Raw genomic sequence first — 60,948 nt, 5'->3', positions numbered from 1 at the left:
ATACCATCTCTAACTACATTCATATCTTAAGAATAATTTTAATTTTTTGGAAAAATATTTAAGGCATTAATATTACATTCATACTAACTATGACCTTCTGGAATTTGCTTAGCACTTAGAAGAGGAAAATGAAATTTACTGAATGTAAAAAGGCAGTAATATCGTACATGGATGGCTATATTGGCCAGATGATGCAAAAGAAAATAAACTGTGCTGTTTGTCATGAAGCAGTCGATTCAAGAAACCATAAAAATGAGTCTGCTTTCCTGACTTTAAAAGACAGGGGTAATTTGTTTAAGCCAACAGCAAGTGTTATAGTAATATGCAATGAAACAGAGAAGTGCTGTCAGCGAATGTTGGCAGCTACAAATGGAAATTTACCGCAAGGGAAAAGAATTCCTGATGGTATTGCTGTGTCTGTATTAAATGGTATAGATTTGAGGACCACATTCAAGGATCTCAATGCACACATGTTGGATACTACTGTTCACGAAAATGATATTTACTTATTAAGACCGTATCTAAATTCTACAGTAAGGTGCGACCCTACCATTTGGGAAAAACAACTACAGAAATGGAAACTAAAGATAAAAGGTGAAAAACTAAATAAACTTGCTATTAGCAAGATTGTTGTAAGTAAGTAGACAATTAAATGCAACATCTCAAGTTTTAACTTTTAAAGTAAAAATTTCTTTCTTAAATTATTTTTGTATTTCCTCTAGATAACTCCTTGTGTATTTTGTGAGGGATTTAGCACATGGGAGGGATTTAGCCAACACTGGGCAAAATATGCGAGAAGCTTACATTTAGGCCAAATTTCTGAAGAACTTTGTAAGCTTTAACAATATGCACCATATTTTAATCCTAGATGTGTCCAAAACATTGAACTAAAATACATGGAATGCTACTTGAAGCAAAGCTTGAAGCCAAATCATTACCCAGACACGCGTTGATAGTGTTTCAAGACTCTGAAATTGATTGGGCTTGGGTGTAAGATTTGGCTTAAAATTATTAATTTTTCTATTACAGGTAGCGTTCCATGTATTTTAGTTAAATGGTCGAAAACACCTTTAGGTTAGACATTTTCTGCACAAACTATTTCACAAGCTTCTTCGTGGCGCAATTATCAATCAAAAATGACTCAGGATTCGAATGACCTAGCAGCGGTGTTTGAAATTAAATGTAGATATGATCTACACACTTTGCTGGACAATTTAAGCAATTGTCTTATGAACCCAACAAAATTGACCTGAATCCCGTTGAGTCACCTGAATTTATCAGGTTCAGGAGACATTTGCTTAAATTGTCCAGCAAAGTGTGAAGATCATATCTACATTTAATTTCAAACACCGCACTGCATAAGGTCATGGGTTCGAATCCCGTTGAGTCATTTTTTGATTGATAATTGCGCCACGAAGAAGCACTTGTGAAATAGTTTGTGCAGGAAAATGTCTAACCTAAAAGGTGTTTTGGGACCATTTAACTAAAAACATAGAACGCTACCTGTAATAGAAAAAATTAATAATTTCTTTAAGCCAAATCTTACACCCAAGCCCAATCAATTTTCAGAATCTTGAAACACTATCAATGCATGTCTGGGTGTACGATTTGGCTTCAAGCTTTTGCTTCAAGTAGCATTCCATGTATTTTAGTTCAATGTTATGGACACATCTAGGATTAAAATATGGTGCATATTGTTAAAGCTTACAAAGTTCTTCAGAAATTTGGCCTAAATGTAAGCTTACTGTCAGAAGTACAACCATTAGAAGTCCAACAAACTATTTTCATCAAAACTTCTCGCATATTTTGCCCAGTGTTGGCTAAATCCCTCCCATGTGCTAAATCCCTCACAAAATACACAAGGAGTTATCTAGAGGAAATACAAAAATAATTTAAGAAAGAAATTTTTACTTTAAAAGTTAAAACTTGAGATGTTGCATTTAATTGTCTACTTACTTACAACAATCTTGCTAATAGCAAGTTTATTTAGTTTTTCACCTTTTATCTTTAGTTTCCATTTCTGTAGTTGTTTTTCCCAAATGGTAGGGTTGCACCTTACTGTAGAATTTAGATACGGTCTTAATAAGTAAATATCATTTTCGTGAACAGTAGTATCCAACATGTGTGCATTGAGATCCTTGAATGTGGTCCTCAAATCTATACCATTTAATACAGACACAGCAATACCATCAGGAATTCTTTTCCCTTGCGGTAAATTTCCATTTGTAGCTGCCAACATTCGCTGACAGCACTTCTGTTTCATTGCATATTACTATAACACTTGCTGTTGGCTTAAACAAATTACCCCTGTCTTTTAAAGTCAGGAAAGCAGACTCATTTTTATGGTTTCTTGAATCGACTGCTTCATGACAAACAGCACAGTTTATTTTCTTTTGCATCATCTGGCCAATATAGCCAGCCATGTACGATATTACTGCCTTTTTACATTCAGTAAATTTCATTTTCCTCTTCTAAGTGCTAAGCAAATTCCAGAAGATCATAGTTAGTATGAATGTAATATTAATGCCTTAAATATTTTTCCAAAAAATTAAAATTATTCTTAAGATATGAATGTAGTTAGAGATGGTATGAATATGAATTGCAGTTGACATTAGAATCCTTTTCAGCAATAGTTTGATCATCAGTCTCAAGTCTTGTAGTATTAAGAAAGACAAGAGCTTTATTCCACTTGTAACGTGTGACTAGCAATCAAACCATTGACCAATTTACAGCTGTAGACAATAAACTGTTGCTGAGAAGCAGTATTCATGGCTGTAAAGGAATTAGCACAAGACAATGTGAAACTGATATACTGGATACAATTGGATACATTTATAATTATAAACTGTGGACACAGTCTTATGTTGCTGTTAATAGTTTAAATCTGCTTAAGGGACAAACCAAAACCAAGATGATTATAAAGATTAAACAATGCACACAGCTTTTGTACTTTTAAAGGGCCTGCAAATCCATACCTGGCTGGCTACATTACCTTGATGTTTCAAAAGCAGTTTACTAAAGTGTCCTAATGTGTGTAGAACACATTTGTTAGATTTTAATGTCAATGAAAATCATACTTCTTTAAGCAATTAAGCGCAAAGTGCGACCATACCATTTGAGAAAAACAACTACAGAAATGAAAACTAACGATAAAGTGCGAAAGAAACTAAATAAACTTGTCTTATTAAAGCATCAGTAGTACTTTGCTCATGAAAAATGAAGTTACAGAAAAAATAAAACGTCAACAATCTCTCAACATAAAGAAAGAATCATAAAAAAAATTACTTACCTCATTTCTAAAAAATTGAAACATATACTAGATCATAACTGCCTCAGAAATTGGAAAGCGAGCAGTGAACTATTTTGCATTGGCAACAATGGGACAAAATATATTCTTGCATGTACAACTTCTAAATCAACACCAATGTCGATGTAAATCAATCTTACAGCTATTGGATGTAAATCAGTCTTACAGCTATTGGAATCATTTTGATGTCAATTCAATTCGCATAACCTGTCTTATCCATGACTAATACTTGAGGTTAGTAAGGAGTCTTAAATATTCGAAAATCCATGTTTGTAAACGTTATCCGCCATACATTTCTATAGTAATTTGTATCTCGCCGTGGTACCCGGAAGTGAATTTTGCATATATAACTAGGCTTTACTTTTGCTACCTGTAGAAGCTATATCCAGTCTATTATCAAATCAGTGGCTTGTACACAAAGCATAAGGTCAACCAAGTGACCTAGGATATCAAGTAGGGCCAACAAGTCTGCAACAAAATCTGAGCCAGCAATCATATACTGCCATTCCTCATCCTCACTTCGAATAGGGTGAAGCAGATCAAATGCTTTCCAAAACGATCCAAAACTTTTCTCATATTTTCACCCACTGGTTGTACGAGGAGCTAGCAAATCTTTGTGCTGCATACGACACTGGACGAAAGGCATGTTCATCAACCATTACTCAAAAGGCAAATTCTTTTCCATGTGATAGGACATGGTTAAAAACGTTGCATCTTTTAATGAAAAGTTTCAAAAATGCCCCACTGAAAGTGTTGGAGTTGCAGTGCGGTGTTTGAAATTAAATGTAGATATGATCTTCACACTTTGCTGGACAATTTAAGCAATTGTCTCCTGAACCTGATAAATTCAGGTGACTCAACGGGACTCAGGTCAATTTTGTTGGGTTCATGTTCAGGGGCGGATCCAGCTTCTGGGCTGACCGTGGCCCTGTGACGTAGCAAGCGCCTTCGGCGCGAGGCAACGCTAGGGGGGTCTATAAACTCATCTAAAAAAAATTCTAATATCGCCATTTTTTTAATTCTGTTCGGATAGAAAAATAAAAATTTTACTTACCTTGTGGTGTCTGATGTAAACTCAACGCAGTTTCCGTACCTTTCTGTAATCACAGAATTGTTGCCGCAGGAGGAGAGAGAAAGATGAAGCATGTTATTTTGCAGTGAATAACCAAAAGACAGTTCACTGCAAAATATAATTCCCCATCATTGTTGCCCCATCAAATGGTCTTTTCAAAGCAGCAAGGATGCTTTTGCTAACAGCCATAAAGATGGCAAGACTAATAAAAGCAATGTTCAAAGGTGGTCTTCTTCCAACAACAGCAAAGATGTTTATCCAACAATCGTAAAGATGGCAAGATTAATAAAAGCAATGTTCAAAGGTGGTCCTCTTCCAACAGCAGCAAAGATGTTTATCCAACAATCGTAAAGATGGCAAAATTAATAAAAGCAATGTTCAAAGGTGGTCTTCTTCCAACAGCAGCAAAGATGTTTATCCAACAATCGTAAAGATGGCAAAATTAATAAAAGCAATGTTCAAAGGTGGTCCTCTTCCAACAGCAGCAAAGATGTTTATCCAACAATCGTAATGATTGCAAGACTAATAAAAGCAATGTTCAAAGGTGGTCTTCTTCCAACAGCAGCAAAGATGCTTATCCAACAATCGTAAAGATGGCAAAATTAATAAAAGCAATGTTCAAAGGTGGTCCTCTTCCAACAGCAGCAAAGATGTTTATCCAACAATCGTAAAGATGGCAAAATTAATAAAAGCAATGTTCAAAGGTGGTCTTCTTCCAACAGCAGCAAAGATGTTTATCCAACAATCGTAAAGATGGCAAAATTAATAAAAGCAATGTTCAAAGGTGGTCCTCTTCCAACAGCAGCAAAGATGTTTATCCAACAATCGTAAAGATTGCAAGACTAATAAAAGCAATGTTCAAAGGTGATCTTCTTCCAACAGCAGCAAAGATGTTTATCCAACAATCGTAAAGATTGCAAGATTAATAAAAGCAATGTTCAAAGGTGGTCCTCTTCCAACAGCAGCAAAGATGTTTATCCAACAATCGTAAAGATTGCAAGACTAATAAAAGCAATGTTCAAAGGTGATCCTCTTCCAACAGCGGCAAAGATGTTTATCCAACAATCGTAAAGATTGCAAGATTAATAAAAGCAATGTTCAAAGGTGGTCCTCTTCCAACAGCAGCAAAGATGTTTATCCAACAATCTTAAAGATTGCAAGATTAATAAAAGCAATGTTCAAAGGTGGTCTTCTTCCAACAACAGCAAAGACGTTTATCTAACAATCGTAAAGATTGCTTTTTATCTTTCTCATCACGGATCGCTATTTAAAAGATCTGCCAATACCATTCGTCTTGGATGTTTAAGTGCAAAACGATCGATTACTTTGTCGATATTAAGGTGAATTTCTTGATGAACATTTAATAATGCTAGTGACGATAATCTTTTTTCTCCCATGGTACTTCGCATGAAGGTTTTCAATCGATGAAGAGTTGAAATCGATCTCTCACAGCTACATGTAGTCACTGGAATTGTTGCAAATATTTTGAAGGCAGTTTGTACATTTGGAAATGAATGAACATCAACAAAAGGAAGCAACTCTTGTATGGAATTTGGAAGCGGACACTTGTAGTTGTAACAGAAAAGTTTCCACATTCTTAACTCCATTTCAAGAAAATCAGGTGACGGTAGGTCATCTTTATACTTATTCAAAAAACGAGAAAAATGCTCGGCCCACTTAGGTTCACTGGTGACGTAACTTGGCAAAGCATACATGGCGTCAAATGCGTCGAGATTTCCATCTGAAAATCTTGATTGTAACTGCCCTACAAGATGATCGAGGAGAGGAATCGTCAAAGCTCTTTTGTAGTATTCTAACGTGCTGTCCGCAGGCACGTTGACTCGGTGCATTTGACGGTCACTTGTCCTCTTCTTGTAAGGTTTCACTCCTCCTCCTTTAGCTAATTCAACCGCCATTTCGTAATACGACGAATGGACCGCGTCAATGTCCATGCGAAGTTCGTTAATGGTCAAAAAGAGGAGAGTAACTTTTTCAGGAGCTTTCCCAGCGTTAAGGGAAGCAGACTGAAGTTGCAAAGTTAATGGCTGGGTGCATTTAAGGCAACGCTCGACGACTACAAGACAAACGATAAACTGAAAAGACTTAATGGCTGTGATCATCCCCCCCGCTTTGTAGCACGTATCATGATCGTTTGACTTGTCTGTTCTTACCACTTCTAGTGCTGCCAAGATAGCCAAATAAACTTTGCGAAAGATGGAAAGGCCATTAATTCTGGCCATCCATCTTGTGCGACAAACATTGATAAGCTTCTCATGACTGGCTTGTGGATAAATTTCTTTAATCTTCTCTTTAAGGACGATGGTTCTTTTTGGAGAATTATTAAAGAAGTCTGACACTTGACGGACATTGTTCATCATTTCACGCACCATGTCTATTGAACAAGCAGATGCAACACATAAATTTAGTATATGTGAACCACAATGCACGTATACGGCTTTATCGTACGCCTGTATGATTCGGGCAGCAACTCCAGAAAATTTTCCTGCCATATTTCCAGCGCCGTCATAGCCCTGACCACGACATTCTTCCATACGTAGGCGGAAGCTTTGAATGAAATTTTTTATTTCAGTGGATAGAGCTTCACCAGAAAGACCTTTCATGCATGGAATAAAACCGAGGAATTCTTCCCTCACATTAAAATTATTGTCTATGAACCGCAAAACAATGGCCATCTGTTCTACGTTGGAACAATCAGTAGCTTCGTCTGCCAAAATAGCAAAAAATTTCGCATCTTTAATCTCTTCGACAATTTTTTCAGTTATTAACTCGCCACATATATTTATTATTTCGTTTTGTATGGTTTTTGATCTATAGGTTTGGTTTGAAGGGCAGTTTTCAAAAAGCACATCCATTAAGTTACCACATCGAGCGCCATACTTTAATATTTCAATAAAGTTTCCAGGGTTAGCGGGATCTTCTCCATCAAGGTAATAGTGAGCATCATCGCGATGACCTCTTAACGCTAGATTTTGGCGTGCACACGTAATGATGCAATCGACAATTGGGCGAAGTCGTGCACGATTCTTTTTAATAAGTTCTTTCCTGGCAGTATTCACCTGCACATCGATCCCAAGTGTCTTGTTCTCAATAAATTGCTTAAAATGTGTAGCACGGAGAATTGCAGTTGCATGAACAATAGATTTTTCGCCATGTCGAGATAACTTCTGAAGGGTTGATGCACTTGGAGGAAGAGCACTTACCACCAAACGTTTGAGCTTACTTGCATTATGCGTGCTTTCACCGCCAAGCAGAACACAAGTGACGCAAAAACCACCGTTTTCCACAGCAGAGTAAGCCAACCATGGAAATCGAGATAACCATGCAAACTGAAAACGTCTTCCAGTACTTTCGTGAGGGGGGAAAGAGTAATCAGAACCAGGTTTCCAATGATTGCATAGAATTTCGTACTTTTTTGAATCAGAAAGATTGGAAACCGGATTTATGTAGTTGTAAGTATCATCTGCCCGCGAATTAGTGTAAGTTGAAGTATGACCGCTGTTGGAAGTTACGGATGAAATTCCTTCACATGTAATAGTGCTAGGATGTTTGACTTGATTATCTTCAGCTTCTTTTGTTTGGCAAATTCGTTTCACTAGGAGAGTATCTAAGCTACTTTGCTTTCGTTTTGCAACTTCCGTCTGTTTTTTGGTGGATGTAGCTTCTTTTGAAGAGGACGGAGCAGAAAAAACTTTAGGAGCCGAGGGAACTTTATGACATATTGGCATAGCTGACTTTAATAAAGTTGGAATGTGTGTTTTAAAATAATGGTCTCCGGGCTGAAGTGCTTCAATTGGTTTGCACAAAGTAACAAAATGATTTTTGGTGGATGGGATTTTTTGATCTACCAAATAAGAAGGTGGCATCGCAGTACAACGAAAGATATGGACATAGTCAATTGCACTCCCATCAACAAAATCTCTTGGATATATTGTACAATTGAACATTTTAGCCAACGAATCCCAATTTCCTTTCACTTCAGCATCATTAGTAATTGGGTAGTATGACTGAATAGCACACTGGATTACTGTGGACAAAGCAAACATACACATCAAGGATGAAAAGGTGTAATTATTTGCTGTTTCCACTGCTTCTTGTAAAACTGCTGCAATTTCATTCACATTTTCTAAAGAGGTTAGAGCTGCATCGGATATACACATGGCAAAGGCATTTTTAAGTGAAGTGAACGCACCATTTTTATGCTGGGACTCGATGACAGGATGGGTAGAATAGTATTTTGCATTTTCAAACATTTCAACACTAGTTAGGAATCTCAAGTAAATAGAGAGACTCTCATTCCCAACTAATGCAATAGAACATGCATTGAACAGACAATTCCCATTGGCTAAAGTACTAAAAGAAAAATTAGTATTTAAGTATTAATGGCTGCTTTGTTATTCCAAGCTATACCTGGAAACAAATTTGCTAGACTGACTCTGACATTAGAATAAATAAGGGTAACCAATACAGTTAAAGATAGACTAATAATATTGAAATTGAGAAAGTTATTTTGTCTTTGTGTTACTTTGGTAGCATCATGATAAAGTCAAAGTCACAGGCAGGTAGTCTAAGATTTGGAACTAGTCTAGGCATGTCGAACAGGATTCAGACGACTTATTGATTCCATCTGCTATAGCATCAATATTCTATATAACCCGTGAAAGAAAGTAACAGTTATTCAAAATGATATGTTAGTTTCTTTAACCAGGGGATAACATAAAATGCCAGGAATACAAGGATAATACATTATTGATTGGGTTAAATTTTAAAAGGACTAGCTTTGACTAATATTGAAGTAAAACATTTTTTAACAGACAGTAACAATTAAAATTATTTAGGCTGTACATTAGACAGACTGAGTATGCAAAATAATGACAGCTTTAGACATATATTTTACATGATACACTAAATATGAATAGCTGAAAATTAACGGATTGATCATATATTTCAGGGCAAGATGTCAAACGTAAATAAAAATATAAATTAATACCCCAATACATGTAAATTCTTACCTAACAGGGACATTGGGTCCTGATCTTTCAATTTGGCTTTCAGGGAACTGCATTTTTGAAAATAAACAAGTTCGTAGCATAATATCGCCAGTAGAATTTATACGACGAAGCCTTTCCTCGTTGATTATTTTAACACAGTGTTGTCTCAAGTTAGACAATTCACCAGAAATCATGTCGCAAGCGTTCTCTTGTTGAAAGGTTTGGACGAGCTTTTCAAGAACATCGATCTTTTTAAAAGCTTCCATTGATCCTAATCGCTGAGTAGAACTAGAAGTAGCGTTTTTTCAAGTCGACAAGAACCGAGCTATTGCATATGACTTGTATTTATTGCGCAATCAAAATACATTCACGGTGGCTCACCGTGGCGCACATGACCAAAACGTTCCCTGTGATTGGCTTGCAACGCTGCACCGTGGCTGAAGGTTACTATATTTAGCAACTATTGCGAAATTTTCTGAACGCTGACCGTGGCTCTTCATTCTGAGATTGCAGGTTCGAATTTACGAACATATTCCGAGCATATTCATGGCGTATTCGGCAAGATTCGAGAGGCTTTCGGTGATTTTACAGTTCAGAGTTTAACTGGATGATAATACTATTTTAACAAGACGTTTAATTTGAAGTTTTTGTTCTGTTAACACAAATTTTTGACAAAAAAATTACAAAATTCATTCAATTTTTGCTTTTGATCGAATTTTGATGTAGTATTTGAGCAAAATTTTTAATCATGAAAAAGTCAACCATGGAAAAACTTAAGTGGCAGAATTCTGACCGTGGCTCAAGCCACTTTCGCCATGGCCTAGATCCGCCCCTGATTTAAGAGATTTTTACAAATAAAGCTCAATAAAAATTTTAAAAAAATTGTTTGAGTAAAAAGAGGCCAAAAAGTAGCCAAATAGCCAAAAAACAATTTCGAGGCCAAAGAAAGAGAAAAAAGGCCAAAATCGAGTTATTTGGCCTCAAAAAGGCCAAACTAACAACCCTGGTTGAGGGATTTGTGTTCTGACATGCATCTATTGAAGATAAAGGCGAGAATTTGACACTTAGGCTGCGTTTACACGGTACCGGATAAGTTTTAATCCTGATTAAATTTGTGACGGATTCGTTCTGTTTACAAGGAACTGGTACATTTATGAGAGAAATAAAAGTTTCGAGTACCGCGCATGTGCAATGATAGCATGAGAGAAAAATGGCTACCGTTGCTAAAAGGAAAAAATCGTCCGAGTCAGAAGAAAAGAATTTTACTTGGTCGGACGAGGAGATGGCTCTTCTTCTTGATGTGATTGCTGCGTATAAGGTGGATAAAGAAAATGAAGGTGTAGACTGGAGTCTGTTAAATCGAAATACGATGAAATTCGCGAAAGATACCTCGAGCGTTATCCCATAGAAAATTCAGAAGGATTTCCACATGTTAATGATACGATATCAAGCGTTTTTACCAAAAGTCGAATAATAGCTAAAACCAAAAGAATTAAACTTTGTTTTCGAAAAGCAGTTGATTCTGGAAGACGCAGCGGAGGCGGTAGAGTTGTAGCTGTTTTATACGATGAATGTGCTAGTATTGGGTGTGGGAGCCCAGCAGTAGAAGCAATATCGAATGCTCGAGAAAGCATACCAAGCACATCCAAAACTGTCAGTGATTCCGAAGACTCTCTTTCTGGAGTATCAAATAAATCGTGTGTTCAGCTTTCTGATGTAAGCAGTGAAACACTCAACAATTCTGCTCAACAAGAGATTTTAAATACTGATGCAATAAGTAGGGTAAGTGAAGCTAGAAGGAATCTCATCTCAAAAGTACAACAAAAGAAAAATTCAAAGTTAAATAAGAAAATACCTGCTGAGAAACAGATGATAGCCATGGCGAATGAAGATTTAAGTCTTAAGAACAGGATTGTGGAACAAATGGAAAAAGCTGAACAGAAGCACCAAGAAAACATGACTGCGTTTGCCAAAGGAATTTCATCACTTAATGATACACTAAGTCATGGGTTTGCATTGCTTGCATCACTTCAACAGCAACCAAATCAGATGGAGATACCAACAAGCGGCTATGTCAACTAATAACAATGGCGAGTCTAGCCATAATAATGCCAATGATAATTTTATACCGTTTTCAAAGTCATAGAACCAGGATTTCTATTCTTTCAATAGGTATACTTCAACGTACATTTGTTAGTGTTTGGGTTGCCATTGTTTAATCTAATGTAATACATTGCTTAAATATTGCACAAAAACTATTGTTATGAATATATTTTTTAGACAAAGTACTTATATAATTTTAAACAGTTTTAAATTGCCTTTTTTTGTCATGTTTTATTCCAATAATTTTATTACTTAAAATGCAACTAATGGATTATTGTATGTACAAGAACAATTAAATCATCTTTGTACAAGTATATTATTATCAGTAAAGTCTGTTCAATAAGGTGTTTGTAGATATAATCTCTAATCAAAATACTGCACAAAATGTCTCTTACTGCCTTTGCTGAAGCCTCACATCCTTGATTCCGTACACTTGAAGATGCAGGTTGAACTTCTCTGTCATAAGTTATTGCATTATCTACTCTTTCATTAGCTATTATCTCACCATTCATTTCACAATAATTGTGCAATACAAAACAGCTGTAAATAACATTTGGCAAATCAGCAAGGTTTATGTCCATTTCACGCTTCAGACACCCAAATCTACTCTTCAGGCGTCCAAGGCACATTCAATAATCATTCTGGCTGAACAAAGTCGATACCCAAAAATTGTTCCTGTGCAGTCTTGCCCCACCAGGAAATTCCTTCATCAAATAAGGGAGTAAAGGATATGCGGATCTCCAAGAATGCAAATTCCAACAGGTTCAGTGCCTGGCAATAAGACTCTTGGCAAACTGGGAATTGAACCTTCTTTTAACATCTCATTTACTTTTGAGTTACAAAATATCCTTGAATCATGCACACTCCCGGCCATTTGACCACAACATCTAGAAAACAATACTTGTAGTCTGCAATAGCTTGCACATTCAGTGAATATCTATGCTTCCTATTGATAAAATCACTTGCATTGTTGGCTGGTTGTTTAATGAAGATATGAGTGCCATCTACAGCACCAATACATTGTGGAAAGCCATGTTTTCATAAAAATTTGAGACAGCTTCAAATACATCATGTTCTGTTTGAGGTAATCTGATGTACTCAGGACCTAATACAGTGGCAATTACAAAACATACTCTTCTAATAGCCAACGATACAGTTGATCTGGAAACGCCAAATGCATTTGCAACTTTTCGTAATCTTCCTTCATCAGCAAGATAGTATAAAGTCATAGCAACTTGCTTCTCAACAGATGTAGGAACACGCATATTCGTGACTTTCTTTTGAAGTGGGATTCTGATTTTGTTGCACAGTTTCAAGAAATTGTTTTGTGACATCCTAAAGTTCTCTCTCCATTCATGACCTACTACAGCACCGGATAAGAAATTTTCCCACCACAGAGATGTTCTCCCAGGTCTTACCCAACATCCTTTTGCCTTTCTTTTACTTTTTATTTTCTTCCCTCTAACGATGGACGACTGTGTCAGCAATGTAGCATACCTTAAAAGAGAATTGAACGTCATTTTGAAAATAAATGAAGCAAACTTTTGAGTGAATAAGCCAGTAAGTTTTGTCATAATATGTGTGGATTACAATACTGCGTTATTTATTTTCTGACGTAAATGCAAAACTTATGCTGTATTTTAGATGCAAAGAACGACATATTTCCTTTGTCATCAAGCGTTTACCTTTGTCTTTGCCTTCGATAATTTACCAAATTTACCAACGCCAGTTCATAAACAACGTTCAACGTCGCCACAGCACCAAAAATAAATGCAAAAATGCTCATAAGAATCTGTCTCATGTTGGAAAATGCAGTATTAAAAAAATATTGACTGAGCACTGACTCACTGTTTTGTCGAATACCAGTGAAAACGGTTAAAAACTTACCTGGTTAAACCGTTTACACGGTAACTGATATAGAATGGAACAGTACCGGCACAGAATTGTACCTCGATTTTTCAGGTACAAAATTGTACCGCTTAGTCGACACAAAACTTGCACGGATCAGAGCGGATCCGTGTAAACGCAGGGCCTATCCGTCACAAATTTAATCCGGATTAAAACTTATCCGGTACCGTGTAAACGCAGCCTTAGGGTCTACTAATTTGAGGTGTCTTTACTCCACTCTATCCATTCCTGGAGCTGAATTGGACATTGATTTTAGTTTGTGTAGCATCTCTTATTGTGTGAATTCTGCAGTGATGTTGGGATTGGTGTTAGTTCTGGGAACTTGTTCTTTAAGTAATTAAAGTAGTGTTTCTGTATCAATATCTCTTTGTTGAAATGTGTTTTCGAAAAAAGATTCTGCTCATTCTTTGGAGCCAGAGTAGTTTATGGTGTTGTCCTTCATTATATTTCGTTACATGTTTGTAAATGATGATCGTCCAGGTTAATAAAGTCCTGAGAAGGACTGTTTTTGTTGTGGTTGACTGACATTTCGACAACCTTAGCGGTAGTCATCTTTTGACTCTGAATACTCCCGGGTTCAAACCATTTACTTTATTATATTTCGTGTTGCACGTTTTTTGGAAAGTTTGTAAAAAGTGTTTGGTGGTGTCTTGCTTCAATTGGATATGCAAGGCATTAGCGCTATGGGTCTGAAATTTTTGGGTGCATCACTGTCACCTTTCTTCTGAATATTTGGGTTTCTTACTGGAAACGTTTGTTTTTGTTATTGGAAGATGAAAATTTCCCAAGTTCGACCACTTCGACGGAGAAGAGGACGGATTTACGTTCAAAATCGTTAAAAGTCATTGATGTTGCAAAACGACTCTGGCAGTTATCAACAAATGTTGTGGGGTTTTGACAATTTGTTACATTTATGCCATTTGGTGGTTGTGTATAAGAAAAGGTTATGTTAAAATTGCTTTAATTGTCTTGATTGGTTGAGGAATTATTATGTGAGGGGGAGATTTGATTATTTGGTGTGTTGTGTGTTGGTGTGAAGTGTAATTGTGTTTGGCAGTTAGATTGTGGTCTAGACTCATGTTCATCATTATCCAGTGGAAGGTCGATGAGTGTTGGTGGAGGTGTGGGTGTTTTATTAAGTTTTGGTGTTGTTTGTGATGAAGTGAGATGTGTTATATCTGGAAACTTATTTTGATTGAATGGGTTGCTGAGGGTGAGGGAAATCATGATTTGTGGTATAAGTGTGTCGTTGAGATGGGTTTGTACAAAGGATTATGGTGTTAGGTTGTTATCTTGTGTTGATGTACTTAAGCAGTTTGCGGTAGATGGCTCATATCTCATGGGTAGTGGAAAAGATTGATCAGTTGATGGAGTTGTTGTTTGATTGGAGTGAGGGTGTGATAATAGTGGTTGTGGGTGTGGATCTTTGGTATTTTCTGTTGTCAGGATTGTGTTAATGCGGCTTTGTTTCAGTGTATTAATATTAGATGATGATGAGGTAGGTGAATTTATGTATATGGGCAATGAATCATTGATGAGTAGTGACTTTGACATGTTTTGTTTTGATGTGTTTTTTGTTTTGTGGTGTTTTGTCCTTTGGTTTACGTATGAGTATACAGGTGTGGATGTATTGGTATATTTATCTTTGGAACCAATATTGTGTTCTCTCTTGCAATGGGCACCTGCACCTTTTTTGATTGATTGATTGATTAAACTTTATTAAAAGAGGGTAACACGTGACACAACATGTGTGAAAAACTTGTGGCCCTCAAACTAACAAACTACGAGATTAATTACAATTTAAAAACCAGAATTACACAAGACTAAAAATACTAAAAAACTAAATAATAAATTATTCTATGAGCATATCTGAATTAGCTTTATCATAAAGTTTCTTTTTAAAAGTGTAGCTGATGAAAGTTTACGCATAGTAAGAGGTAGACTGTTCCAAAATAGACTTGCAGTAGCAGCAAAAGATCGCCCACCATCATTTTGTCTCTTCGTTTTGGGTAAACAAATAGTTAAGTCTTTATAACGAGTATTTCCATTGTGGCGACTGGCATTTGTTGGTAGAATATCAATAATATAAGATGGACAGTTACCATAGAAACGTTTATGACAAATCATGGCCTTTCTAATTTCCACTTCCTTACTAAAAGGTATCCAGCCCAATTTGGAAAAGAGTGGAATACTTCTATCGCGTGTTGAGGCATCTAGAATTACGCGAGCTGCTCTCTGTTGTAATTTTGTAATTTGATCCAAGTTATCTTTTGTTGTATTTGACCAAACACAGCTACCAAACATCATAGCAGATTTAATGCTCCCTTTTGCTGTTGGAAAGTATTTATTACAGATGATGCACATTGCTGAGGCGTCGATGTTGATGTGAGCGTGTTTTGACTTGAAATGTCGCGTTAGGTTATTACAAGAACCTATGAAAGTATCACATAGGCAACAGTGGAATTGTTTTCGTTCGGGGAAGGTTCTGACGATTGATACTGAGTTGCAATCAGATGGAATGACTGGATCATGCTTTTTAACAATGTGGACTCCCAATCTGTGTTGGTTTATTGTGGTATAATCACACTGATTGCACTGAAAGTTCATATTATCAAGGTGGCTGCATATACTGGAGATTAATAGAACGATTGCAACGGAGATAAACCAGTAAATTGATGTTAAATAAAATGGGGAATTCTCTGACAATAATTGTATCGAATATATGCACATTTAGAGTTTTAAAAATCGTAACTGTAGCAACCGATATACAAACTGCAACAGACTTTTCCTTTCAATTCCTCTATGAAACGATGATAATTCTTCGTTTTTATACTTACAAGAAGATCTTAATCATAGATATGATAATGATATAACAGTAGATAAAGAAAGAATTGTATAAATTCAAATAGATCTTGGGGAAAACGGTGATTTCGTTTATAACCCACGATATTATATATTCTGATGTTGAGATAGTGTACTCATGCAACATATAGAAATTCGATGATTCTCCAAAAGTATAGCACATATATAGTTTCCAAACTTTCCAAAAATGTTTAGAAGTTACCCAGCGATCTTCTTATATAAATTTCAAGTGGCAGAACTTTAGAAAAACTCCAGAAACTTTGAGTGTAATAGTTCCCGTCGATTGAATTTAATTATAATCAGCAGTCAATGCAAACTTCGCGATAAAAGCCGAAATTTCTTTGATGAAACGTTATCTATATGAAAAATCAATAAGATATAAAGAAAGATCAGAACTTTATCAGTATTTTGATACCAAAATTAATAACAAAATTTTACTGTGAAAATTTTATAGAAACAGAGGGCAAAAAAAGGTGGAACCGGCGTTCTACACTTGACCTTGTTTTGGGTGGGGACCATTTAGGTTACGAAGTCGGGGTGTGCAATGACAACAAACCCATATGTGCAAGACCGGAACACTCAGGGAGGCCGCTACAAGCGACGCAGATCGACAGAGGTTATATGCCTCTCCCCCTTCGACAAAACCAACAGAGAACATAATTGGAAAGATCTAGGATCTCTACGATGCTAAGTTCTAGCACAAATGACAGTACTTCCAATAAAGGGGACCCTCACCACACCAGAACGATGACAAAACAAACTAAAACCACGAGACAAGAGATTGTAAAGGACAGCACGCTGCCTTTTCGCAATCTAAACGACGTACAACGGAATGGGCTATCCGGCAGTACAACCACTCAAGGCGACCCCCTTTGGCACCCATCCCACAAATTACTAACGTTCAAGACATTATTTCTGCTGAAAAGCATATGGTGTTGTCCTTCGCAATGGGTCCAACCAGACCACAAAGTAACCATTCATCTTCCAACTTTGTCATAGGACTGCGACAGTGCGCGATTTTCACCGCAAATCGAAACGTTGACTTCGCCATCCATAATACGGAGGAGGCATCTGGAGAGAGACCGTTGAAATGACATCGACTGCGGTGAAGCCAAAGATGGTGTCGGACAATGCCAAAGAAGGCATTCACAGCCGCCGAGGTCTTTGTTCCCTCCGAAAATCCGAAAATGATGTGATATACTCAATGGGGTGGGAAGTTCCAACAACATGAGATAAGTGGTGGTCCACTCCCAGACAGTCTTAGCAATCGGACAATGGCAAAAAGATGAATAGCAGTTTCTTGCTTTCCACAAAAACATTACTCTTCGACTTTCATACCAAAACAAAGCAAGCGGTCCGTGGTGGCAAGGTGGCCATGAAAGTTATAATAATTAGTGTTAGCTACTGATCGAACGAATTGCCATAGTTGAAGCGAACGCCACACAGATGGCCAGTGGAAGTTAATCTGCATGGTTTCAAATTTTTCTATAGCTTTACGAGGTGCCAAAGTTCTTTCCAGCAGTATGGAATATGTGTGTCTGGTAGTGAGTTCTGCCAGTGGAATGGGAGGGGTGTCATTGTTGCCCACCAACCACGAATTATCTTCTTGTCTTCCTTTCAGTTGCATCCACGTGTGTACCATGGATTGATAGAATTTGGGCAGTTTCTTTATTAAATAGGGAGGAATGGTGTCGCGAGAGAAGAAAGTGTCAAGATCTTGTTTAAAGTTTTGACGTATATGAAAGGAGAACAAGGAAGGCCAAGGTATTGTGAAAGCAAAAGACGTCAAAGGCAAATTGCTCTCAAAGAAAAGATTTTAGTGCCAACATGCACCATGCCCAACCCACCCCACCCCCTCCCCCCCGAAGACAACGAGCAGCGGCAGAGCTGCGTGCGATACGTTCTTTATTTTTTCTCCATATTAAGGGGAACAATATTTCATTTACTGTGTGAACGACTGTTTTTGGCATATGAAAAACCGTAGCGTGATACCTAAAAGTGCTGAGGCCCAAAGAGTTGGCACGGAGAGTTCGTCTTTGTAGGGAAAGGGTATATTAAGACCAAGATGTTATTTTTATTTTGAATTTGTCGACAAGTGTGTCCCAATCCGGTAATATACAATTGCCAACACGACGTCCCAGGATAGTTAAATACTCTGACGACCATTTCAATTGAACTGGTAAGTCTGTATGGGATTTCCATGAGCCAAAAAAGAGTCCTTCTGTCTTGTCAACTTTAAGTTCAGCACCGGTGGCCTTGGAATATTTTTCAAACAGTTTTATTATAGCATAAAGGCACGATTCAGTCACTACAAAGCATGGTGTATCATCGGCGTATTGGAGGATCTTAACTCGTTCTCCATTAGATAATGGAAAACCATCGATTTCAGATGACTCTTGTATGGCACGGGAAAGAGGTTCAGCTGCCAGAACGTAGAGAAGGATAAAAAGAGGACAACCCTGCCGCACTCCTCGAGAAATGGAAAGGGGACCCCCGAGAGTACTGTTAATTAAAATTCGTGAATATAAAGTTGTATAGAGTAGTTGGACCCATTTCCGAAATGACGGCCCAAAGTTCATGTTGGAATGAACCTGATGTAAAAAATGCCAGTCTACTCTATCAAATGCCTTTTCTTGATCCAAAGATATTAAAGTTCCCCCTAAATCAAAGGAGTTTGCATAGTCCAAACTATCTTGGATCAATCACACCACTTTGCCGGAAAACCTACCCACAACGCCACACGTTTGGCATGGGGATATAACTAAATGAATGACTTTGGCCAAGCAGCCAGTAAGAACTTTTGCAAGGATCTTATAATCGTTGCAAAGTAAGGTTATGGGATGCCAATTCTTGGCTTCTAATTTGCCGTCCTTTTTATATAATAGTATGATGGCTCCCGTACGTTGTAATAAGGACATTTTGCCCTGATTAAAAGATTCATTAAATACAGACACCAAATCGGGGCCCATACAATCCCAAAAAGAGTTATAAAAATCATATGTGAGGTCATCCAACCCAGTGATTTGTTGCTGGAAAAGGAATTTAATGCCACAGTGCATTCCTCCAAGGTGATTTCTCCCTCGCAAACGGCTGCATCTGAATCAGATAGTTTTAAGAACATCTTGTCAGGAAAGAAAGACTGTTCAGCAGCATCGAGGTAGGTTGCCGTGAACAGCGTTGTATAGAAGACCATCCAAATATAAAGCATTTGGGTCAAAGTTCTATTTATAAGGCCTTGTGCATCCTTTATGCCAGTCATCAAATTAGTATGTGCTTTCTCTCATTGAAAGAAGTACTTTGAAGAAACTTCACCTTCCTCTGCCCAAAAGTTCTCTTGCAATCAAACGTGCTCCGGCGGCCTTTCGGAGGTGATGGTCGTATAGTGAGTCTTCCACTTGTTTAATCTGCATTGAAACATCCTTGCCAGCATTACTGCGAATATTGAAATCTATAAGTTGTTTATTTAGGGAGTCATATTGTTCACTATTCTTGACATGGTTCGGCCTATTCCTCCGCGCGACCTATATAGATGTGAAATCTCGATTTGTGTCTGTCTGTCAACATTTCCCGGGGGGATTTTTACGGAATGAGGGGGGACGTAAAAAACTATATAACCTGGAGAAGCCTCCGAATGCTGTGAAGTTTTTTGGAATGCACTCTCTATTTGCAAACAATGAATAGTTCTAAACTGCTCAAGTTGTTATACTGGAGTAAAGCTTTCTAGGTTATACCTGGCAAGGCAAACAAAGCAAGAAACTTGATTTACCATTCGGTAAAATTACCAAAACAGTTCGGAGCGTATTGCTAAAATGTTATTGTATATGCATTTTTATTAGAAACAAAAATTCACGGGCTATTGGCCCAAAAATATAGTTATTGTATAGTATATCTTGTCACCATTGTTTGTTCGTACGGAAGTAAACACGCATTCAATTTATCAGTTGAGTTAAATAAGTGTTGGATTCTTCACAAACCTTTTCAAAAAATCTTGGAGGTATAGTATTTACCAAAAAAATGTTTTCTTTCAAAATGGCAAGGAATTTATCTTTTAATTTTATGATGAAAACGTCTGACTGACGAGAATCGATTGAACATTGAAGCACTCACCTCCATATAAGGTGAACAGTGCGTCGTTTGTGCACGCCGAATGGATAGAAATTGGAATGCAACAATTAAACATGGCGAGTAAACCATGCATCATATTCACAGATCTAATAATACACTAGATAGTGCAACGGCTTACATTTCATAAGTGGTGGTTGAAGCCGGGCAAATTTACTTCGGAGCCCCAAAGTAGTGAGAATCAATATGGCGTTGTATTAGAAAATATCTGGTCAAAGCTGAAATCTTGCAATTACTTGCAAGTCACGACGGTTACATAAACTGGTTTACTCTATTAATGAAAAAAATCAATGTGACCATAGTTTTTCAAGAAAAAGATAGCAGAAAACGCCAATACATCGCCGTAAAATTGATTTCAAGTGTAGCTCGATTTGAAAGCATCAGGAGCAACGAAGGCTTAAGGTACTGGAATTTGCACATCTAAATATCGTATCACAGCACAATCTGCCACAAAATGTTCAATCGAACGTCGTAGAATTATCTTCCGATATTTATTGTTAAGTAAAACGAGTTGGAGATAACAGTTTGAAAGATTTTTCACGATTTATATAAAGTATATTGTTCACTGTACATAATTAAATATTGCACTGGATTATTGTACCAGAAATGCATTTTTCTGGTGTTTCTGGTCGGCAAACGAATATAGCTATGTCAAGATGTGAGTAATTAATACGTTCAGAAATTATTTACAGAAAGAATGTGAAGAGTCTACCTCGAAGAGTCTATGTCTTGCTTGTCTATGTCTTGTCTATGTCTTGCTTGTCTTGCTTGTCTATGTCATAGAGTCTGTCTTCCTTCTTCGAATTTGTTTTATATTATGAGTCTACCTCTGCTACACCAAATTTTTGTGAAGTATAAAATGCAGGTCACTTGTGAAACTGTTGATACCACAGGTTGATACAATACACTCTGTCCAACACGGGGAAAATATTTACTTGTTAAAGCAAGAAGAGTCACCAGACTTGTAGTCTTGACTGTGTTTTACACATATATATAAACAATGTATTGACATAGTCTAAACCAGTGGGTTATATGGCCACTGCCCACAGTGCTTAATGTACTGTTATGGTGATGTTATGCTACTGTTTTCAACATTTTTACTGTCTTTTTTACCATTCAGGCATGTATATGCATATAAAACTTTCTACACATTCTTGTTATTGAAAATATCAAACCTAATTTATTTATTCTGAGCAAAATATTTAATTTGTGCTCGTAACATGTGTCAATTTCTGACTGATTTTTGTAATATGCCTGTTCTATTACAATACATCCTTAGATCGAGTATGATAACGCTGTATTTGCCACACGAACTAAGCCACACTATCGCAGATTGTGCTGTGATACGATATTTAGATGTGTAAATTCCAGTACTTAAGCCTTAGTCGCTGCTGATGCTTTCAAATCGAGCTACACTTGAAATCAATTTTACGGCGATTTATTGGCGTATTCTGCAATTTTTTTCTTACAAACTATAGTCACAATGATTTATTTCATAAATAGTGCAAAAAAGTTGATGCAACCTCCGCGATTTGCTAATAATTGCGAGATAATAACTTGGACCACATATTTTCTAATACAACGCCATATTGATTCTCACAACTTTGGGGCTCCGGAAGTAAATTTGCCCGGCTTCAACTTTTATGTCAGTTGCACTATCTAGTGTATTATTAGATCTGTGATCATATTGTATTGGTTTTATTGCAAAAAATTGATTTGCATTCGACTAAGTTACCTCTCAGGTTGCAATTAATAAGGCTAATGAGCTTCACAAAAAAGCAGTCTTAAGAAAGTGACACAAATCAAACAAGAAATCATGCTGTGGTTTTATTTCAACCTAAAGAACAAAATCAGAATCGTGAATTGTTTTAAAATTTTTAAACAAACTAAACTTTACGCTTTTGACAAATATGAAACATTTTCAACAGGAACCATATGTTTTTTCAAAGTCAAAAAACCTTTCAGGGTTAAAATCTGTTCAAATGTCCACAATGTTTACATCAACCAGTTGGCTTTTTACAGAATCATATGTTATGCTTAAAGTATCATTAATGAGTAGTATTTCATCTGATAGATCTTCGGTAGAAGCCATAGCAAGATTGATGGAGGACCTTAACACATTTAGAAACTTTACAATCTGAGAGTTGAACATGGCAAGACGGATATTTGAACAGTTATCCTCACTTTGGACAATTATACTTCCAAACCAACTGACTTTACATGCCATGGTCTTCTGCTTTACTTTGCAGCTGCTGCAAACACCAATCATCCCATCTTTTACTTCTACTTTAGCTTTACATACCACACAACCCATAGACTTGGTCACATTGCTAACACCAACAATAGTTGCTGTTATTGTACGAATAGTTTCAAATTTAATATCATCAGTGGCTGCAACCTGTTGAAGATCTTCTGCAATTGTAAAAGTGAACTCTCCAGTCTTAGGAGTATGTTAGAGAAGGTTATTCAAGTTGTAAGTTTTCCCTTCTTCTAGACAATAAACACAATTTTCCCATAACACCAACTTGATTGAGCTTGTTTCATCAACAATAACAGCTTCTTGCTTCTTCAAAGAACCTTGAGTTGTTTAAAGGCTTTTCACTGCTGAAAACTTCATAACTTTAGCATGGACACTAACAAGTTGTTCTAAAGATACTTTTGCACTGAAGATATAGTGGACATGTTTGGTGTAGATAGCTCTTGATGTGCAAAGTTTAATGCCTGAACTGATTCAATGGAGGTGTTGTTGTTAATGACCACATCATTTGAACCTTTTTTCGTGCTCAGCTTGAAGTTTGAAATCTTTACTGCAGATTTTGCATCCTGGTGTTTCCAGAATTTGGATCTTTTTTTTAGGAGAGAATGAAACAATACGAACAATCTTCTGTGGCGATGTTTGTAGTTGAGCTTTAAAATAGGAGGTTTGATTGCTCTGTTTCACAGACAACACAGTATGAACATAACCCAACAAGTCTTTGCCTTCTTTATTTTCTATATGAAAATATGGAGTTAAAACTCAAAACTGTTTAATAATTACAAATATAATTAGCTACTGTACCTTCATTTGCGGTGGCATCCATCCTAATATTATAAAATTTTATGAATGACCAGCATTGCATGCGTTGCAATTGCCAATTGGCCAAAAAAATATATTGAGAAATGAAAGATTTTCCACTTCCGTTCCCAGGCTCCATGAGGAAAACAGGGGGATTGATTTTTGAATTTGAATATCGTAAGATTAAACACATGAAGAAGTTGAGAAAACGTTTCATAAGCAAAAAAGTGAATAGAATGACACATTTATTCATTGATGGTAATTTACATCAAGGCGTTCAATGTGCTTTCATGAGTTTATCGGCAGTTTTAACTGCTGAAAATATTCTAACTGCAGAGTGGTCTAAATCAACATTAGATAATGTCTTATTGCAAGGAGACAAATTGTATAAAAAAGCTTTGAATAGCCGTTCAATAGTTTTGGACCCTGGTGTCAAATTTATTGTTAAAGCACAAGCGAAACGACATATGTAATGTATCGTCATTCCTAACACTCCCACTTGAGGATATCATTATTAAACAAGACTAAAGTTAATTGATTTCAGAAACTCACAATTGTTCTCTGAATTTTATAAATTTTTCCTTGGATAGACTTTTGGTCATTATGTCGGCTAACATTTGATCTGTAGGGCAGTACTTCACATCAATTGACCCATTCCCAACTTTCTCTCAAATAAAGTGAAATGCAATGTCAATATGTTTGGTGCGGTTATGAAACTTAGCATTCTTTGATAGTTCAATAGCTCCTTGGTTATCTTCATAAATAACCAATGATTTTTCTGATCTTACATTCACATCTTGTAGGAGCTTCTTCAACCCTACAATTTCTTGTGTAGCTAAACTTAGTGCGACGTATTCAGCTTTGGTAGAAGACTTTGCAATACATGTTTGCCTTTTGCTACACCAACTTACCGTACTTCCTTTGACTTGAAACACATACCCAGATATTGATCTTCTAGTATCCAAATCGTTTCCCAATCAGCATCAGAATATCCAATGATCATTTGCTTTTCTTCATTAGCTTTAAATACTAGACCATGATTAATAGTCCCTTTAATATATCTTTAAACTCTTTTTACTCCTTTGAAATGTTCCATTCCAGGTCTAGACATGTATCTTGCCAGAATTCCAACTGCATTTGCTAAATCGGGACGTGTTGCAGTAGAAACATATGTAAGGCATCCAATCATCTTTTGGTACTCTTGAACATTAATGGGCTTTTCATCTTCGGATAATGCACAAAACTGTTTTCCTGCTTCCATTGGTGTACTGACGGGTTTACAATTTTCCATTTGAAATCTCTTGAGAATACCTTCAAGATATTTTGGTTGGCTAATGGTCAGCTTTCTTGACTTCCGGTCACGTTTAACTACCATGCCGAGAACATAGTTCACTTCACCCAAGTCTTGAACTTTAAATCGTTTGCCAATTAATAACTTTTCTTTATTTAACATATCGATATTGTTAGAGAAAAGTAAAATATCATCTACATGAATGGACAGGATGACAAAATTGATTCTCCCATCCTTTGCTTTGATCGATTTCATATACAAACATTGGTCTGAATCGGCTTGTTTGTACCCACTTGTCTTCAAGTAATGATCTATTGAGGAATTCCAGCATCGAGCTGCTTGTTTTAAGCCATACAAGCTCTTTTTCAGTTTGCATACATGATTAGGATTACCTTTATCAACATACCTATCTGGCTGACGCATGTAAATCTCTTCATTAAGATCTCCTTGTAGAAACGCTGACTTTACGTCCATCTGATGAACTTCCCAATCCAGAGAGTTAGCCAGAGCAAGTAAAGACCTCATTGAAGTGTTGCGTATCACAGGCGAGAATACCTCCTGGAAATCAACTCCCGCAGCTTGCAGTATCCTTGGGCTACCAGACGCTTTGAATTTCTCAATCGATCCATCAGCATTCCGCTTGACCTTGAAAACCCATTTACTTCCAACTATATTCTTTCCACTGGGTAAAGCTACCAGCTCCCACGTTTTATTCTCCATCAGTGAAATATACTCAGCATCAGTGGCTTCAATCCATTCCTTTTTCTGATCACATGACCATGCTTCATTAATGTTCCTGGGTTCGTTATTATCTGCAGTGAGATCATCTGCAACATATACCTCTTCATCAGGGTATCTAACAGGGGGTCTTCGTTCTCTTCGCGAATTCAGATTCTTAACTTGTTGCATAAAAGTTTCTTCATAAGTTTCTCCCACTGGATTATTAGGTTCAGGATTAAAAATATTATCTTCTCTTACAGCACGATCATCATTTTCTTTGTTATCATCATCTGTTTGCATAAAAGGTGTCTGCATCTCAAATGTATTAGTAGTGTTTGAATTTTTATTGTCAAAGTTGTAAAACTTCCATTCATCAAAAATTACACCTCAGCTCTTGGTGAATGACTTTGTTTCTGGATTGTACAATTTGAATCCTTTTGTACCTTCAGGGTAACCCACAAATATGCATTTTGAGGATTTAGCATCTAATTTCTTCCGTTTGCTTTTAGGAATATGGGCATAAGCTAAGCAACCGAATACCTTCATGCTTGACACATCTGGCTTATATCCAAAGAAACATTCAAATGGTGTTACCTCTATCACAGCAGTAGGACTTCAGTTTCTTATATAGGTTGCTGTACTCACATCCTCAGCCCAGAATTCAGTGGGAATGGCTGCATGAGCCATCATCGATCGAGCAGTTTCTAATAGTGTCCTGTTCATCCATTCAGCCACTCCGTTTTGTGCTGGATTGTGGGGGACAGTGGTTTGATGTGTTATGCCTTTTTCTTTCAAGTATGAATTGAATTCTTTAGAGCAGTATTCACCTCCATTGTCAGTGTGCAAGATATTCACCTTCTTTCCAGAATTCTCAGCATAGTTTACAAATTCCTTGAACTTTTCCAGGACTTGGTTTTTCTGTTTGATGAAATATACTTGTGTATATCGGAAAGGTCATCAATAAATGTGACAAAATATAAAGATTTTCCAAGAGATGGTATCTCCATTGGACCACACACATCACTGTGAACAATTTCGAATGACTTCTCTGCTCGGTGAGGGACGTTCTTTGGATAGGAGTCCTATGTTGTTTCCCCATAATACATGATTCACACACAGACTTGATTTCATCTTCTTGAAAATTATTCATTCCTTTAACCATATTACCTTTAGCAAGTTTCAAATGTTATCATATCCCAAATGCCCAAACCGACAATGCCATAATTCTCCCTGAGACATTTTCTTCGCAACATTGACTTGCTCATCACCGATAGTTTTTAACACAAATAATTTTCCATATATCTCACCTTTTGCCAATAACTTTCCATTTCTTGAGATTAAGCATTCATCTCCTTGAAACTTTATTGAGGCCCAATCTTGTCATTGCTCTTACAGATAACAAGTTTTTTCCTAATTCTGGAAGATACAGTACTTCACGAAGACTAATATTTTGGGTACCACCATTGATATCTGCCAAAATATTGTATGATCCTTTTCCATACGCTGATATGGTTCGATCATCACCTAGGTTTACAATGCATGGTTTCTTGAAATCCACATAATCATATAGACAGTTCTTTTGGTATGTCATGTGCTGAGTAGCCCCAGAGTCTACAATCCAGTGGACATTATCTCCACAGTTGGATGTAATTAAAGCTTCTTGATCAAGATCAGCTTCATCTTTCTCTGCACAATGGACGGATCCCTTATTTTGATCACCATGTTGTTGCTTATTCCTTCTTTTATAACGTTCTGGACAGTCTCTAGCAAAGTGTCCCTTTTTCTTGCAATTGTGACAAACTCCTTGAAATTGTTTCCTATAATCCCTTCGTTCTTTCCCTTTTCCATGAGTTAACTTGTCATTGTTAAATCTACCTCTTTGAACGGAATAGGCATCCTCATACTTCTTTTCATCACCCATTCTGTCCACATCATTCAACAACATGCCTTTGACTTTTTCAAACGTTAAGCTATCTTCCCCAACAGCATCTAATGCGGTAATCAGAGGTTTGTACTCATCAGGTAAACTCGAGAGTAAGGTCATTGCTAGTTCTTTGTCATCTTCCTGAATTCCCATTTCTCTCAGCTGGTCGTATAAAGACTTCATGTTATTAATATGATCCAACATATTATTCCCGTTCTTGAATCGACATGAATAGTACTGCTGGCGTAATCGCACTATTTGCAATATGGAGACTCTAGCGAATTGGTTTTTCAGCGCATCCCAGGCTTCCCTTGCAGTATGCGTTTCTCTTATGTGAATTTGTTGTTCAGGTTCCACCGACAAGCAGATATACGTCCACGCTTTCTTCGACGCTATCTTAAGCCCTTGTCTTACTTGTGCCGTCGCATCCTCAGTCGGCGTTTCAGCCGATCCGTCGACATGACCAAACAAATCCATGCTCTCAAGATAAAGACGCATATTGAACGCCCAATCTCGGTAGTTTGCTCCATTCAACTTCGGGATTTTCATCGAAAAATTCGAAAAATCCGTTGACGTCGCCATACTTAAATTCATATAAATATTATCAATGTTTCGTTAAACTCACACAGTTGTGCTTCAGGCAGATCTTCGAGTGTCCTGGGCCCATAACCTGTTAATTTATTGTTAAAGCACAAGCAAAACGACATATATTTAATAGTTTTAGTTACATAAAAGGGCTTTAATTTAAGCCATGCGGTGTCGAGCAGAACACAAGTTAAAGTGAGAAAATTTTTAAATTAGCATACAATAAGTAGTGCTTACTAGATCATGTGACTAGCACTATGATCAGATGTATAATACTTTGTTTAATACATATGTAATGTATCGTCATTCCTAACATTTTGGACCCTGGTGTCGAATTTTTGTCTGTGGTTGACTTACCTAGAATTGTTAGTGCGGCATGTGTGGGGAGCATGTTTTCTTGCCAAATTGGATTATCCATTTTGGTAACAGAAAGGAATCAATCCATCAATGAAAACAATAATAAACTACCCGTCGTGGAAGAGCCTGTTAAGGTGCATAATTACGTTTAATTATCCATAATGGTTGACCCTCCACAAAATAACACTCAACTACCTATTGAGGTAGGGCCTATTAAGGCACAAAATAATACTCAACTACCTACTGAGGTAGGGCCTATTAAGGCACAAAACAACACTGAACTACCTATTGAGGTAGGGCCAATCAAGACGTCCAATAACCCAGAACTTCCTGTTGTTGCACAAAATATTGAGCTAAGGATGGGGTTAAAAAAACAAAGTACCTATTATGGTGGAACTTGTTGATAAACTGATTTGGGTTATAAATTATGAACACGAGCTTCAAGGTCATGTAATAACTGATGGTGAAATTGAGTCTCACTACTATGAAATTCGTTTGGCACTTTCCAATACATTCATCAAGCATAGCTATGCTATATTAATATTAGAAGACTATATGATGGCAATAATAAAGCAATCAAACTATTTTTACTTATTTGATTCTCATGGCAGAGTCTTTAATGGAATGCCAGATCCTAATGGCACTGCAGTTGTCCTAGAATTTACATGTATTCTGGAGTTAGAGCAATTTTTGTGTTCTCTTACAAATAACTAACATGTTAATGTGTTTCAAATAGTACCTATTCATGTTAAAAAAACTAATGTAAAGCCTATAACAGGTAATGAAACTGACTGTAAGCAACAAATCAGACATAGAAAGTGAATGATTTCATGAAAAGAAAGCGGTCAGAGGAAACTGACTCTTGCTAAACAGAATAGACTTGAGAAAGATAGACTGTTTAAACGACAAAAGAGGTCAGTCGAAACTGACTTAGAATGGCAAGCCAGACTTGAGAAAGACAGTCTACACAACAAAAGTGGGCAACAATATGGTCACAAAATCAACAAGATTATTTGATTATTTTTGACAACACTATGTATGGTGGAATGGAAGAGCAACCTTGGGCTAAAGCTAATATGGACAATTTTCATAAGTCAGTGCAATATATTTTTAGTCATTGTACAATTTGTCATGAGGCATGGCCCCTTAAATCTAAATCAGCATCAATTTAAGTGTGTTCACGTTGCTCTAGAGATAAAAAGTATCCTAGAAAGTTCTCATTTGAAAACTCCATGATTCCCTCATCTGTCCCAAATGAACTGCAAAACTTAACTCAAGTTGAGGAAATGTTAATTGCTTGGGCATTTGCCAATTATGAGAGTTTATGTTAAACCAGGTGGTCAACAAGGTTATTCAGGGCATTGTATCAACTTGCCACAAAATGTCACATAACTTGCCAAATTTTTGCCAAGATATCCTAAAGATTTGGCTGTAATTATCATCAAGGTTAAAGGCAAGGACAATACCAAAAATGTGATTGTGAGAAAAAAAAGTACACAATGCTTTAGTGTGGTTGAATAACAATAACCATATTATTCTGAAATATTAATTAGTGATCATGCACTGAGTTTGTTGCCTGCAAATGGTTCACCGCCAGAGCTGATGACTGTGGAGACAGATGATGATATTACTTCTGAGATTAGCTCTTCCTCTGATATCAGTGGCAGATCAAAATAAATTATAGCTCCTCAATTTTAAGTTCAAATTACTTTCAGAAAAGCACTATTGGTTGTAATTTTTAAATAATATAATTTTACGAATGGGTTACTCTCTAAGGTGCTTAAAAATGTAAATATATGCCAAAATGTGCTGCAGTAATTTATTTTGTTGTACTCTGGATCTGCCACTGCCTGATATGGGTCCTTGTACTAATAATTCTTCTGAGGATATTGTATACAATGACTCTACAGATATGAGTAGTTTTTTACCTGTTGGTTAACAGCAACAACAGGAAGTTGAAGCTGTCAAAAATAAGCTTAATGCAAATGACCCAATGTTATTGCCTACAATTGAAAGTGAACCAATAAATGAATATCATATATCACATTTAGCCACAATGGCTTTTCCAACATTATTTCACGATGGGAAAGGTGATTGTACTAATCAAGAGATTTTAAGAGAAGCTCCTCTAAAAGAATGAATAAAGCATCTTTTAAAGTTTGCTGAAATTATTGATGGTAAATGGGTATACCATTTTGCAAATCATGGTATACCCAAGATTTTCCTATTGGGCTTTTAATATGCTTCAAAGAAAACAAGTTTTATGTCTAAACTCTGCAGATATGTTGCAAATATTTCAGGTTCAAATGCTTACTGGAATAGAGTTCAAGAGGAGCTAAAAGCCATTATTACAAATGTTCGATCACCAACATTTTTTACTTTCTCTCTGGCTGGTATGCATTGGCCAGAGTTCCATGCATTATTTAATGCTAATGTTGATTGTAAACGGTCTCGCACCACCAGTGAGACAAGGCGACAAAATATTATAAAAAATCCTTATCTTGTGGATTGGTTTTTTACACAAAATTAGAAAGCTTTATTGAACACTGGCTTTATGAAACACTTGGTGCAAAATGGCACTGGTTTAGATACAAGTATCAAGGTAGAGGTAGTATCCATTGTCATGAAACTGCTAAACTGAAAAATGACCAAGGTTTGTGTCAACTTACTGAGACTGCCTTAAAAGGTTTCTTAACACAAAAGTTTAAGGAGGAAAATGATTATTCTGATACAACAGAACTAGACCAGCACATTGAAGCTGGTCACAGAGCTGCTGAGACTGTATGTCAATATGTGGATTGGTTATTATCAACCATCAATCCAAATTCACCAGATGAAGACATTTGGATACGACCCAAGGTTCATCAATGTCAGCGATCTCATAAAGATATCCTTGAATACGAAAAACAATCAGATTATGAAGATCTTGTAAACATGGTTCAACGACACACTGTTGTAGCGCAAGTTACTGTCTCAAGAAAAAGGCAAACGAAGAAGAGTTGAAATGTCGCTTTCATTTTCTATTTTAACATTGTGCCAATACAAAATTAGAATTTGAAAAATTCTAGGTATGGCACCTAAACAAATCACTTTTAGAGAGTAATTGTTGGGACTTCGCAAAGGTGACTCAACAGTTGATGATTGGAAAATGCTTCTTTCCCATCAACCTTCAAAAGTCTCGAATATACAATTATTCAAAGATGAAAAAAAAAGAATGATAGCACAACGCTATAACCAACAACTACAAACAATAACGACCTTATCTAACAACATTTGAGAAATTAACCTTCCACTCCTCTTCCCTGTAAACGATACAAGTCTACTCAAAAGCAGAGAGGCCTTATACGCTACAAGTCCCGGGCTTGTGACCGGTATAGCAGAGTTAAAAGGTGAAAGGTTTATCATAGATAAACCTATCGTAAACCTATTGTATCGTTCACAGGGAAGAGGAGTGGAAGGTTAATTTCTCAAATGTTGTTAGATAAGGTCGTTATTGTTGGTTATAGCGTTGTGCTATCATTCTTTTTGTTTAATAACATTCCAACTATTTAACCTTGTGATTATTCAAAGATGCTACTAGACTTTTCTATAGCAATGAACAAGTTGCCAGTTACAATCACGAACAACTAACAAAGCTTGAACATCCAATTGCACAAATTAACGCTTGCCGTTTGTCAGAAATGATGAAAAAAATTCCTTCTGATGACATGTCTGGCTTAGAACCAGTTGTTTTTCTGGCTAAAGGTGCCAGAGTTATGCTAACCATGAATTTGTGGTCAACTGTAGGCCTGTGTAATTGAGCCACGGGAAAAGTTGTTGATATTATTTTTCACAACAACCATCAACCACCAGACTTGCCTATTGCCGTCATAATTGAGTTTGAAAACTATAGAGGTCCTGCTTTCAATGTAGACAAACCATTTTGTGTTCCAATATGTCCAATCACAGTCTCTTCACAATTAGAAACTGGATTTCATGAGATGCAACAGCTGCCTCTAAGACTCGCTTGGGCTCTAACAATACACAAGAGTCAAGGACTAACACTTCCTAAAGCGTGGAAAGATATTGACAAGTCTGAAAGAACTGCTGAAGTTTCATACGTTGCAATAAGCAGAGTAAAATTAATTTTATCTTGTGTCATTGAACCAATGACTTATGAGCGATTAACAAGCTTGAAATCATCATACAATTTACAATACAGGAATGAAATCTATAAGTTGTTTATTTAAGGAGTCATATTGTTCATGTTGCGACAAAGCCAACTCTGTCTAGAATTCTATAGTCATTTCTTGTATAAGTTGTTTACCAACATCCCACCAAACCGGTAAGGAAGGGTAATGAACTTTTTCTTGTTCCCAATCGGTCCAAAATTTTTTGATTAGTGTAACATATGTTTCATTATTAACTAGACTTTTATCAAATTTCCAGTAACCCCTCACACGCTCCAGTGCATCCGGAAGAGAAAAGAAGATATAAGTAAGAAAGATCACTGTGAAAATATGAAAGTATCGAAATATCACACACAGATGGCACCAGGGAACACGATATCCAGATCATATCCAATCTTGAACCAACCTGTCCGCCTGCACGGGACCATGTATAACTGCATTCCTTGGATGAGGTATTCTCCATATATTGAGTATATCCATATCCCTGGTGAGAGTGGCCAAGGTGTGTGGCCAATTACCGAGACAACCCGTGGCCAGGGTGAAGCAAGCTGCAATCCCATGGCCGGTATCCAAAAATCAGTTTAATGTAAGAGTCGGGCATCGCCCGACATACCAGATATGAAGCTGATAAGAACAGATCAGTAGAATTCAGAAAAAGCAGATAATTATTTACAAGGTAGTAGTTGTTACTATTAAAGCAAGTTATATAGAGAACTGTTAATATGTAAATATATAATAATGACAGGATTGATAGAGTTGAGAAGGAAAAAAAGACAAGAAAAAAGGTATGTAATAAGGTGGGTTAGATGAGATAAGTATTGGGTAGGTAATGGAGGAGGAGTTAGTATAAACAAATTGAGGGGGGTGAAATAAATAGGATGTGTCGTTTACCCACTGAGGGTAAGAATCAGTTATTATAGAATAATTATGTAGGCAGTGTATGTAGTAACGCTGTATGTTTATAGTAGTTTATAGTAGATGTCTGCGGATCCCTGTATGACGTCAGTACAACAGAGCTTCTTGAACAGACATTTGTAGGTTTTCGACATTTGCAAAGCTGCCAAGTGCAGAGTGCACCAACAACGAAGGCAAATAGATCACATTGGATCGTTTTTTATGATAATAGTGAACAACTTTTTGGTACTTTTCAAGTTTACCTTGTTCTCTGTTTAACGTGTTGGCATCACAGTGGCATAGGGTATGTGGTAGGGTTTCTTTGTGGTTATTACATACACGTAGATGCACAACAGTTAGACCAATGGGCCTTGTTCTGATTTGTTGGAATGATGTTGGTTGAGTCTTGCACGATGGATGAATCTCCAGTCAGGGAAACGCATATTTAGACCGGTGAAGTGCCAAGGTGAATTGTTAGCATGTGGATCCTGAATCATTGTTCATGCAACTTTACCTTTACCATTGAGGGGTATTGTATGTGGGCCTGCAGGAGGCACTTAAAAGGTGATATTTAGACATCTGCAGGCAGATCGTGTCCTTGTCTACAGCGAGTGAGTTCTATATCTAATGTGGTCTGGATGGAATTTCCCTGTCGGTGAACCTAATAGAAAATCTTGTGTTAAAGATGGAGATGGATTTGTCTGGGCGCCAAAAGCAACGGTTCCAACAGGTCTTGGAAAATTATCCACCAACCTTTTTCGAGGCAAAGATTATGTGAGATGTTGCACGGTGTGGGAGGTGACAAATGTACTGTACGGTTTCAATGAGTTTTCTATGATAAGTAGACATTGAAGATTTGTTCGGTTCACCAACGTGGAGGGCAAAGGTGAGAGCAGGTTGGATAAAGGTGTGTATCATGTCTAGTTTTTGCCATAGTGTGAGTTTAATTCCGCAGACATTTTTAAGCATACATCATGCCATTACCAGAAACTAAGTTGCTTAGAATACCTAAGATTCGAGAAGTAAGCTGTTGTCTAGCAAGACTTTGTGCGCGCGATACTAGCGCTTTTCTAGCTTCAGAAGTCCCAACCAGCTCATTAAGTTTAGAACTAGCTTCTTTCATTAAGGCGCTGCGAGTGCTTTTTGCGCGCATTTTTGCAGTACTAATACCAGCTTCAGCCCCAGCACGAGCCACTGCAGATGCACAGGATTTAGCTTTTCTAGCCACGCCTTTAACATCCCCGCGAGCGAGATCGGCAACAAGACTGATTTTTTTTTAGGCGAGAACTGCTCTTTGCAGTCAGTATAACAGCCTCTTTGGCTGCTGTAGATGTGTCACGAATTGCCTTATTACCATCCGCCACAGCCACATTCTTGATTTTTGGAGCAAACGTACCTATGCGAGATCCTAAGGCTGCAGCTGCGGACTTCCCTGCACTAAATAGCGCACCCTTTGCTTTACCAGCAAGGCCCACGAGGTTTCCAATTAATGACCCCCCGACGAATTTCCGACGAACTATACCATGTTTACTTGCTTGAATTATCATTATTAAGTATTCATATAAAAAATGAGCCTTTATAGTAATAAAAGGCTTTGAATTGAATCCACTCATGAGCATGTATAATTACATTTTCGGGAGAAGGTTTAAAGTGTAAGTAACTTGCTCACCATTCAAATCGATTTCATTTCCTGATTGATCAGTAATTTCCATTCCTACCCGAGTAAGAAAACTATTTTTTATAACTGGTAAGTAGGTTAGTGGGCTAGGATTTATTTCCAACAAACCAAGAAAAACCAAGAAAAATTGTGAAATGATTGCCAAAATAGGCTCTGTTAACGTTACTTGCCAAAAAACGCGCGAAAATAGGGAGCAAGCGTTGAAAAACTTCTAAGTTGGCTTAATTAGTTCTAATGTCAATCATTCACGGAATATTTAATGCAATGTAACTTCGTCGCCGTACAGAATCGGTAGATATCAGGTTAAAAAGGGATCAAAAACACTGTAATAGCGCGTATGAACACCAGTAAAAGCTTACCAGCTGATATGTTCGAGTGTAGAACGTGTTTCGAGCGCCAGCGGTGGAAGAGTATACGAACCTTGCGCGACAAGCCTGAGTTGCCGAGCGATAATATGATTGAAACGACTAAGATTAGTGTGCGAAATATTATTGATTTCTGTACGAGCAGCAGCTAGCGGTCGATAGTAGCTGTTGAGTACACGCTCTGGCACGAATATTCGATGGAATAGGGAGAATAAGTTCACTACACGGCTAGAAATCGGCGAGGGTGTCCGATGTGAATGTAAACAAACCACGGAACGGGAATTTAGTCGCGAGCGGATATGTACTTTATATTATGTGGAATATATCGGTAAAAGGCGGTCGTTGTGCTAATTCGCCGATACAGACTCTGCGGAAGGGATATAGGAACAGTTCTAGTGTGTGCTACCGTCAGATCTGTCAATCGTTGGACAGACAGGCGAAACGTCCGGTAGTAGAGGTATGGCACGTAGATGCAGTCGGCTGATTATTGTATGCTCGGGCCGACTTTTTGGGTGAAAACTCGCGTGGAAACTGTGTATTTGATCGGTTGTCAAGGTTTAACTAGAGAGCTTAAGCAACTAAGTTTTACTGGACGGCAACGGCAAGAGGAAGTTGTTTTTATTTCCGTTCTGCGTTTTATGTATTTTGTTTACGCCGTCGGGCCTCCGCGCCGACGTGCAAATACTTGTTTGAAGGTAGCTTCTAAACCTCTCTAAAATTAATATGGCTGGCAATTCAAAGAAAATGTAGTGGACATATGAGCACGATTTATTGTTGATGAGAGAAATGAGGGTTAGTGATCTGTTTCAATACAAAAGGGAAGCCCCAATCGGGGATTAGGATGGGATTCTATTGTTGAAAACTTAAATAAAACCGAAGCGCCAGTCTACTTTAAAGACAAGAGAAGTGTTCGATACCGTTGGAATTTTTTAAAAGCTAAGTTCAAGCAGAAGATGCGCGAAAAAGAAAGGGCAAGTGGCATTGATGTCGATGAACTGTCGGAGAAAGAAAGTTTGAATGAAGAGTTGTGCCAAAAAGAGGACAGCTCCTTGAGAAAATGCTATTGATATAAGGATGACAGCCTTGGAACGAATGGGTGAAACAAACAAGAAAAAATCTGATAGGCAAAACTCAGATGTTAAGCTTAGGATAGTACGCCGCGGAAGTTGTGAATTAGTCAAATATTTGAGAGAAAGATCAAGCAAGGAAATTGAAATCCGTCGTGCAGAACTAGAAGTAAAGCGAAATGAGCAAGAAATACAAAATCGATTCAGTACCCAAGCAGCTACACAACAAACAGAAGTCTTAAAAATGATGCAACAACAAAATCTAAAAATGGAGAGCCAAGCTTTACTTCTTCAGCAGCAACAGCAATTGTCAACAGCATTTCTTGACATTATTCAGAGGTTCACAACCAAGTAAGATTGTGTTGTCACTTACAAGGAAAGAATTCTTAACTGTTGTGTTTTAGCAATCTGTGTAACTATGAACTTTTAATGTTTTGTTATTTGAACTATAATAACTTTCTCACTTACACTTGTCAGTATTTACATAACATGGTACATACTTGCTAATTGTTTGTGTGTTTAATGAGTCATTTTGGCATTCATTAATTAGTTATAAAGTAATTCTCCAAGGCTAGAGGTCTAACTGATAAAAACCTGGATGTTATACATACAAGTTAGTGAATTTCTTAATAATGCACAGACAATATATGCTTTCCCAACACTACTTAGACCTATTTTGAGGTTTTTTTTGAAGTCCATGAACGGAATGAGTTGATAGCATCTCCAAATAACCATTCCACAGACACTCTAACTGAACTCATTTGCCTGTTGAATTCTTTCATTCTGTCTGTGATTACCCCATGCCGAAAAGGAGCTTGTAGATGAATCCTCTGTGGATAAGCAGGATCCCCATATATGCAAAATGGTCTCCCATCCACAGAAAAAGCATTTTGTTCCAGGTCTTGAAGGAAGTTTGAGTCAGCCAACATACCAGCATCTTTTTTTTCCTTCTGTAATATAGAAAGTATTTGCCTGAGTTATATACTGTTTTTGCTTCTACAATATAGTGTGTACAATAATATTTTCATTTAAATAATATAAGCATACCAACTGGACCAAAAATATGTGCAATCAAACCATTTGGCAATGCCACACCCTGGAACTTCAAAGAGTGAACTCTTTTATGGCCATTGTAAACAATTTGCTGATGTTTTGTTGGCCGTGAAATTGGTCTGACCGTTCCATCAATAAAGCCAATGCCAAATCATAAGGTGCTCCTTTTTCATGGATGGCATTGGCATAAACCTGTAGATTTTCTGGGCTTAAAACATGGTTCCATTCTGTAATTTTTTGCTTATGATAATTATAAATAAAGTCAATGATGGTATTTGCAATCATACACAACTCAGGAACTGGTCGCCCAAATCTGCCAATCATGTCTGAAAATCGACAAGGGTAAGCAAGACGATTTAAAAGAATGCATAGCCCCTCCAGTCCTGAACATGTTGTCCTTTGTGGACACTTGACTATTTCAGAGATTCTATGATTTTGTTGGAGGAAAATCAAATCGTGTTTGTTGGCTCGGAATTCTACTTTACATTCATCCTCACTTAGATTATCTAAACAAAATGGCTCACAATTTTTGAATGGAAGCTCTGGGTTCCTTGATTTATATGCCTTGTACAATATGATCAATTCATATTCTGTGATGTAACCTTCTTCAAAAAGCACAAGACAAAAGTTTTGTATTCTTTTAAATGAAGACATGAAAAAGAGTTCACTTTCTATCGCCGCTTTCTATTACGAACTTTGCTTAACTTTTTTAAATATACGCGGGAACGTCATGCTCGTCCCAGTCTTCCGCGATGTCTCACGACGCCGTTTTCGGATAAAACGTAGTTGCTTAAGCTCTCTACTGTTAGATCTATGGGCGGCAGTGATGAAATTAGCGGTCAACCAACGGCCAAATTGTTCGAAAGATTACATTGGTTTCACAGGCGTCCAATCTACAGGTCAAAATTCAAAATTCAAATATGAAAATTCGCGAGTCACTCAATATGCAAACGAACAGGTATGTTTCCTGTTTTTTCATGAGCACATTATGCTCGCCCATGTAAATGTTTTTGTGCACCACCGATTTTATTGATTTGATTCCCCTACTGTAAGGGGCAAGAGCCGTAGTAATGGCGTCATCTGGGATGCCTTAAGATAACTGTGAAATGTACACCCGCGTAAAGGGAGAAACAGATTTAAATTCCACGGGTTTACCATGGACAAAGAAGACTTGGTTTGAAAATGCATGCATTTGTCGTGCATGGTAAAAGGTTAGGCGATAACGCTCAGGTAAGATCTGAACCACAGCCTTGACGATGCAAGATAACTCTCTTGCCTTCAGTAAATTAATAACATCCTTAGCCCCTTTTTTAGGTAGTGGGCAATCGGGATGTAGAATGATATTAAAGATCCTTGACGCATATGGTATCATTATTACTTATTATTATTATATTACTCATTATTATATTATATATTATTATATTGTTATTACTTTATATACTACTTGCAAATGGGGGCGTATGACTAATTAGTCATGCATTCGATCATACAAACAAGAAGAGACGTTTATACAAGGAAAAAACGTCCAAAGCAGAAATGTCTTTGGCCAAACAGACCAATTAAAGCAAGAAAAATGTTTATAACACACTTACACCAGTTTAATATTGCCAACTAGTGAAAAAGCATGTAAGGAAATAGCGTATCTTTGAGCCAAATGCGCTCGACTACGCCCACAAGAAATATAGAATCGCCGTGTAAATGTATAACGGCAAATACAAAAATAGCAAGAAGATTCTACAAGCGAATACTGAGTTCACCGTGGAACAGTAAAAGCAAAGGCACAACACACTAGTTTATTAACAAACTAGTTTGAAAATAAAGCAATAGCAAAGCAAACAATCAACGTGCTTCACGAGAAGTAGATATAGTTTTATCAACTTGAACAGATAACGTTCAAGCAAATTACACGAGAAAACAACCACGCTGAATAGTAGCACTCAGCATTAAAGCAAATACAAAATAGAAGATCGAGCAAGAAGGTATATAAAACAACGCCCGATCAACATACAAACGACCTTTAATAAACGATCGTTTCTTTCAACAAATAAACGTTCAAGCAATTATATAAACTCGAACACACACAGTGAAAATAGTTCTAGCTTACAGCTTATAGCTTATAGCTTATAAATCGAACATGAAGACTTTTAGAACTCACGAAATAAGTCGACGAAGAAAGCTTCCCGAAAATAAAATGGCGATAAACACGAAAATACCAAAAAGAACGAACACTGAAGCTGTCAGAAGATGGCCAAACCACCCCCCGACTAGGCCCTAACAACAAGAACAGACGAAAGACCCCCTCGTGTTCGGTTGCCCCCTAAATGGGCCCCTTAATAAGGAACTACCAGAAAAAACGAAAAACCCAATACAAAGATGACAAATTACAACTGAGGAACGAACTCACGATTTTGAAGACGATACCAATCAACAATACTGGTACTCCTATCTTTAAAGTTTTAAACTTTCCTGCAGTGGATTGTATATTGTTCTGCTGTAGTTGATCAATTCCTGAAATATAAACTACACGATTCGCCACCATTTTATCCTGTCTACTTTACATCGATTTTAAATCATTGTGGACTATTTATAATTGGTATCTACGTGTTCCTGTCTTTCTATCATGGCTCAAAAAATCAATATCACAAAGAAAGAATTTATGACTCTAAGCCAATTAATGACTCTAACCATGAGATGATCGATTCTATGAACTTCTTAAATTTATGCTTTGAAGAAATTAAACAATGCACCCTCTGCCTTCCGACAGTGATGATCATATAAACAGTCCTCCACCTCTTTAAGTTGTATGATAATGTCCTCGCCGGCATTACTGCGAGTTTTAAGATCAATTAATTGTTTAGTTAAGGAGTCATATTGTTCTCTCTGTGAGAAAGCCAGCTCTGTCGAGAACTCTATGGTTATCTGTCGTATAAGGTGTTTGCCGATGTCCCAGCAAAAAGGTAAGTATGGGTAATAAAGTTTCTCCCGTTGCCAATCAGTCCAAAATTCTTTAATTGCATTTATGTATATTTCGTTATTTATTAAGCTTTGATTAAATTTCCAGCAACCCTTCCCAAGCTCCGGTGCATCCGGAAGAGAAAAAGAAAGATAGACGTACGAGTGGTCGCTATGAACATAGGGCAGAATGGAGATTTCCTTAAAGGTCACCTGAAATGCAAAATTCATATTTCTGTTTATTTGACATATAAAATGTATATATTGCGTAGACTATTCAAGAAAATTTGAAAACAATCCCATGATTATTTTAAGAGATATCAACGTGTAAATTTGTGTTTTTTTTGAATAGAAGTAAAAAATATTCCGTCGGTTTATCGTCGGAAAGTACTCGGCGTGACGTATAGTTGCCATTGACATTTCGCACAAGAAAGCGGCAAATATGAATTCATAAATAAAGTTTGATTTTGATCGGCTATTTTAAGATGGTTTACTGTGTGGCATTTAACTGCAAAAACGGTTCTTCTAAGAACCAATCTAAGGCGAAAAAAGTTGGGTTTTTCAGTTTCCCCGCTAAAAATCCTTTACACCAAGCATGGGTCGATAAGGTGAAAAGGAAAGATTGGAATCCTTCGAAAAGGTCAAAGCTCTGTTCGGCACACTTTGAAGCCTGCTGTTTTGTCCAAAACCCTGGAGTCCTGAAATCTTTAGGATGGCGACCAACCAGGTTAAGGTTAAAGAAAGATGCAATACCAACGATCTTCGACTATTCGAGGTCGAAAGTTGGTGATAAACGGAAACCGGAGGCAACTAGAAACGCGTATGCAAAGCGCAGAAAATTAGAGGTAAAGTCTTGTAGCCAAGCAGTTTTTAACGTCTCAAGGTTAATTTTTTACATGAACTCAGCGAAAATTAACATTTTGAAAAGTGTTTCCTTAATTATGTTATTCGTTGCACAGGGACAGAAACCGAAATTATCACGACAAATGCAAGAAGCACTCAAACGGAAGGTAGTTTATCCGTAGATGAAAACGACAATGATGATGATTTCCTATCAGATGCTGAAATAAGCACTTCAGAAAACAACAGTACCGCAGATGAATATCTTAGTTTCAGCGAATTTGAATCGTCAGATGATGAAGCATCAATTGCCGAGTAAGTTAGTCTGCATCATTTTGAAATAAGATAAACCAAAACATAAGTTCATTTCAAGTATTTTACAGAGCAAGATAACATTCATATAAAAAATCAGTAATTTTTCCATGTTATAGGGAAAATGATGTTACTCAAAAAAAAATATATAGTTTTTGACAGCTGTCTAAGAAAGTTGTTCTCTCAGTGTCGACACTGTGGTGGTCACTGCAAGATGTCAACCAGAAGCATTGGAAGCATGGTGAACATCATCGCTAAATGCTAATGTGGCTTTCTTAATAATTGGAATAGTGAACCTACTCATAGTCAGATGCCATTGGGTAATCTCTTGCTATCTGCCAGTATTCTATTTAGTGGTAACAGCCCATCCAAAATCCTGCAATATTTTCAACAAGCAAATGTACAGTTCATTACTGAAAGGTGCTACAACTATATACAAAGTGGATATCTTATTCCAAGTGTTTTGAATGTTTGGAAAAAGCACCAGACTATTATGATGACAGAGCGTCAGGGAAAGCAGGTTGTTATTGGGGTGATGGACGATGTGATTCACCAGGCTATTGTGCAAAATATTGCTCATACAGCTGCATGGATTTAGAAAGCAATAAAATTCTAAACACACAATTAGTTCAGGTAACTAGCTCAATTCATTAGTTTATAGTATTGTATTCAAAACAGTATTGTATGCAAACACATTTTAGGAAATGTGTAATATGTACTTATACAACATGAATACAATGTGTGTAACTAAATCATGTGATATACACCAACATACATGCATACTTGCAGACATACATATCCCAAACACTGTATGATTTTATTTGCATTAATATATCTATTACAGTCAAATGAAGTTGCAAACTCAGGGGCAATGGAATTGGAAGGACTGAAAAGATCTTTTAAACTTATTCAGTCACACAATCTTCAAGTGAGTCATCTTATCACAGACAGGCTTTGCCAAGTTAAAAAATACATGAAAACCCAACAGCCAGGAGTGAAGCACTATTTTGATGTTTGGCATGTGGCAAAAGGTAAAATTAAGGCTACCAAAAGCTGCTCAAAGTACAGCAATGGGTCTTAAAATAAAGTACTTCCTGATTTGATCAAAGAGTATCTTTATAATCATAAATTACCAAGTGATTAAGAGGTTTTAGAATTTTTCTAATTGCATTTAATTTCATGATATTTTGATCAATTATTGCTATGTTTTGCATTACAATTTTTTAACCAATGTACAGTGTCTATTTTTTTCTACAGGTATCAAAAAAAAGGTAATGGCAGCCGGTAAGAAGAGTGGATGTAGATTGCTACTTGATTGGGCACAGTCAATATCTAACCATGTCTACTGGTGTGCTGCAAGTAGTGGTGGTGATGAGAAACTACTTAAGGCTAAATGGCTATCATTGCTGAATCACATTTGCAACATTCATGATGGTCATCGCGAATTATTTCCAAAATGTGAGCATGGTACTCTTGAGCCTTGCTTATGGATAAAGAAAGGTACAAATTAATCCTAAATGCTCTGGTATAAGACATAATAGTTATTTACAGTAATTGATACTTTCTTTATCAACAAACTTCAATTGCCAGCCAATGCCACAATGTGGTGTTATTTGTCAACATATGACATAAATGGGCACCATAAAATTTTCTATCTTTTCCAAGGATCTAGAGCATTTACTGAATTGGCATCGATTGTTGAAAGCAGGTATCTCATGAAAGATATTGGGAAGCTCAGCCATGAGAAACAAACATCAGCTCTTGAAGGTTTTCATCGAGTTGTTATACTATATGCACCAAAGCATACACATTTCTTTTACAAGGCAATGCAAGCTAGGTAAACAAACAATAAACAATGTTGTTTTCATACTGAAAATGATTGCAAGGTGGCACACTAAAAAGTAAAATTAAATTTTTAGATTACTGATTGCTGCTCTCCATTTCAATGAAAATGGAAGTAAAGAAAATGGGGAATTAATGTGGAAAGTGTCTCACCCCAAATCAAGACAGTCATGTGGAGTCATCAAAGGTGTTAAAATTGATAGTACTTATGGTAAGGACAAGTTTTAGCACTCAAAAGCCAAATAATTGTTCTACTGATGGTACATTTCTTGCACTTCTCAGTTTAATTCTTCTCCCCCTGTTTTACAGACTATGTGAAACAACTAATGGAGGAAGTGATAAGGTGCAGACATGCTAATTCCAGTTTAAACCAAGCAATTGCAACAGAAAGACAACAAAAAATACCAGATCCACTGACTAGTAGAGTTGAAAAAGTTGATAAAGTAACAGCAGTGCAACAACATACTTCACGATTCAATCTTAACTAAACTGAAGTCTAACACTCACAGGTATTTATAAATGCTGTGCATATTCAAAGCCTTTATATATGCCAGAAGGTGAAGGAAATGCTTTCCTTATTTCTTTAACAGCACAGGATGGTATAGGAAGTCGATATTTCTTGCCAAGCTTTCCATGTATCCATGCTGTCCATTGCCTATAGGCAGTGTAACGCAAAGTTCTGGGAAACAAAACAAAATCAAACATAAGCAAATTATTGTCGATATATGAGGAGATATCAAAAAAGCTGAAACTGACTCGGTTTCTGGAGCGTCTGGTATTGCCCCGTGATCGTGAACGAATACAACCATAGCTGTTCTAACGACTGTTTCGTTGATGCAGACCATGTGAAACTCTTGTTCTTCTGTGATGCATAAATGGTCACCATGAATTTTAGGGTCTGTCTTCGGTTCCTCATGGCAACAAATGCTTTCCGGCCGGTTGTCATCGCCACACAGTGTCCACACTCACACCTGCCATTAAAATAAAGAAAAGAATTTTATGACGCGATCTGAAATGTTAATCATGAAAAAGCAACGCACCAGTTTGTATTTCCAATCCTGTGAGTATATTCGTCAGATGAGCTGTCCGTTGACGACGACGAAGACAGATCTTCGTCAGTTTCAACATTATTGCTACTAGCTAGCGGTTCAAACATGTAAGGCTGGACCTCCGTAGCAATATATTCGATGTCAAATTCGACTTCTTCCTCCGTTGAAGACATCGAGATAAACACGCATTAATAGTAGCAACAACAAAAAGAAAATTGGCGAAATTTAATTTTTACTGCTACTGGCTGCACTGAGCAAAAACATGCAATGGCAACTATTACGTCAAACTCGCCCCAGCTTGGGTAATTCAAATTCGCTCACGCTATTTGAATTCGGCCTTCGGAAATCGTCAATGTCATGAATTCAGAAGACCATATCTCATAAAATATAAAACATTGGACTTTCAAATTTGGCGAATAGGCTAATCATTAGCTAAGCTTTCATATGAAGCAAAGTTATATCAAGCATTTCAGGTGACCTTTAACGTATGGGGCAAGTGCCCTAGTGATGGCTTCATGGGGAATGCCATAGGACAAATGCGAAATATACACCCACGTGAATGGGGAAACAGAATGAAATTCCACGGGCTTTCCACGGACGAAGAAATCTTGATTTGAAAATGCCTGCATTTGGCGGGCATGGTTGAAGGTCAAGCGATATCCCTCTGGTGAAATCTGCCCAACAGCTTCGACAATGCAAGACAATTCACAAGCCTTTATCAGGTTGATCACATCCTTGGCTCCCTTTTTCGGAAGGGGGCATTCAGGGTGCAAAATGATATCGACGGTTCTCAATGCGTACGGTATCATGATTAGTTAATAGTAGTAGTACTTATTATTATGAGTACTTATTATTATGAGTACTTATTATTATTCCGTTTACGAAGTACTAGCCAACGGGGGCATATGATAAATTAGCAATGCATGCACTCATGCATTCGATCATACAAACAAGCAAATCAGACGTTTATACAAGAAAAAACGCCCAAAGCTGAAAAGTCTTTGGTCAAACAGACCAAATAATAGCAGAAAAAGGTTTATAACACGCTTACACCAGTGAAATTCTTCCAACTAGTGCAAAAACACGTAGGATAATAGCGTATTGTAGAGCCAAAATACGCTCGACTACGCCCACGAAAAATATAGACGCCGCTGAAATATACAACGGCAAATACAAAATAACAAGAAAAGTCTACAGTTAAATACTAAATTCACCGTAGAACAAGAAAGGCAGAGGCAAAATACACTAGTCTATTAACAAACTAGTACAAAATCAAGGCAGGAAAGAAGCAAACAAACAACGTGCTTCGCGAAAAGTAGAGATAGAATAACTTGAACAGTAAATGTCCAAGCAAATTACACGATAGAAAACCAACGCTGAATAACAGCAATCAGCGTCAAGGCAAAATACGAGAGTAGAAAATTCTAGCAAGAAGTTATAAAACAACGCCCGATCAAAGTCCAAACGACCTTCGATTAACGATCGTTTCCTTTAGCAAAATAAATGTTCGAGCAAATATATAAACTCGAAAGCACACAGTGTATAATAGTTCCAACTTATAGCAGAAACCAAATAGAATATAATCGTAAGTGAAGTCTTGTAGTTTCACTTTAGCAAGTCGAGGAAGAAAGCTTCCCAAAAACAAAATGGCGATATACACACGAAAATATTAAAAGAACGAACACTGAAGAGTGAGAAGATGGCCAAACCACCGCCCGACTAGACCCTAACAACAAGCACAGAGGAAAGACCCCCTCCTGTTCGGTTGCCCCCTAAATGGGCCCCCTAATAAGGAACTACCAGAAAATACAAAACACAAAAATTTACAAACGAGGAAGGGACTCACGATTTTGAAGACGATTACCAAACAACAAATTAACGATCACAACGCGCAGACTCAGGAACAGCAAATCTCGACTTGTCACCGTGTCTGTTTGCGACTACACTTGATCTTGTTTTGGGTGGGGATCGGTTAGGTTACGAAGTCGGGGTGTGCAATGACGACGAACCCATACGTGCAACACCAGTACACTCAGGGAGGCCGCTACAAGCGACGAAGATCGACAGAGGTTGTGAACCACTCCCCCGCGGACAAAACCAACAGAGAAATGAAAAAGGAGAGATCTAGGATCTCTCGACGATACTAAGTTCTGGCATAAATGCATAAATGCCAGAACTTTGACGAAAACGAACGAAAACGACGAGACGAGATATTAAAAAAGGACAGCTAGCTGCCTTTTCGCAATCTACGCGACCTACGATGGACGGGCTATCCGACAGTACAACCAATAAAGGCGACCCCCATCAGCACCCGTCCCACAAATTACCAACATACAAGACATGAAATCCTTGGAAAAGGATACGGTGTTGTCTTCGGTGATGGTTCCCACCAAACCACGAAGTAACCATTCATTTTCGAATTTTGTCAGAAGACAGTGGCGATGTTCCAATTTCACCGCAAATCGGAAAGTCGACTTCGACATCCGCAATACCGAGGAGGCATCGGGTGAGAGACGGTCAAACCTGCATCGATTGCCGTGAAGCCACAGATGGTGTCTGACAATGCCTAGAATGGCATTCACGTCAGCTGGGGTCTTCTTTGCTTCCGGAAATCCGAAGAGGATGGTGGAGATGGTGAGTGGGGTTGTTAGGTCCAGGGACACCAGAAGAGGGGTGATCCAGTCCCAAACAGTGGTGGCAACAGGACAATGGCAGAACAGATGGACGGCAGTTTCCTGCTCTCCACAAAAACATTTTTCGTCTACCTTCATGCCAAAGCGCAATAAGCAGTCTGCGGTGGCCAGGCGGCCATGAAAGTTATAATAGTTTGTATCCGCCACTGAGCGAACAAAGCGCCAAAGTCTTAGGGAAAGCCATACAGATGGCCAGTGAACGCTAACTTGCATATTTTCAAATTTCTCAACAGCCTTGTGTGTTGTCAAGGAACTTTCCAGTAGCGTGGAATAAGTACGCCCGGCAGTGAGTTCTGCGAGCGGAATGGGAACGGTGTTATTGTTCCCTACTAACCACAAAGTATCTTCTCGTCGTCCTTTCAACTGCATCCACGTATGCATGACAGACTGATAAAATTTCGGAAGTTTTTTAACTAAATATGCAGGAACGTTGCCCCGAGAAAAAAGGTGTCTAAATCTTGTTTAAAGATGTCCCGTATATGGAACGCCAACAAAGGAGGCTAAGGAACAGTATATTGCGAAAGCAATAGACGTCGCAACCAGATGGCACGTAACGATAAAATCTTGGTGGCAACATGCACTACCCCAAAACCCCCCCGAAGACGAGGAGCAACGGCAGAGCTGCGGGCGATAGGTTCTTTACTTTTATTCCATAAGATTTTATTAATGGCATGCATTACTGTTTTTGGCATGTTGAAGATTGTTCCCTGATACCAAAATATACTTAATCCCAGTGTATTTGCCAGTAACGTTCGCCCTTGTAGAGAAAGGTTACGTTTATTCCAAGATGTTATTTTAACTTTGAATTTGTTGATAAGCGTGTCCCAGTCCGGTATTATACCATTGCCAACACGGCAACCTAGAATAATTAAGGATTCTGAGGTCCATTTGAGACGTACTGGCAAGTCCGTCCTTGATCTCCACAGACCAAACAGCAGACCTTCTGTTTTATCTATGTTGAGCTTTGCTCCTGTAGCGTTGGCATAGTGATTAAAAATATTCAGCAAAGCGAGCAGGCTGGCATCGTCCATGACAAAGCAGGTAGTGTCATCGGCGTACTGGAGTATTTTCACACGATCTCCATTAGGTAAGGGAAAGCCATTAATAGTAGAAGATTCTTGAATCGCACGAGAAAGCGGTTCGGCAGCCAGGATGTACAGAAGTGGGGAAAGGGGACAACCCTGCCGCACTCCCCGGGAAATAGAAAAAGAGCCCCCGAGAGCGCAGTTAATTAAGATACGCGAATATATATTGTTGTAGAGCAACTAAACCCACTTTCGGAAAGGTCCAAAATTCAAACGCAGTAAAACTTGATTCAGAAAATGCCAATCAAGACGATCGAAGGCTTTTTCTTGGTCCAGCGAGATTAGGGCTCCACCAAGATGGAAGGAGTTGGCATAGTCCAAACTATCCTGAATCATGCGCACTATTTCGCCCGAGAACCTACCAGGAACACCGCACGTCTGGCACGGCGACGTTACAAGATGGATGACCTTGGCCAGGCGGCCCGTTAAAACTTTCGCAAGGATTTTGTAGTGCACAAAAGGGTTATTAGACGCCAATTTTTTGTTTCTAACTTGTTGCCTTTTTTGTATAGTAAAGATATTATGCCGGAGCGCTGTGACAAAGACAATTTGCCATTATCGAAGGAGTCATTGAGCACAGACACCAAATCGGGGCCCATACAGTCCCAAAAAGTTTTATAAAATTCATAGGTGAGGCCATCCACCCCGGGAGATTTATTATTAGAAAAGGAATGTAGAGCAGCAGTGTATTCCTCCAAGGTCACCTCGCCTTTGCAAAAAGCCGCATCGGTATCAGATAGTCTGAGAACGATCTTGGTCAAAAAGAAAGACTGTTATGCAGCATCAAGGTATGATGCGGTAAAAAGGGTGGTATAGAAAACCATCCATACATATAGCATTTGCTTAAGAGTTCGCTGTATATGACCGCGTACATCCTTGATTTCGGTCATCAGGTGACAAACGGCTTGCAATTTCTCCCTCTGGAAGAAGTATTTGGAAGAAACTTCCCCGTCTTCCGCCCAACGTTCTCGTACTCGCAAGCGTGCACCTTCGGCCCTTGCGACGGTGATGATCGTACAAATTGTCCTCCACCTCTTTCAGTTGTACGGAAACGTCATCGCCGGCATTACAGCGAGTGTTAAGGTTAAAAAGCTGTTTATTTAAAGACTCATACTGTTCTCTCTGTGACAAAGCCAGCTCAGTCGAGAACTCTACGGTGATCTGTTGTATGAGGTGTTTGCCGACGTCCCACCAAACAGGTAAGGAGGGGTAGTAAATTTTCTCCCGTTGCCAATCAGTCCAAAATTCTCTGATTGTATTTACGTATATTTTATTGTCAATTAAGCTTTGATTAAATTTCCAGCAACCCTTCCCACGCTCCGGTGCGTCCGAAGAGAAAAAGAAAGATAGACATACGAGTGATCGCTGTGAAAATAGGGAAGAATGGAGATGTCCTTAACGTACGGTACCAAGGACGAAGATAACCAAAACATGTCAAGTCTTGATCCAACTTGGCCATTAGCACGGGACCAAGTATAGCAACAATCTCCATATGTCCACTAAATTGAGTTCATAAGTAAGAGTGGCCAAGGTGTGCAGCAAATTATATGCCCGAGGAGAATTTGGGTTGCATCCTTTACAGTCAATGTGTGGATCAACTACCGTATTAAAATCTCCACAAATGATCGTAGGGAGGGAGATATCAAGTAGCGGGAGAATAGAATAAAAAAACTCGATGCCCGGGTTCTTTTGGTTGGGTCCATAGACATTGGCGAGTTGGAAAGGTGTAGAGTGGAAAGAGAAGTGAATGACTTGCAACCGACCTTGCGAGTCGGCTGAAGAAGAAAGAACGGTAAGAGAGGGGTGATAGAGAATGGCAACGCCCCGCGAACGGGTCGTGCCGGGAGAGGAAAGAACTTGATACTTGGTCTTGTTATTATCGTCACGATTTTCAACGTGAATCCATTGCTCAAATTCTGCTTGACTAGTAGCATGGGTTTCTTGTAGACACACGATAAGGGGCGAAAAACAAGAAAGCCAGGAAAATAAAATAGACCTCTGTGTCAAATTGCGGAGGCTTTGGCAGTTCAAAGTTATAATCGTTAATAATGAGGGTGAAATAGTCATTGTGAATAAGGTAAAAAAGCAAGAAAAAAGTTCGAGCAAGAAAAGACAAAAAGGTGTCTAAAAAAGAGAATAAAAGTTAATAAGATGGAGAGCCCCCCTGGGTGGGGAGCACTGCCGCCAATTGATATATTGCGTCCGCGTCGTGTGCCACGGCACCAGCAGACCCATTGCGTGTCGTAGATCTTGTATTTTTCTTGAGGGAAAGTCTCACCTGATGAGGAACCGGCGAATTGGGCAACTCCGAAACCGCAGCAAAGGAAGCACCATCATCGCTCAGATATTCATCCTCTACGAGGTCGAGGTATTCGGCAGTGTCCATTTGGTCCTTGTCCGAAGCTTGTATGCCATCATTTTCATCATTTGCATCATCATCATTATCATTGTCATTTCTTCCGTTTTGTCCATGTCCGGTCTCGTTGTCACCATCCGTGTCCGTGTCCTTGTTATGTTCATCGTCCATATCCGTTTCATCATTGTCATCATCATCATCATCGTCAGTGTCCTGAGGAAGGGGCACAGTTTCAGGTCTGGATTCTGTGTTCACGGGATCAGGTGTGACAGCAGTGTCACCAACAGCCACGTCTTCAGGCGTCGCACGTTTCTCCTCCGGTAGAGGTGATTGAATAGGAGAGTGGCGTCTTTTCCCACGTCGTCGAACTCCGCTCGAAGGTTGCGATGAAGAATAGTCCATAACAACAGTGCTGAAGGGGCAGAAGGTTCCGGAGCACCGGAAACGCAGTCAGGACCTGACTGATCATTACTATTATTGTTATTAATTATGGGGTTGGATGACCCATCGGCACTCTCGGAGGTATTATTTGGCAGAAGGTTGCTCCCCGCAACCGCGGCATATGACACCAACGACCGCAAAGGAGCAGCAGGTACAGAAGATTCTGTATTATTAGGATTAGTGCCGTTATTTGCTGCACTATCGTTATTAGTATTACTACCGCCCGTAGCAGCATTGTTAAGAGCAGCTTGGTAAGACAGACAGTCAGCAATGACGTGCCCCTCTTTGTGACATTTGAAGCACACCGGCTTTTGCCCACTGTTCTTCACGACGCACCAATGTCCAGCAATGCGAAGACGAGCCGGAATATTGGCCGTGATTTTCATGAGCACGTTTTGCTCTCCGATGTATATCTTCTCATGCACCACAGATTTGATAGATTTGATGCCTCCACTATAAGGGGCAAGTGCCCTAGTAATGGCTTCATGACAAACGCGAAATGTACACCCATGTAAATGAGGAAACAGATTTAAATTCCACAGGTTTTCCATGGACGAAGAAATTTTGATTTGAAAATGCCTGCATTTGGCAGGCATGGTTAAAGGTCAAGCGATATCGCTCCGGTGAAATCTGAACGACAGCCTCGACAACGGAAGACAACTCCTGTGACTTTAAAAGGTTTATCACATCCTTGGCTCCCTTTTTCGGAAGGGGGCAGTCAGGGTGCAAGATGATATCGACGGTTCTTGATGCGTACGGTATCATTTTTAAGGCTTATTATTATGATTAGTATTATTCCGTTAACAAATTACTAGCAAACGGGGGCGTATGAAAAATTAGCAATGCATGCAATCATGCATTCGATCATACGAGCAAGAAAATCAAATGTTTATACAAGAAAGAAACGCCCAAAGCAGAAAAATCTTCGGTCAAACAGACCAAATAATAGCAGAAAAAGGTTAATAACACGCTTACACCAGTGAAATTCTTCCAACTAGTGCAAAAACACGTAGGATAGTAGCGTATGGTAGAGCCAAAATACGCTCGACTACGCCCGCGAAAAGTTTAGAAGCGCCGCTCAAATATAAAACGGCAAAATACAAAATAACAAGAAAAGTCTACAGGTAAATACTAAGTTCACCATAGAACAAGAAAGGCAAAGGCAGAATACACTAGTCTATTAACAAACTAGCACAAAAACAAGGCAGAAACGAAGCAAACAAACAACGTGCTTCGCGAAAAGTAGAATAACTTGAACAGCAAAAGTCCAAGCAAATTACACAATAGAAAATCAACGCTGAATAACAGCAATCAGCGTCATGGCAAAAATACGAATGTAGAAAATTCGAGCAAGAAGTTATAAAACAACGCCCGATCAAAGTACAAACGATCTTCGATTAACGATCGTTTATTATAGCAAAGAAACGTTCGAGCAAATATATAAACTCGAAAGCACACAGTGTATAATAGTTCTTGTGTATAGCAGAACAAAATAGCAATACCAATGAAACGTGAAGTCTTGTAGATTCACTTTAGCAAGTCGAGGAAGAAGGCTTCCCGATAACAAAATGGCGATACCACACACGAAAATAAGAACGAATACTGAAGGTGTCAGAAGATGGCCAAACCACCCCCGAGTAGACCCTAGCAACAAGAAAAGAGGAAAGACCCCCTCGTGTTCGGTTGCCCCCTAAATGGGCCCCCTAATAAGGAACTACCAGAATACAAAATACAAAAATTGACAAACAAGGAATCAACTCATGATTTTGAAGACGATTACCAAACAACAAATAAACGATCACAACGCGCAGACTCAGGAACAGCAAATATCGACTTGTCACTGTGTCTGTTAGCGGCTACACTTGATCTTGTTTTGGGTGGGGACCGGGTAGGTTATGAAGTCGGGGTGTGCAATGACGACGAACCCGTACGTGCAAGACTGGTACACTCAGGGAGGCCGCTACAAGCGACGAAGATCGACAGAGGTTGTGAATCTCTCCCCCGCGGACGAAACCAACAGAGAAACGAAAAAGGAGAGATCTAGGATCTCTCGATGATACTAAGCTCCAGCATAAATGCCAGAACTTTGACAAAACGAACGAAAAAGACGATATGAGATATTGAAAAGGACAGCAAGCTGCCTTTTCGCAATCTACGCAACGTACGAAGAACGGGCTATCCGGCAGTACAACCAATAAAGGCGACCCACATCAGCACCCGTCCAACAAATTACCAACATTCATGACATGAAATAGGCATTTTTCGATTGTGCTAGTAAAAGTGGCATATTATGCTAGTGGCAGTGCTCGATTTTTGCCCAAATTATGATCAAATTATGCTCGCTTTTCAAAATTATGCTACTTTTTTAAAAAATTATTCTCTGCACAAACTTCACAACTCACAAGACAAGTTTGAAAATATATTTTATTAACCCTGGCCAGACGTTCTGGGCTCGGTTGTTCAAAACCTGGGTAACTTTATCCGGTGGTTGAGCCTATATGGCGAATAAATCTGCTATCCAGCGAACAAAAGTAGGTTGCACAAAGCCTGGATAGTGTGGTGGATAACTATCCGCGGATAGCTTGCTAATTGCTAACCATCGCGTGTAGCAGAGCACGACACAGTTTGCGCAAGGTTTTGCACTCAAATGGCCTCCAGTTACCATGGTAAAGTATGCAAATTTCGAGTAAACAACGAACAGTGCGCGCGCTAGCAACAAGAACTGTGCGCGCTGGGTTTCAAAACAAATAAAAACAAATATAGTGAAAACTTAACCATGCAGTTTCTGACAAAGCCCTGGATAACAAATTTAACATTGAATAATCTCGCTCGTTTCTGAACCATGCAGTCCGGCTTGACTTCTCTAATTCGTTCTCCAACAGTTAATTAGCGCTTGTTATATTGAAGCATCACACTTGCTTGCAAGTAATCTGCAAGTGCATGATCTTGTTGATCGTTGAATGAAGCTGCCAGGATGCTGAATACTCTCTCTGCGGCAGCAGACGATGGTTGGACCAACAGTATTTTCTTCACTGCCATGGACCAATTTGGGAGAGTCTGCGTGGGCCTGCCACCACTCCACCTTCTTTTCCTCTTGTTCAATGACCACATCCTGAACAGCAGCGACGTACTGTGGAAGCTCTCTAATTAGGCCATTGATAGTTGCATCATTGTCGAGGAAAGGGAAAATCCTTAGGGCTTCTATTGTGGCGGGTGTAGGCCTCATCCATTGAACGGCAACTGGACACATGATTCTTGCAGCTTTGAAGGCCGTGACGTTGTCATAGAGCTTCACGTTAAACTTCTGCAAGAACCAAAGTACAGCCGGCTGTACACAAGCTTTTGCCTTCCGTTCTAGATCCGCGGCTCTCTGAGTAGCATCTTCGTCTGCAATTGCGGCAGCAACTGCGTGTACATTAGGAAAGTGCGGAGCTTGGCATGCCTCGGCGACAGCCTTTAACTTCTCGTAGCATGAAAACACAAGGGGCCCGTCACCTTCCAAGTAGTATGTAGCTTTGACAAAATGCTCTCCTACATCAATGGTCACAGCCAACTCGAGCTTAAGATCGACAAGGCGCTGAGGATCTGAGAATATAGCTCGAAGCTGTGCCACAATCTTTGGAGCAATGTTCTTTACTTCTGCATCATTCAGGAATCCAGCAACGTCTCCAAACTGCTCCAGTAGCTGCCTGTAAACTTCCCATTTTGACCACCAGCGTGTTTCGCTATACGATTTCGGCTTTCGATCGGTTAGACCCTGCCATGCCAACTTTGCTTTATGGCTGTGACTGAATAAGCGTACCCACAGGTTTCCAAACTCCAAACGAGTAGGAATTTCCAGATGTTTGCCAACATTATCAAGCGTGTGGTAAAAGCAGACAATGTTCAACATCTTTGGGAAGATGAATGCTATCCGATCCAATGCTGCTTGATTGACACTTGCTCCATCGCTCATCGCTGCAAGCAAAAGTTCGCCTTCATCCCAAATTCAACGCAAAGGGCTTCGTTGAGAACTCTTGCTAGTTCTTCTGAATTCACCGATTTTGAGCAAATGTCAATTCTTATAAGACGCTGTGTTATCATCCACTCATCATTAATAAAGCGAAGGATTATCGCAATAGCCTCACCTTGCCTGGTGCTTCCGTCAAATATTACTGAAACGTCCCTTGTCATACCTTCTCCTGGCAAAGACAGTTCCTTCTTTATTCTCTCAACCTCTTGCTTGAAAATAAGAGAAACATACTGTCCGAGATGCGCACTATGAGTGAGGCGATACCCATTTTTGTCTAGCAAAGGACGTAGCCTGTCTACCTTCCCGATTGGAATCCCTGCTTTCAAAAATTCCTCCACTACTTCCTGTCGGTATGCTTGCTCAGCCAACGGTAGCGTGTTGTCTTTACGAGTCTTCTCTCTGCTGAGTGCCTCGGCTATCGTTTGTTCTCTTAACCTTGATCTCTTCAGCGCATCTTTCCCTTTGGCATGTTTTCTTGAACTACAATGTGATGCTAAAATGCTTTTTTTGGATGATACCATTTCTCTGCAGGCATTGCAAAAGATCGTTGTGCCTCAGACACTCAGGTGCTGATCAGGGAACTGATTAATACGATCTTGCAAAGGCACATTTTTCGCATTAGTGACATTACTCGTCCCCCTCCTCTTGTATTTTCCAGTGGTGGATTCGAGGCGTCTATCCCAGGCAAGTTGTGCAGGCTTTGGTCTATCCTCTCTGTTCTCGCAACCTTGTAAACTATGTGGATGTAAGTTCACTGCACTTGACTGGTTTGGCATGGCGGCCGCCATTTTAAAACGAGCACTGGGAGAAAGAGTAAGGAGTCTGGGACCGAGACACAGACTTCCGGTTCCGTTTCATCGAACTCCCGCGGTATCTCAACACAAGTAAAAAAAATCGAAAAATAGGAGTGGAAGCAACTGTTAATAGTAATCTATCGTTTTTAGTAGCTGAGATCTTCGTTTTCTTGAATTATTCTAAAATTGTGCTAATAAGACAAGAAAATATATGGATTATGCTAGCAGTGCTACTTTTTGAAAAACGGCAAAAATTATGCTCAATTCCTCAGATTATGCCAAAAATTATGCTAGCACAATCGGCAAGAGCCTAACATGAAATCCTTTGAAAAGGATACGGAGTTATCTTCGGCAATGGTTCCCACCAAACCACGAAGCAACCATTCATCTTCGAATGTCGTGAGCAGACAGTGGCGATGTTCTAGTTTCACCGCAAATTGGAAGGTCGACTTCGCCATCCGCAATACGGAGGAGGCATCGGGAGAGAAAAGGTCAAACCTGCATCAATTGCGGTGAAGCCACAGATGGTGTCTGACAATGCCCAGAATGGCATTCACGGCAGCGGGGGTCTTATTCGCTTCCGGGAATCCGAAGAGGATGGTGGAGATGGTAAGGGGTGTGGGTAGGTCCAAGGACACCAGAAGAGGAGTAATCCAGTCCCAAACGGTGATGGCGACAGGACAGTGGCACAGCAGATGGAGAGCAGTTTCCTGCTCGCCACAGAAACATTTTTCATCCACTTTCATCCCAAAATGAATCAAGCGGTCCGCGGTGGGCGCCATGAAAAATGTAATAGTTGGTATCTGCTACCGAGCGGATGAATCTCCAGAGACGGAGCGAGCGCCACACAGATGTCCAGTGGACGTGGATCTTCATGGTAGAAAATTTTTCGATGGCTTTATGAGGAGCCAGACAACTTTCCAACAATATTGAGTACGTGCGCCCAGCAGTGAGCTCAGCGAGCGGAATAGGAACGGTGTTATTGTTCCCTACTAACCACGAAGTATCTTCTCGTTGTCCTTTCAACTGCATCCACGTGTGCATCATGGACTGGTAAAACTTTGGCAGTTTCTGGATGAGATAGGCGGGAATGGTTTCCCGTGCAAAGAAAATATCCAAATCTTGTTTAAAAACGTTGCATATATAATGTGAGAATACGGAAGGCCAAGGAATAGTGTATTGCGAGAGCAATAAACATCGTAGCCAGATTGCACGCAGTGACAAAATTTTTGTGCCAACATGCACAACACCCAAACCCCCCCGAAGACGAGGAGCAACGGCAGAGCTGCGTGCTACAGGTTCCTTACGTTTATTCCAAATAAATTGGAATAGTATTTTGTTGATAGAATGTACCACTACCTTGGGCATGTAGTGAAATTGTTCTTTGGTACCAGAAAATACTGGTCCCATAGTATTTGCAAGGAGCGTACGACCCTGGAGAGATAGGGATCTCAAAGACCACGAAGTTATTTTATTTTTAAATTTTGAGATTAGTTTGTCCCAATCAGACAGGATGGAATTGTCGACGCAACGTCCCAAAATTATTAGAGATTCTGAGGACCATTTCAAAGCAATAGGTAGCCCCGTTCTTGATTTTCATGTACCAAATAGCAAGCCTTCAGTCTTGTCGATGTTTAGTTTTGCTCCCGAAGCATTAGCATATCGTTCAAAAAGTTGCAATAGAGCACGCAGGCTAGAATCAGACATGACGAAGCAAGTGGTGTCATCTGCATATTGGAGGACCTTGGCTCGTTCTCGCATGGTAAAGGGAATCCGTCGATCTCCGTCGAATCTTGAATGGCACGCGAGATCGGTTCTGCTGCCAAAACGTACAAGAGGGGCAAAAGGGGATAACCCTGCCGTACTCCCCAGGAAATAGAAAAAGGACCCCCGAGAGCACCGTTAATTAATACACGGGAATATAAAGTATTATAAAGCAGACGGATCCAAGCACGGAAAGAAGGTCCAAAATTCATGGAGGTTAAAACTTGTTGTAAAAAGTCCCAATCAACTCTACTTGCTTTGTTTGGTAATCAAAGCTTTCTCTTCATCGAGAGATAGTAAAACTCCACCAAGGTTTGAAGAGTTTGCAAAATCTAAACAGTCTTGTACCAGGCGCACGACTTCGCCCGAAAAACGTCCCGGGATACCACACGTCTGGCATGGTGATACGACATTATGGAGAAACTTGGCCAAGTGGCCAGTGAGAACTTTGGATAATATTTTGTAATCCATACAGACCAGAGTTATTGGACGCCAATTCTTGGGGTCCAGTTTGTCACCTTTTTTGTATAAAATTGTTATCATACCTGTTCGCTGTGACAAGGATAATTTCCCTTCATAAAAAGAGGCACGTACGGTATGATTAGGATATTTTTTTTACTTATTAAATTATTACTTATTAGGATTATTTGTAAATGAGGGCGTATGACTAATTATCAATGCATGCAGTGATGCATTCGGTCATACAAACAAGCGGAGACGTTAATACAGAAAAACGCCCAAAGCAGAAACGTCTTTGGTCAAACAGACCAAATAATACAAGCGAAATGTTAACAGCACACTTACAACAGTGTAATAATAACAACCAGTGTAGAAGCACGTAAGATAGTAGCGTATCTAGGAATCAAATACGCTCGACTACGCCCACAAAGATTATATAAACGCCCCTTAGATATACAATGGCAAATACAAAATAGCAAGAAAATTCCACGAGCGAATACTGAGTTCACGGTAGAACAAGAAAGGCAGAGGCAGAATACACTAGTTTAGTAACAAACTAGCAGTAGAGCAAGGCAAAAAACGAAGCAGACTAGCAACGTGCTTCGCGAAGAGTAGAAGTAATTATACAAACTTGAACAGCAAACGTTCAAGCAAATTACACAAGATAAATACAACACTGAATAGTAGTAATCAGCGTTAAAGCAAAATAGAAAAATAGAACTAATCGAGCGAGAAGCTATAGAATAACGCCCAATCAAAGTCCAAAGTCTAAAGTCCAAACGATCGATTCGTTCGGCAAATAAACGTTTGAGTAATGATATTAACCCGAACACACACAGTGTATAATAGCTCTTGCTTATAGCAGAACAAAATAGCAATATAAATCGAAAGTGAAGTCTTGTAGTTTCACTTTAGCAAGTCGAGGAAGAAAGCTTCCCGATAACAAAATGGCGATACAACACACGAAAATACCAAAAAGAACAAACACTGAAGGTGTCAGAAGATGGCCAAACCACCCCCCGACTAGACCCTAACAACAAGAACAGAGAAAAGACCCCATCCCGTTCGTTTGCCCCATAAATGGGCCCCCTAATAAGGGACTACCAGAATTACAAATAACAACAATTTACAAACGAGGAACAAACTCACGATTTTGAAGACAATTACCAAATAACGATACGAACGATCACAACGCGCAGACTCGAAACAGCATATCTCGACTTGTCACCGTGTCTGTTTGCGACTACACTTGATCTGGTTTTGGGTGGGGACCGGTTAGGTTACGAAGTCGGGGTGTGCAATGACGACGAACCCATACGTGCAAGACCGGTACACTCAGGGAGGCCGCTACAAGCGACGAAGATCGACAGAGGTTGTGAACCTCTCCCCGGTGGACAAAACCAACAGAGAACAAAAATGGAGAGAAAAGGATCTCTCGACGATACTAAGCTCCGGCATAAATGCCAGAACTTTGACAAAACGAACGAAAAAGACGACGAGACAAGATGTTGTAAAGGACATGAAGCTGCCCTTACGCAATCTACACGACTTACTACGAACGGGCTATCCGGCAGTACAACCAGTAAAGGCGACCCGTCCCACATATTACCGACATTCAAGACATGAAATCCTTAGAAAAGGATACGTTGTTGTCTTTAGCGATGGTGCCAACCAAGCCACATAGCAATCAGTCTTCGAATTTTGTCAAGAGACAGTGGCGATGTTCCAATTTCACTGCAAATCGGAAGGTAGACTTCGCTATCCGCAATACTGAGGAGGCATCGGGAGAAAGACGGTGAAACCTGCATCGATTGTGGTGAAGCCACATGTGATGTCGGACAATGCCCAATAAGGCATTCACGGCAGCAGGGGTCTTTGTTGCTTCCGGAAAACCAAAGAGGATGGTGGAGATGGTAAGGGGAGTGGGTAGGTCCAAGGACACCAGAAGAGGGGTAAGCCAGTCCCAAATGGTGGTGGCAACAGGACAGTTGCAGAAAAGATGGACACCAGTTTCCTCCTCTTCACAAAAACAGTTCCCATCTACTTCCATGCCAAACCGGAGCAAGCGGTCATGGAAGTAATAGTAGTTTGTATCAGCAACTGAGCGAACAAATCGCCATAATGGAAAGGAGCGCCACACAGATGGCCAGTGGACATCAATTTGAATGTTTCTAAATTTCCCAATGGCTTTATGGGGTGCCAAAGACTTTTCGAGCAGTACGGAGTACGTGCGTTGAGAGGTGAGCTCTGCCAGCGGGATAGGAACAATTTCACTGTCGGAAAGGATAAACAGTTTAGTTAACGCGTGGGTCGCGCGAGACCAAAGTCGGAAATGGTCGGTTCGTACCGGTAGTGTTAACAACAACACTTGCAGAAGAAAAAAAAAGGGTACAGCATGGTAGAGCATTCGATAGCACATTGTAATTGTTTAAAGCGAGAGTGACAATAAATACTTCTAAAACGAAACAGTGAGAGTAAATTTCTGTGTTGGGCAAGCAAATCCCGACAAGTGGCACCCCCGATGGGACGAGATTAACATGGATAAACTAGTAAAAGCGATCGAGACGAAAATCCAATTCCTGAAGTTCACAAATGAGAAAACAGTAAATATCTTGGGGAAAAATGACTTGGCAGGAATGGGGAGACAGAGGAAGACTTTAGAAAGGAAAACCGAAGAAGTACACGATTTAAAAGAGCAGATTCAGGAATTAAACTTTGAGAGCGGCGAAAACGTAGACAATGTACGAGACTGGACGGAGAAAATTGAAGGGAAACTGGCAGAATTCGAGAACGCTATACGGGAGTTGA

General features: G+C 38.9%; 2 protein-coding genes, 3 long non-coding RNA genes, 1 other non-coding gene and 1 pseudogene across 6 annotated transcripts; 1 reads left to right on the top strand and 6 right to left on the bottom strand.

The window, feature by feature from the left end:
* Positions 1–5,632: 5,632 nt before the first annotated feature.
* On the bottom strand, positions 5,633–9,654 carry LOC124449177 (52 kDa repressor of the inhibitor of the protein kinase-like). Its single transcript, XM_047000124.1, has 2 exons — positions 9,410–9,654; positions 5,633–8,750 (listed from the first exon to the last, which is right to left on the bottom strand). The coding sequence occupies exons 1-2, from the start codon at positions 9,652–9,654 to the stop codon at positions 5,633–5,635; spliced, it is 3,363 nt and encodes a 1,120-aa protein (XP_046856080.1).
* A 2,841-nt stretch (positions 9,655–12,495) lies between these two features.
* On the bottom strand, positions 12,496–13,568 carry LOC124449176. Its single transcript, XM_047000123.1, has 2 exons — positions 13,177–13,568; positions 12,496–12,988 (listed from the first exon to the last, which is right to left on the bottom strand). The coding sequence occupies exons 1-2, from the start codon at positions 13,290–13,292 to the stop codon at positions 12,496–12,498; spliced, it is 609 nt and encodes a 202-aa protein (XP_046856079.1). The 5' UTR covers positions 13,293–13,568.
* Positions 13,569–15,088: 1,520 nt separating this feature from the next.
* LOC124448811 lies at positions 15,089–21,274 on the bottom strand. The gene is made up of 3 exons (XR_006949261.1): positions 21,263–21,274; positions 21,211–21,215; positions 15,089–15,455 (listed from the first exon to the last, which is right to left on the bottom strand). It is a non-coding gene; the product is annotated as an uncharacterized LOC124448811 (long non-coding RNA).
* Positions 21,275–31,995: 10,721 nt separating this feature from the next.
* LOC124449174 lies at positions 31,996–32,544 on the top strand (annotated as a pseudogene).
* Positions 32,545–32,968: 424 nt separating this feature from the next.
* Positions 32,969–33,153, bottom strand: LOC124450147. Its single transcript, XR_006949883.1, has one exon. It is a non-coding gene; the product is annotated as a U2 spliceosomal RNA (small nuclear RNA).
* An 8,542-nt stretch (positions 33,154–41,695) lies between these two features.
* LOC124448831 lies at positions 41,696–42,155 on the bottom strand. Its single transcript, XR_006949273.1, has 2 exons — positions 41,946–42,155; positions 41,696–41,852 (listed from the first exon to the last, which is right to left on the bottom strand). It is a non-coding gene; the product is annotated as an uncharacterized LOC124448831 (long non-coding RNA).
* Positions 42,156–43,129: 974 nt separating this feature from the next.
* On the bottom strand, positions 43,130–44,414 carry LOC124449373. Its single transcript, XR_006949369.1, has 3 exons — positions 44,244–44,414; positions 43,995–44,166; positions 43,130–43,478 (listed from the first exon to the last, which is right to left on the bottom strand). It is a non-coding gene; the product is annotated as an uncharacterized LOC124449373 (long non-coding RNA).
* Positions 44,415–60,948: the final 16,534 nt, after the last annotated feature.

Source organism: Xenia sp. Carnegie-2017, unplaced genomic scaffold (genome assembly GCF_021976095.1).
Source record: "Xenia sp. Carnegie-2017 unplaced genomic scaffold, XeniaSp_v1 HiC_scaffold_23, whole genome shotgun sequence".
NCBI classification, from domain to species: domain Eukaryota; kingdom Metazoa; phylum Cnidaria; class Anthozoa; order Malacalcyonacea; family Xeniidae; genus Xenia; species Xenia sp. Carnegie-2017.
This window is presented reverse-complemented; position numbering and strand designations above follow the sequence as displayed.

What these genes read in the sequence shown, in the direction of transcription:
- LOC124449177 (XM_047000124.1), bottom strand. Translation starts at nt 9,654, where the DNA reads ATGGAAGCTTTTAAAAAGATCGATGTTCTTGAAAAGCTCGTCCAAACC. An exon ending in GGACCCAATGTCCCTGTTAG is followed by an intron (nt 8,751 to 9,409) that starts GTAAGAATTTAC and finishes TTTTTCTTTTAG; the next exon opens with TACTTTAGCCAATGGGAATT.
- LOC124449176 (XM_047000123.1), bottom strand. Translation starts at nt 13,292, where the DNA reads ATGAGACAGATTCTTATGAGCATTTTTGCATTTATTTTTGGTGCTGTG. An exon ending in TATCGAAGGCAAAGACAAAG is followed by an intron (nt 12,989 to 13,176) that starts GTAAACGCTTGA and finishes TTCTCTTTTAAG; the next exon opens with GTATGCTACATTGCTGACAC.